The sequence below is a fragment of the Hyaena hyaena genome, unplaced genomic scaffold (genome assembly GCF_003009895.1).
Source record: "Hyaena hyaena isolate Hyena2069 unplaced genomic scaffold, ASM300989v1 scaffold_533, whole genome shotgun sequence".
NCBI classification, from domain to species: domain Eukaryota; kingdom Metazoa; phylum Chordata; class Mammalia; order Carnivora; family Hyaenidae; genus Hyaena; species Hyaena hyaena.
This window is the reverse complement of record NW_024081161.1, coordinates 1,262,172-1,334,260: the sequence shown is the minus strand read 5'-3', so window position 1 is coordinate 1,334,260 and position 72,089 is coordinate 1,262,172. Positions and strand designations below refer to the sequence as shown.

The following is a 72,089-nucleotide window of genomic DNA, read 5'->3' as shown; positions in this document are numbered from 1 at the left end:
AGCCTGAAGCCTGCTTCAGATTCTGTGCCTCACTCTCACTCTGCCCCTTCCCCATTCATGCTCTGTTTCTCTATGTCTCAATAATAAATAAACATCAAAAAAATTTTTTTAAATAGAAGAAGATAGTAACCTTACTGCTTGTGCTGGGGACAGAGAAAGCAAAGCGATAACAGAACGTTCAACTCAAGATGTTAGAAAAAGAAAAGCAAATAAAGTCAAAGAAGGAAGGAGGAAAATAATAAATATAAGTAGATATCAATGGAAGAAAAACCACTATACAGTAGAGAGTGTTAAAAAATGTCTTTTTTTTTTCAAAAGACTAATACAACTGATAAACTGCTGGCAAGACTGATGAACAAAAGAGAGAGAAGTCATTAATAACTAATGTGGAGAATGAAAAGAAGTACATTCCTATATATGCAGACATAAACACAGATAAAAACAGTACATAGCTGATAACTGTATGCGGATTATTTTGGATATTTGGGCAAAACTCACACATTCCTAAAAAAAATCTAATTTCCAAAGTTAATTCGAGAAGAAATACAAAACCTGAATAGCCCAATAACCAAGAAAGAAATTTAATCATTAGTTAAAATTTTTACCACAAAGTATCAGACTTAGACAGTTTTGTAAGGAGTTCTATTACAAAATAACCAGGAAATGAATCATTCTAATCTTACACAAACTATTCCAGAGTATACAAAAAGAAGGAACACCTGCCTTTTTTATGAATCAGATATATGCTTGGTGCTAAAAATAGATACCCACAAAAAGAAAATGCAAATTTTTAAAAATGTATAATTTACAGTTTATGGCAAAAAGCATAAGCCTTGGAGATAAGAAACTAACAAAAGGTATGCAAATAGTATTTACAAAACTTTAAAGATGTTAGAGAAGACTTCAATAAATAGAAACATATCAATACACTGTTTTCATGGGTAAGAACACAATATCCTACTATAAAGATCTGAGTTCTTCCCAAATTGATATGTAGATTATCACAATATCTGTCTTTGTACAATATGTACAAAATTTTACAATATTCTTTGTACAATTTTAAAATGACTCAAAACGTTATCTGAAAGAGCAAACGGTTGAGAATAGTAACCATTCCTGAAGAGGAAGGAAGAGACGTGAGAGAATTTTTCTGCCAGTTAACAAAGAATAGAATGCAGAAATAATTAAGACACTGTAGTATTGCCACAGGGATACACAAATAGACCATTGGAACAGAATTAGAAAGTCCTAAGACGAACCCACTTGTATAAGGAAATTTGATTTATGGCAAAATTGATACAGCAGATCGGTGGGAAAAGAGGATGTACTAGTCAATAAATTTGTTGGAACATCTGAAAAATAAAAAATATAAAACTACCCTATACAAAATCAATTCCAATTTTAAATGGATGAAGAACTCAAAAATGAAAATCAAAACTTTTCAACTTTTAGAATAGAATACCAGAGAATATTTTTATCATATTAGGGTAGGAGAAAACTTCTTAAACAAGATATAGAAAGTGAAAATCATAAGAAAAAATAATAAGTTATATTAAAATAAGAGCGTCTATTCAGCAAAGCACATGATAAACAGAGTGAAAAGAGTCACAAGCTGGGAAATGATTTGTGTAAACTTCTACCAAGAAAATATTAGTATCTACAATATTTCAAGAATTCCTGCAAATCAATAGGAAAAGACAAATGAATTGAAAAATGGGCAAAAGGCATGAACAAGCATTTCACAAAAGAGAAAACATAAATAACAAAAAGTTATGAAAATATGTCTAGTCTCGTTAATAATTTTAAAAATTAAAATTAAAATCATAATGAGATAATATTTCATACCCACCAGATTAGCAAATATTAGCTTAACAATACTAAATGCTAGAGAGGATATGGAACAAGAGGAAGACTCGAATACTGACTGGCAGCACACATTGAAAAGGGCAACATTTTGGAATTAAATGATAAAATTAAACACATCTACTTTATAGCTCAGCAATTCATTTTTCTATTTATCAGAGAATGCTGATAGCAACATTTAATAATGAAAACTGGAAACAATCTAAATGTCAATCATCAGGAAAACGGATAAATAAATGCAATGAAATAATGTACGGCAATAAAAAATGAAAATACTGCAGCTATACACAATGAGCATAAAAATCAAGTCACAAAAAAAAAATCAAGTCACAGAAACATATCTGGTATATATATATTTGCACGCTTGAAGATACAAAAGAGGATATTATCTCTTTACAAATAAATAGGACATTTGTATCAGTTACTTAAGTAAAGATTTTTTTTTTTTTTGATGTAGCAGATAGTCCAGAAGTAGGCAATGTTCAGTGGGCTAGCAGTGTTTTCTAAATATTAAAATTTAGAATACTAAATACTAATTTTTTAAAAAAGCTCGTTTTCTCTTTCCACTCTGACATTTTTAGTGTGTGGGCTTTTTCTTCCATGCAGTTCCAAACTTTTCATCTTCTTTTAATGCAGCACCGGGGCATTTTCTGACTCTTGTCAGCAAAGTAAAGGCTTTCCTAGAACTCTCCCATAGCCTGCCACTGCTATCCTAATAGGAAGAATGGTGCCACATGGCCATTTCTTGCTGCACGAGAGCCCGGGAAAGTAATGACTCTGCCACTGTGGCCTGCAGACTATGAGCAAGATGAGTGAAGTGGGGAGGAGTCCCAATGGTTTCTGAGCAGCTATTCAATCTCTGTCAAAATATTTCACTAAGAAGTCTTCCTCTTTTCTCCCCAGGAGCGAGTCTACTTGATGACCTCTATAAATATTTCTCCTTCCATCACTCCCGTGGAGACACCATGACTGTCATGGACGCAAAGCAGATGAATGTTGCTGCCGCTGTTTGGGCTGTTGTCTCTTATGTCATTGCAGACATGGAGGAAATGCTGCCCAGGTCTTAGCAAGAGGGAGAAAGAAAGCATGTGTGTCCTTTCTGGCCAGGAATCCAGGAAGTCCCTCTTCAACAAACAGTTTCATCTGACCTAATCCATTTCAAAGCACAGTACTTTTTCATACTTTCTATAATCATCTGTCTTGATACTCTCCAAATTCTGTTTCTAGAGGAAAAGATGATCCCCACCCCACATAGAATCAACATATGGTAGGGATCACAGTGGGGATATTTCATTATACCACCTGTAAAAAATATTGTTTCTACTTTGAAAGTAAATAGTGGATAAATATTTGGAAGATCTCTGGTTTTCATGTGTGTGTTGATAAACATTAAACCGAATACAGTGACACCAATTTTTATGTTACTTATCGAAGGAATAGAAGAACACACAATTGTAGTATGGCCTTAATTGAGTGTATGGAGACATTTGGCTTTCTAATTTCTACACTTTTATGTCATTAGAATTTTTTAACAAAATAGGATTTTTTTAATTAAAAGAAAAAAGTCACCATTTGGAGATAAAAACCAAGTATGTATAATCTAATTGCAGTTATGTACTAAGATCTATCACCAGGTAAACAATAATGCTGTTATACATTTATGTTTTATATATTTCACAAAAGATTTCTATGAAGTTGGGGCTTATTCCCATTTTGCTGTTGACAAAGTTGATACTCAGCAAGGCTAAGTAACACTCATAGGCTCTAAGAGCAAAAACCTTGATCCTCATCCACTCTGGGAACAATATCTACTATTCTTCTACACACAATGTCCAATATTCAGTTTAAAAAAATAATTTAATAGGGTGCCTGGGTGGCTCAGTTGGTTAACATCTGACTCTCTCATGATATCAGGTCATGATCTCACAGTTTGTGGATTTGAGCCCCACATTGGGCTCCATGCTAACAGTGCAGGGCTGCTTGGGATTCTCTCTCTGCCTTTCTCTTTGCCCCTCCCCTGCTCACACACTCTCTCTCTCTCTCTCTCAAAATAAATAAACTTTAAAAATTATTTAAAATTTTTTAAAAATAATTTTAAAAGCTGAAAGAAAAAGTAAAAGCATCATCAAGAGTTAAAACAAACAAGAGAGCCAAGCTAAAAGATAACCCAGATGTTGGAACTACCTGAGAGGGATCTGACATAACTATGATGGATACATTAAAGATTTAAGACTACATACATGTACAGAAGGAGAATTTTAACAGAAAGATGAAAACTATAAAAGAGTCAAATGCCAATGCTAAAGTAAAAAATATAACATCTACATGAAGAATTTCTTTCTTGAGTATATCAGCAGACTATACAACACTGAGGAAAGAATGAACTTGAAATTAGGTCAATAAAAATTACCCAAACTAAAACACTAAGGAAAGAAATAGTGAAGGAAGACAAACACCAGAATGACCTTCCAAGAGTTGTGATCTAATACGTACGTGGTCTATTTTATGTGTAATTGGGTAACAAATGGCCTAACATACATGTAAGTGAATTTCCAGAAGGAAAAGACAGAGTAACAGTTTTATTAATGGTAATAATTAAAAGGATTGATGGACAGAGTAGGTCTTTCATTTCTGGCAAAGCAGCAAACTGGTACTTTGACCCTTACATTAAAAATTCTGGATTCCATCTGAGAAACACTCTCTTAAATATATGAATTAACTTTTTAAAAGGTAAAGAATATTAGACAAAAAACTGAGTGAAGGCATGAACGAAAAGAGATACATAGCACATTAAACCAGCTTTCTCTTTGAGAAAATTTGCAGAAAGTCGTGAACTTCAGTTCCATTTCACTGTCTTTCAAAGTTCAGGGGACCATAGACAAATCTCAAAGCCATGTTAGGGATACTAGAGAACTCTCAATAAAACTGAGATCTCAAAGGATTATACCTCAATACAATGGTGAACTACAAATAAATTTCAATACTGCAAGGAAAATTACCATTATTAATAAGTGCTGAGTGGAGGTCCAAAAAAATTCCTATAGATAAAGTTACAGTAAATATGAACTCATAGTCAAAAGCAAAAAAATTTAAAAAAACAAAAATAAATACAGAATTGTAACACTCTGGAAAGAACAAATGAAAAATACAAAATATAATTAAACCACGATGTCTTCTGATACTGGAATTATTAGGTTGAGAATATTCTAAACTATATTGTGTTCAAAGAAGTAAAAGAAGAGATTGAAAATTGAATAAGAGAGTACAAGTGACCAGGTATATTGTAAAAAGAACCAAATAGAACTTAAAGGAATGTAAACAATTGTAAGTAAAATTTAAAACTTAGGGGACCAGTTTAGCTACAGATGAGAGAATTCATGAACTGAAAGAATAGTTAAGAAATTAATGAGAATTTAGCACAGAAAGAAAAGATACAGAAAATATGAATGAGAGGTTAAGAAACATGAAAGAGTTACATCATGTAATACATGTTTAATCAGGGCTGCAGAAAATAAGACAAACAATAATAAATGAAAAGAAATAATAAAGAATACAAGAATAATAAAAAATAATAAATGAAAAACTTGCAGAAATAATGAAATCTATCAGTTCACACAGTCAAGAAGCCCAGTGAATCCCAAACAGTTAAGAAATCTACACAAAGACATGTTATAGAGAAACTACAGACCACAAAAGAGAAGATCTTTGAAGCAAGAGGGAAGGGATTATATTAAAAGGAGCAAAAATCAATAATAGCTAACTTCTTAAAACAGCAACAATGTAAGCCAGAAGACACTGGAAAGATACCTTCAACATGCTAAAAGACAATTATCAACTAAAAATTCTATGCTCAGCAAAAATAGCATTCAAGAATGAGAACAAAATAAGGATATTTTCAGGTAAGCAGAAACAGAGTTTACCACCAACAGACCTTCACTAAAGGAAATGTGAAAATGTCTACTCCTGCCAAAATTAAATGGCCCTAGAGTGAAGACTAATAGGCAAGAAGTGAAGAGTCTGGCTCCACACCAAAACTCTATGTGTGATCTTTTAGACTCATCTACAAGTAATTACGAGGGGGCAGGCTGGCCCAGCAGGAAAGCTATCCTCCTCACACAAGACTTTGTACACAACAGGTGCGTTATATTTTTCTGAAGAGAGTTGCAGTCAAGGACTCAGGACCTCTGGACCAGCCATACTCATACATTTATCTGCACTTCAAGCCCAACACCTCCATTCAGAGGCTTCCTTATTGAGGATCTTGACTAAGACACTTTTGTCTACTCTGATTTGGTTCTTTTCACTTTCAGGCTTTTGCCCTCCCTTCTCCCCCCTTAACCTCATCCCAAGTCCATAAAATGATAGGAGTCTTTTGTTCAGATCTCTTTGGCAGTAAGATCCCCGTCCATCTGTGCTGATTCACCTGACCTTTGCTTGGTGCAAAGAAAATGGAACATTGGGGAATTGGTGCCCATTTTTATGTTTTGCTCACATGATCTGCATAGGTAATAAAGGAATAATTGTTAATTTCATTTTGGTTTATTGTCCTAATAGATCAGCCTCAATCTGGCAGCTCAATAGAAATTAAGGGCAAAGAAAATGGTAAACATTTTAAACAAACATGAACTAAATAAAATAATATAATAATCTAGAATTTGAAAAGAAAGAAGATAATTGGCTAGAATAACATATAAATGAAAAGAGAAGTTACAGGAATCAGTGTTCTAAGGTCCTTTTATTCTAGAAGATAATAACTTTAGGCTTTGCCAAGTTAAATACGAATGTTAAATTTTCTAGGCTAACCAAAATAAATAAATAAATAAATAAATAAATAAATAAATAAATAAATGTAGAGTGTAACAACAAAACAATGTCTCCAAAAATGGAATAAGAAGAAAAAGCTCAATAAATTTACTACCACAATGGACTAATCAACTAAAAAAAATATGTTTAGAAAATAAGAAGTGACTTAATGAAATGAAGAAATAACCACTAAATAACCCATGAGCCACAGAAGAAATCACAATTGAAATGAAAACATTTCCACAATTGAATAATAGCGCACATGCACGTGCACGTACAGTACACACACACACACACACACACACAAAACCTCCTCCATATCAAAACTTGCAGAACTCGGATTTAGGAGAGGGGTGAGGAGACCCTCCACAGATCTCTGGCATTCTCACTCTCTGAAACTCTCCCCTTTCCGAGGCTGTATCTTGTGAATTCTAGCTGCCTTGGCTTCTCTGAACACTCAGCTCCCTCTCCTCAACTCAGATGGCTGCTCTATGCTTGGGTTTCCCTTCTCTGAACTGCAACTGGCAACTGTCAAGGCAGTAATATAAGGCCAGCATAGAGCTCACCCCATTTGTTTTCTGTCTCTTGGACACCATTGTTCTTCATTTCCTGGTGTCTACTGTCTTGTTTCATACATTTTATTTGGATTTTTGTTTAATATTGTAAAACCAGTCTGGTCCTTTTTACTTCTGCTTGGTCAGAAGTAAATGTCAGGTCACTAATTTTTGTCCAATATATACAACCATATTCATTTTGTGATTTGTACATTTTGATTCATTCTTTTCTCACTACTTGATTCTTATTTGGGAATATGGATTCTCAGGGATTTTATGAACTGTCCAAAGACTGAGATTGAAAATAAACAACATCTATGACTTATCAGATCCCATTGCCTATGTCCTAGAAATGGCTCTTAGGAAATGGATCTTATTACATCTCTTTCCCTCTCCCTGGAGAGTTGTTAATTTACCTGGGTTGGGGGAGTTATATAGGGTCAAATAATAGCAGAATTGGCCCATTTCCTAACTGACCCCCTTACTTCTGCCTTACTGGAGAAGTATTAGAGGAACTAGGTTGGGAGACAATGTCAATATGTGAGGACAGGGGAGTGTGTTGGTGAATGTGGCTATCAGTAGCACTAGTAATATAGGAGATATGGAGAAGTACATGGGAGTTGGAAAAATAGAAGGGTGGAAGAAGGAATATGAGAAAAACTCACAAGAATATGCACATCATAACTGCTTAGGTCTACTAGATATTTGTGGAGGCTGGCAGATGCTATTAGCTACAAGCATTTTTAAGTAGAATTCTCTTATTTTCCATAAATTGTTGTAAAAGGAACTGTTCATCTGCTAAGAAATGGTGTATCATTTGAGTGGTGGCCTATTTCCTGTGCATGCAGTAGCTTTCCAATTTGACTTCAGGGTCAAGTTGCTTTTCTGATTCATTTGGCTGAGTAGACCTAAGTGCAAATTGAGAAGAAAAACCCATTTAAATACTGTATAATGCGGAAAAGGAATTCTGCAACAGAAAAAGGAAGGAATTCAAGGAAAGGAGGTCAATTGCTGATTTTGCCCTTGACTTTGTTAAGATGTGGCTTTGAGGGTTCTGATGTGTCTGCGAATGATTTGGAGTTTAGGTTCCCCAGAGTGTTCCATCTTCCTCACAATAATTACACTAATGACACCAACAGTGTTTTGAAAATCGTCATGCTTCTAAACTGCATCCATTTCATTGCCACTCAGTCCTGTTTGCTCAGTGTGCTTCCTTCATAATAACTCTAGATGCTTCCCATTTACCTTGAGTAAATATCAAACAGATCTTGATATCTATATCTGTCTCATGAAATATACATTCTCTCTAACTGTGCCCAAATGATTAATTTACTGCTATGTGATGATTAGCATAAAAATCTCATCATGACACAAGATAGAAATGTTATCACTAATTGCCGTTTGAAGTGAAGAATGTTTTTTGCATAGAAATAAATGATGCATGCTTACTTCTCAATTCTGTGTTAAACCAGAAAACCCAAGACCCTTTTTGAGCAGAAAGAAATTACCTTTGGAGGTATTTTTTTTTCTTTCCCTTAGATGGTCCATAGTTCAACAAAGGAATGGTGGAAAACAATTGTTAATGGAGTTTTCTACACCAAATGAGATAAGCCAACTCAGTTCTCATCAAAGCAGATCTTCTAATCAATCAGTTACTCAAATCAGGCAAAGATATTAAGGCCTCCCTGTGACCCCGATACTTGACAGATAACCACTCATATATTTGGAGCATATCCTAAGAGCATTCAAGCGCTTCAGAGAACCTGACATTCTTAGTATCATTGGTGGTCACTCTGGGTCTCCTCAAGCAGCCACACAACTATCTATGGGTTGGATGATACCTCAGAGAGCCTTGTTCTAGTTTCCAAATCGAAAGAACATTAGCTGTGCCTTACATCTTGATGATAAAGTCAGACCCTAGTCAAATTAATTCTCTTAATTCTAAGTACCAGCCAGCCTATCCCAGAAATTGTAATGGAATGTGAATTTCCCCCAAGCTCTGCCTTGCCATCCAAATCATCATCATCATTATCACTAACACCCACCCTGGGCCAATTATACTGCTAAGAACTTTATATGCATTTTCTCATTTAATCTTCACTCAATGCATCGATACAGGTCCTATTTTAATCCCCATTTTAGAGATGAGAAAACCTGGATATACAACTCACAAATAACTTTTCCAAGGCCATAGGGCTGATAAAATGTAACTGAAATCTAGAAAATTGAGGCCAAATATCTTCCTCAGACAAACAAATTCTCTGGAAAGCAGACCCTTCTAGCCTTCATTGTGTGGATGGCTTGAGTCTAACTGGTGCATTTTCATTTCAAGGAATAGCAAGTGGGGCTTCCACAGTGCCATGCTTTGGCCCAAGAAAGAGGGGCCTTGTGCTTTTAGAGGGCTCCACATATCACAAACATACACCAACAACAAATTTTGGGAAGGATATATGGGTGCTTCTGTCACCAGGGATCTGGTGGTCAAGGATCACACAGCATGACTCATGCCTCTAAGCCTCCACTTTCAGGCTCCAAGGAGGTGCTGCTCCTCAGGTCTTGCCTTTAAGAGAAGACTGTATCTGAATGTTGTAAACATAGACACTGCCTAAGAGCATGAAGACTTGAGGAACAGAAGTACTCAAGAAGAAAAGATGAATTTATTAACTTGTCAAATCTTACAGAGAGCAAGAATGCAATAGATTCCTGCACTAATAAGCTAGTGTTCCCCAGAAGCGTTGAGCATGTTTTCTTGATTCTCATCATGTTCCAGTTTGTGGTCCTGAAGGTACTTGTGAATAAGCATGGCATTCGCAAGAGTTGTACATGGTGACATACTGCATTATTTTATATCTGTGATATTAAAATAATATGTATTCCTCATAAATTTTGAGTACCTATTGATTTCTTCATTTATTCCACATGTTTATAAAGTTTCTACCACGTGGCAGGCACTGTGAGGCACTGGGGTATGGAGGTGAGCAGCAAGACAGATAAGGTCCCTACACTTAAAGAACTTTGTTCTAGTGGAGAAGAAATAACGTGAAATGTAGAAAGAAGCAAATAAACAAAGAATATCTCTTCTGTGGAACTGAGCAGATTTGTGATGAAGAAGTATGGAAAGCCTACTATTGACAGGATGGGCCCTGATGATCTCTAAAGAGGGGACATTTGGGCTGAGTCCTGAAGGATGATGGAAGAGAACTAGCTAACTGTCCTTAAAAATCCATTCTACCTTTTTTATGGTAACAGACCCCCTAAATCTTAGCTGGGTTATAGACTCTACCTTACTTTATAATTAGGTGTAACCATATGACTAAGTTCGAGCTAATGGGTTATAACTGGAAGCGGCCCAAGTAACTTCCAATAAGTCTCCTTAAAGGGAGCTAGGAGGATGGGCATACTCTTCGCCTCCCATCCTCTTTCCTTTTGGAAGGTTGAAACATCAACAGCCAACTTAGACCATGAAGTGAACTTGAGAATTCAAGTCACACACAGCAGAGAAGCAAACAGGAAGGAGTATGGGTTCCTGATGATGAGGAGTACCATATCAGCCCTGGACTGACTCTCTCGGATAAACTTTATTGAAGTAGTTCTTCTTACAAAGCGTGACTGGACTTCTTTATGATTTTGAGGACTTAATGCTGCTGCTCGTGAAGTGTAGACTACAAGCTTCATGCACCAGCTGTCAGCCACTGTAGTGACTGACTAAACATCCTCAGGAAGTCATCATAGGTCCTTTGGTTAACTCTACCTCCCAATCACAGGAAGTGGCTAGTTTTCATTTCTCTCTCATATGCCTTTGGAAGGCATTTGGAGGCGTTTGGAAGGCATTTGGCGTGCCGGAAGGACCACTCACTTGATCAGATAACACCTGCCAAACTGACACAGATAAAAAGTGCCACAATGCAGATCTCTGAGAAATGCCTCCATTAGCAATTTCACAAACACATTCAAAAGCTCAGATAACACTTTTGATGTTCTTGATCTTTGCACTTCCAAATGGTGGCTGAACAAACAGAAATCAGTCTTCTTTGAAACCTTCAAAGCAGTGAAATTGCCTAAATCAGTTTGTTGACTATTCTCTGACTTCCAAGGGTCAGGGAAGGTTTCCTGTGTGTTCATCCCTTCTGATTCGCTTTCACATTCTCTTCTAAGAACTTTGGTTCTAAAAGAAAAAATTGAGTCAATCATTTATTTGTTTGTCATGCAAGTTTGAATTTCCAATAAAGACTTGGCCAACTTTTCTGAGCACCAAAAATGGCTATTTTTGAAATAGTTGTATAAACATCCTATTAGGAAATGGTAAACAGAACTTACCAGCATGGAGGCAAATGAGTAAGTGCGGGAACTGATTCTTTTACCAACATATTTAAACTTCATGAGAACAGAAACATGTTATTACATCAGAAGATTTCATGTAAAATCCAGTGTGCTAAAGTTTGTTGCATTATCATTTGTGTGAACTGGGTCTTGACCATGGCAGTAGAAGAGATATGTGATCTTGTATTTGTTTCTCAACAATGTCCAGCTTAGTAATAAGCACCTAAGGGTGACTCTCCATGAGGAAGACACTGTGGAAGTTACCATGTATGGAGATGAGCTAAGGGGCTGAGCAGTGATGTCTTCACTATTATTATGACCTCAATCAGGATTCTAGAGGGATGTCACAGGAATACATTTAAACTAACTTCAGAAAATATGAGAGAGTGATTGAATGGAAAAATACTGAAGTATCCTGCGAACTCCATTTGGGTATTGCCAGGCTTCAGAAATTAAGCCAGAGACTGATTCCTACTTAGCAATCCTTTCCCAACCCCTTTCACCTCACAAATATTACATAAAATGATGATATTTCCATGGCCCATGGGGATAAAATAATGAGGCAGCTTCATGAGATCGAAAATGACTTACTCCTTGGCATACTGATCAGCCATCCAAATAAAGGCCTTTCTTTAGTCTCCCAATTCCCAAATTCGTAGGAAACAATCATGGCCAACATTTCTTGAGCCCCTGTTGCATGGCAGGCACTGCTCTAAGCATCACACATGCATTTTGTTTACTCATTAAATCTTCACGCAATCCTATAAATTAGGTATTATATTTTCCTATTTTACATACAAGGAAACCCAGGTATTTGGAGTCTAAGCTATATGTTCAAGGTCACATGGCTCATGGTGCAGGCAAGGTTTAAATCTACTTTGGTCCTTAATATAGTTTGGCATTATTCTTCAGCTGTACTGCCTCTATTGGACACTAAAGCCTTCTAAAAAGGAAGTGAGCTGATTGGCCTGGCTTGAGTCAGGTACCCATCTGAGGACCAACCAATTATGAGAAGAGAGTGGGATCACACTGGAGAAAGCAAATTACTCCTCATGCTACACCCTGTGGAAAGAGGCAGGAAGGGGCAAATCCTGGAAAAGAAGTTCTTGACCAACACTAATAAGAATTTTCTTCCTCCCCACCCTCCTCTTCTCTCAGGAACCCAAGGTTGACTGACTTATTCTCTTCCTTTCACAGTACACTACCATCATGATGCTTCTCTTTATTTATTTTACCTTATCCCTCTCCCCACTAGAATTCCATCTCAATCCCAAAAGGCAACCATTCTACTTTGTTTGATAGGAATCATTTTACCTATCTATGTTCTTACATATGTATATTGTTGCTTCATGTATATGCATTTTTAAGTCACATATATGACATGGTGCTACAGGCCCCATTCTGTGTCTCCCTTTTGCCACTCAGTCTTATGTTCATAAAATATATCCACGTTGCCATGTTGCCAACCCATTGCTTCTGATCACAGCAAAAACTCTAGGGTATGCCTGCACCACCCATGTCTTGTCCAGTCATGGACTAGTGGCTTTTATAGATCACCCCATCCAACTTGGGGTCCCCTCATCTGGGAAGACCCCTCACTGCCTGAGGGAATGTTTATCCTCTGTGCTTGCACCTTCCTCTGAGCTTGCCTCCATCAGGACAGAGGCCACAGAGCAGCTTGGTTTAAAGTACAGGACTGGGGCCACACTGCCTGGACTCAGAATCCCAAGTCTTCCACTTCTAGCTAAGCCATATAGCCTCTAGGTACCTCTCCTCTTCCTCATATGCAAAACATTAACCACAGCTACCCGTGGGATTACTGTGAAGATTAAATGAGAAAAATCTATGAAATGTGCTAAGGACAATGCCTAATACAAATGAAGTGCTATTATAACTATTGTAATAATATTTGTTGCATGTATCAGAATGGTCTATTTACTTGTCTATCTCCACCACCAGATTAGGAAATCCTTGGCTTTTCCATCTCTGTGTTGCAGAGCCCCACACGTTGCAAGAGCCCAATGCGTGTTCATTGGACGTTGCTCTCTCTTACTCACCTTGTGGTTTGACATGGCTAGTATTGGCATCTAGAAATAAATTGGGTTGAGAAAAGGCTCAGATAGAGTGCCTGGAGATGTGGCTCTAGAAGGGAGAACTTCCCTGGACCTATAATGCTGTGCAATAGAAAATATAGCATCAGCTACCACATAGAGCCAGGGAGGTCAGCAGGTCACCCAAGACCAGATCCCAGAGAACATCCTTACATAGGCAGCTTTATGAACTTGGCCAGAGCATGGCTAGGAGCCAGCTCATGGCCATGTGCCAACACTTTCTGGCTTCTTGTGTGTTCACCTCAGTGCCCTCATCTGTACAATAGGACTAATATCATCTACCCTATAGGATTGTCCTAAGGATTATGTGAGGGAACAGTTGTCAAGTGCTTAGAACAGTGTGTGGCATATCATCAGTCAGTCATAAATGTTAGTTTTCCTTAGCGTGACCACCCCCCAACTGATTACTCTTACAAATAGAGTCGGAAGATGCCACTCGTTTCCTTTCTTATTTCAGGATCTTTGAGTTTTTGTTTGTTCATCTGTATATTTGTTTTTGGTTTTATTTATTTATTTTGGTGTTCTGGTGGGAATTATTTGTTAGCAGGTTATCTGATAGAAGGTTTTAGTCTTTTTAGCCTCAATAAATGTGCCCTTGAACTCAGAGATGGGCAGTACAGCTTGTCTATCTCTGAAGGCTTCCTAAAGACAATACTGTTCTCAGGTTAGAAGTTCTCTGAAGTCCCAGCCAGCAGCAACCCATAGTCAGATATTCCCAGGAATACCAAGGAGCGCCATTTATAATCACAGAACATGCTAACTGGGAATGAATTTGATCTTGTTTTAAAAAAAAAAAAAAAAAAAGTGAAGGGGAAGAAGAACAAGGAAATCAAACACGGGTCCAGTGGGACTTCCCTCAGAATGATGAAGGCCTTTCCTATTAGCTTTCTAAGCAACTTTTAGGCGGCTGCTGTGCATAGAAAGACTCTTTTATAAAATGCTTTGGTCTCATACGTGGAAAGAAACCCTCAGGGTGAATTAACTGGCTGCCCTACATTAGAGGCCTCACTGTAAGAGCCATTAGCTATAAAAAGAGAGGTTAATTATGAGGAGAACTGTGTGGCTGAAGCTGAGGGAGTTATAGTGACTTGCAGGGAGGGGGCTGATCAGGAGGCCACATTTGGTGGCGACGCCCTCTCCTGGATAGAAGCTGAAGAAGCCTGAGGCTGATACCAGGTGCAGTGCTTGGACATGTTTGTGTTGAGTTCATCAGCTGTGGGGGTGATTGCCTATGGGATCGTTACCTTGTAGCAGGAGAAGGGTGTGGGGGGAGACTTAGCAAAATTTCTCATTCTGTAAAATTAGGATCTTGTGAAACTTCGAAAAGACATGTCAGGATTAGTAACCCTACTCCCTACCCTCATCCATTCTAGAAGATTTGGCATCCCACCATGCCTTAAGACATGCTCATGTAAAGAAGCCCTTGGTTTCCAAGAAACTGCATGATTTTTTTTTTCCTTTTAGAAGGACTCGAAGATAACATGTTGTGTTTTGTCAAGAAAACTTTATTTCAAGGGAGAAATCCAATTCCCAATCTGGCCCCTGCCAACATTCAGAGGACAAATAGGAATCCAGGCTGGGCAGAATTTAGGAGCTCCTCTCCAAAAGGGATATTTTGACAAGATATAGATATGCTTCAGATTTTGCTGTCGTTGACTGAGTACCTACTGTGTGCTCTGCACCGGCAATGCGTTTTCCTTGCCTTGCTTCACTGTGCCACGGAGTTCATGACTGCCTAGCACAGGCGTGTGGTCACTGGTTCTGCAAATGAACACACCAAGAAGTAGGTGCACAGGTCCACCAAAGGCCACAGACTTTGACAAACCCTTTGACAGACCGCGGTCATTTTCCATTCTTTGGCCCTGCCTCCACACACAAAAAAAAAACCCAAACAGTGACTATTTGTAATCCCTCTCATAAGCATTCAAAAGCATGTAGCTTAAAGAAAGGAATGTTAAAATGTCTACTCCTGAGTGTGACACCCTCTGATCTCACTCACCCCGTATATGCTTCTGGACCCCCTTTTTTGTTAGCCTTCCCAACTCTGGAGTATGCAAGTAGGCAGGTGAACTCTGTGACAAATACCTGGTAGATCTGAAGTGGGTGTAGGTGTTGATCTTCCATTTTTATGATACATTTTCAATATGCACATAGATAAGAAATTTTTTTCCCATAACACTTCCACGTAGAATTCTCTCTTATGAATATCTACTTCCCTGTGCTAACCCTGGGAGAAATTTTACCATATAGAACTTCTGTTCTTCATGGCCATCTTTCAGAGAAGGTAATTGTAAGAGCTCCTTCTTAAAGACAGTCTTGTCACAGGTTAATATACGTTAATGCACCTCCACCTTCACTCACTCTCATTTCTTATGAACATTCATCCCAAGCATCTTCAGCCTTCATATATTTTACATTCAGCAGTGTTTACAAGGCCTGAACTGGAGCTCAGCCAGGGCACTGTTCTGGAAGTGAGCAGAATGGGGTGTCTGCGAGCATGTTTCCAGAGCCAGCTCTCCTGAGTGCGACCCCTCGCTCCACCATCACTTCTGCCGTTGATATCAAGCAAATCTCTTTGCCCGTCTGTGTCTTATTTTCTCCTCTATGAAAATGAGATTAGAATGCCCACTACCTCATGGGGTTCCTGTGAAGCATTACTTTATATAAAGTATTTAGAAAAATGCCTGGAACATAGTAGTAACTCTGAATATGTGAGCTCCACTGTTATCACTATTATCCTTATTCCACAAGAACAATGAATAGAAGCAAAGAACTTGGGAGGAGGCAGCTGCCATGAGGCCAGGAATCAGGACTCATGTGTCCTGATCCCGGAACTGAAATACTTGAAGGACTAAAGCATTCAGTGATATGCCTGTGACTCTTCTCCCCTAACTCACCTATCAGGCTGTGTCCTGCGATGTGCATGGTTTTAAGAATACCCAATTCTAGTAAATGAATAAGCTTGTGGTTTACAAATGTAGGCGAACTATCTGAAGATGTGTAAGTCTAAATGAGTAACTAGTAAGCAAGAAGTGTGATTGTCATAGGCAGAACTCATGGGAGTTTAATTTAAGTATAAATATAAGATAAGTAGTAGGCAAGTGGGGCCATGTTAATCATATGTAGAGAATGATGAAAGGACCAAGAAATACCTGATATTTATGATGCATCTGAGTACCAAATATTCATAGTGTGCTAAATATATGTAAGGCTAAATATCAAGAAGCATCAAATATATGTGAGCGTTTAATATTCGTGATCTCCTAATTTGGCAACCTATTGGTTATATCCTTCAAGGTCCACATGTCCTGAGCCCAAGAAACTTGAATAGAACTCACAGTTGCTCAGTTGGCTAGTAAGCAAGCTATAGTGGAGACCAGGCATCCTTGCTCCAACACCTCTGTAGTAGTGCACGTACGTGTCATTGGCCTAGGGCACCTTCCATCTGTGGGCCCCTGTGTCAGGAATACCCAAGATCACCCTCAGTTTCAATGATTTGCTAAGAATCAGAGAACTCAGAAAAGCAGTTGAATTCCTGGTTACAATTTATTACAGCAAAAGGATAAAGGCAAAAATCAGCAGAAGAAAAAGGTGCACATCACAGAGTCTAGGAGAGACTGGGTACAGGCTCTTAGTTGTCCTCTCCCAGTGGAATTATATGGATGACACTTAATTCTCCCAGCAATGAGACATGACACCACTTACATAGTATTGCCAAGCAGGACTTTCAAACAAGCCTTAGTGGCGAGAATTTGTATTGGAATGCCTATGTGACTGACCTTGACTACTCAGATCCAGCTCCCTAGAGGTTCAACTGATTCCATGTGGCCCAAGTCTCTTACCATAAATCACATTGTTAGCATAAACTATCTGGCAGGACCCAGGGCCCTGGCAAATGAAGATATTCTTATCAGACAATCTATTTCAAGGGCTCAAGGGTTCTCTCCCAAGAGGTAGTCAAGGACCATCTTTTCTTTGGAATGTACAGTTTGAGCATCCTAAGCTTGCTAAGTTAATCCTTTCCTACACAGTCCTCTTGCTCAAACCTGAACTCTGGTCCTGGTAACCCCTCTATGAGCAGAGAGAGCTGAAGTGGCAGAGAGAGACAGGGCACATGGACATTGTGGACCCCAGGATTCACTGCTAGAGTCCTCCAAATGCTCCCTATCCCAAGTGCATGAACTGACCCCATCTTTCTCCTTTTGCTTACTGCTGTGTGTTTTAAATATATTTAATAAGCCTTGTGATTTAAGTATTTTAATGTTTTTCTGTGAGTCTTTCTGGAACAGCTTGTCCAGTAGTGTATTTAGAGGCAACCGTTTTGTGTACTTGGAGACAATTTCCCACATGGCATGTCCTTGCTCCATCATTTGCTGGGGCGGGTGGACAGGTGATCGGCCAGCCAGTTCCTGCAGATATACTACTGAACAAACAACACCAGTGCTTACAACAACCATGCTGTGTTATGAATTAGGAGCAATAATGCAATCTATACAGGTGGGATAGAGAGGAGGAGGAAGGTAACAAAGCAGATTCGCGACAATATTGGCATAGCTGTTACCTTGTTGATCGTGTCTAGCCGCCGCTGGCCACAATTTGCCTCTAACTCATACTTATTGAATGCTCACTACAGACCAGACACCATACTAAACACTCTAGATGAATTAGCTTATCTACACAATAGCCTAAGAGCACAAAAGGTGCTCTTTATACCTTCACCATTTTCTAGATGAATACATCGAGGCACAAAGGAACTTGTATGAAGTCATGTACTTTGTCAGTAGTGAAGCCAGAATTCATATGCAGGTGACAAAGTTCACACCTTTAACCACTCTACTATCCAGCTTGGGTTATGAAATGGGTTTGTCTTGGTCTCAGGACCTGGCACAGAAGAGATAGAACTCTTTGATTTGCAAAGGACAGAAACCCAATTCAAAATGACCTAAGTGAAATGGATACCTATTGAAGCACAAGACTGAAAACCTTCAGGGAACAGAACTGAAACAGCTGGATTGAGGGGCTCCACTGGGCTGTTAGGACGTGGCTGCTCACTCACTCACCATCTCTACATCTGTTTCTTCTCTGCTGGCTTCACTCTTCCCTCATAGCTATTGGGAACTCCACAGTGACATTCCTATAGCTTGGCAACCTCAGCTGATCAAGAGATCATCTTTCCCAAGAGTTCCAGTCACAGACCAAAGAGTCAGACTGACACTGACTTGCCCAATTAATTCAGTCACTGAGGCAGGGCAGTGGCCAGGCCTGGGTAACGTATGCACTCTTGCTGCTGACTGCTGAGCTTAGTTTCACCTGAACCACATGGATTGAAAATGCATGAAGGCGGGGCACCTGGGTGACTCAGTCGGTTAGGTGTCCAACTCTTGGTTTCAGCTCAGGTCTTGATCTTAGAGTTCGTGATTTCAAGCCCCGCATGGGGGCTCCATGCTGATAGCCACGAAACTGCCTGGGATTCTCTCTCTCTCCCTCTCTCTCTGCTCCTCCTCCACTCCCTTTGTCCTTCAACATAAATAAACTTTAAAATTTTTTTTTAAATAATAAAAAGGAAATGAATGAAGGCATTTTCCCAAAGGAAAATGGGGTTGTTGCCAGAGAAGAGAGAACAGTCCTGGATGGGCCAAAACAAACAACATTCTCACAGGGATCAGTAAATGCATGACTATGGGGTGGGTGAATGGATGGATGGATGGATGGATGCAAAAATTCAATGCCCAAGACAAGAAGCTCCATGAGAAACTTACAAGAAAAATACTTTCTTATATCCTAACAGTGAAAGAAGTCAAAGTTAGCAATTCTTTTCATTCTTTTTCACAAAAGAGACACTAGGAGATTTGAAGGAAGTGGTTGGAGGAAGACTTGAAAAATAGGTACACGAAACAAAGAATGAGAACATGGAGAGAGATTTCTGTAGTGGAGACAATTACAGTTTTAATAGGACAGCTGCCTCAAACAGTGTGGGTTTCTGGCTGGTGCTTTTGTTGGTGTATCTCTTTTCCTTGGTACAGTGAGAAGACTGCAATTGTCATGGGCAATTACAGCCCAGTGCAAGAAGTGGCACATCCCATCTGGAGAGACTGGTCACCTCGACTGGCACAAGCCATCAGGATCCTTAGGAAATATAAGTTTGCTCCACAAGGCTTCTTGATCCTCTTTAACTTCTGAATTCAAACCATTCCTTTCGGCTGCTCCTTCGTTTTCAGCCCCATTTGTGTTCCCTTAAAGTTGCCATTTTGAAAGTTGATTTTCAGAATGGGATTTGGCAGGGCAAATGGAGCCGCAGTTGGGAGAGTGTGTCTGCTCCACAGAGAAGGTTATGAAAGAGGACAGGACGATAGATTCCAGGAGCAGGTTCAGGAGAGAAAAAAGAGAACCACGTACACACTTCCATACGTAAGCCCCTTGAGCTGCTCTTTGGCACAGCTGGGAGGCAGTGAGTGCTCAGCATATTTCAGCCCCAAACCCTTACTTTTTCACCATGTGCTCCATTTCAGACAAAAATGTAATCTGCATCTTTCTGATTCACCTGCACCAGAATTTGGCCCTCTATCTCAATATGGCTGCTCTGAGATGACAACTCTAATCTTCTACAGCTAAGTAGACATTTATTTCTTGGTGTTTAAACCAGGATTTTGTGGGAAACTTTTTGCCTCTAAGAAATTGAAGTTTCTTTAGTCCAGGAGTTTTTAAGTGTCCAGGGCATGTGGGCTGCCAGGCTAGAGAGCTCAAGTCCAATGTGTTTTCTGAGTTATGATGTTTCATCCATTCAGCTCTGAGAGGGGACAGGTTTGCTTGACATGTGGGACCGAACATTCCAACCCTTTCCTCCTGCACCAGGCCTTACGATGCCTATCTCGGACCAATTAGGGCTGAATGTAAGAGAATGTTTGATTATAGAATATGATTCACCAATGTAAAGTTATACCAAAACTGAAACTTGAGGAAAGAGAGAGAAAAGTGAAGCCTCTTTTACAAATTGGGTTAAATGAAGCACAAATTGGGTTAAATGGGGTTAGTTTTCTAATGCTATCCAGAAGCAAACAAACAGAAGTCAGGCAGGAGTCACAGTGTCACCTCCAGAAGACCTGGAGGAAATGGAGACTCCACCCACCCTCCTAACTTAATCTAAGAGGACCCTGCTCCCTGTCAGGTTGAGGCATCTGGCCAGTGGGTTTGATGAGCCCAGAAGTCAGGCCTCCTCCATCCCACATGCTTTTCAGGTCTGAAGGCTCTGGGCTGGACCAAACACAATGAAGAAAAAGCAACAGCCTCCCTGAAGTGTTTATGCTTTCCCAAATGCAGTTAAGTTTCCACAATGGCCATACGGCAGAATGGGGAAAGATAAAAAACAAAACAAAACCCCCTAAAAATGAATCTGGGCCCACCAAGACCAATGGACTGACCTGAGTGTGTTGTGAGCCAAAGTGAACCAAGAAAACAGGTAGATAGTGGGGGGGGAGGGGGGTCTAGGTCGGGGAGGGGAAGCCATAGCTCCCGGTGCCATGAAGGTGACCTGGATGAGCCTGTCCCATAGGAGGAAGAGGAGAGGACACAGGGACAAGCATGTCTGAGAGACAACTTCTATCTCCTGTCCTGTGATAGGCTTAATTCTTCATACAGATAGTTCTGAACCTTTTCCCAGCATTATTGGCTGACGAGGTATTTGGCCTGATTTTCTGCTTCATCCTATTTTATTACCAACCTATCTCCACACGTTCCCATTTTTGAACAGATATAATTAATAGCAACAAAGGGTTTCCCAGCCTACAAAAATTACACAGAAATGGCTGAAATGATGTCTTGATGACAGAAGGAAGAAACATCTTATAATTTGCTACCCCCGAACTGTGCCTTTTCACATGTAAATTTGGGAGATGACTTGATATGTGATCTTAATTGGGCCTCTTTTGGAAAGAATGTCACATCTGAACTTGACTTCAGGAAATTCTACCCCCATTCATCTTAGTATGTAAGGTTAAACTAACATTTTTTTAAGTGCCTGATTATATTTCTTCCCCACCACTCCCCCACACACATACCATGCCATTTGGATTCAATTCTCAAAGTCCAGGCATTAATACTGACAATTCATCTGACTGTTTAAAATAAATGTTTAAAAAGAGCTGTCAGCACAGAGCCAGATGCGGGGCTCGAACCCATGAGACATGAGATCATGACCTGAGCAGAAGTCGGACGTTTAACTGACTGAGCCACCCAGGCACTCCTGAAGTTTCTTTTTCAACCCAGAAGTTTCTAAGTGTCCAGTGAGAAATTAATTTCTCACATACTGAAACAGATAACTCACTTTCCCAGACTTGATGAACTTCAGTGCATAACTTAGTCTTAGAAATAATATAGCCGGGAGCTCAGACTTGTGACGAAGTCAGAGGATGGGCAGAGAAGCCTGGTCAAGGACTAAGCTTCGCTAAGACTTTTGGATGGGAGGGTTGAAGGCAGGAAGTGACATGTGATTTGACTATGTTCTCATCTTTTTATCTTATTATTATTACTTTTAATTAAGTTACAAATTCTATACAATGTGCTCTTTAAAAAGAGAGGAAATTGCCGGACTCAAAAGAACCAGATATCATCAGTCAGGAGGCTCTTCCATTGCAGAGAGTAATCAGGAGCTGTCATTAGATTTCTAGCCAATCTCCTCTATAAATGGAGCTGTCCACCCTCTACCAAGCATCTCACTACAAAGACAAGAATTTGTAAGAAAAGTCGAAATTTGATTCATCATTCTTTTATCTGTAAATGACTAAAAATGATAGCAACTTTTTCTTCACTATATAACTTGATAGATTTTAAGAATTGTGCTCCTGGATGACTCTCAGCTGCCCAGTGGCCTCCCCAGCTTATACCTAAGACTTGCAATGCTTTGACATTGAAAGGCCCTGGCCGACCATGTTCACAACCCCCACCTTTGCTGGCCTCACTTCTTTCTTCTATACAATGAACCCAGACAGGATAAGTTCTGGGAGATTTCCATTCTTCCTTCTTATAGTTCTAAGCCTACACTTGTAATCTGTGTTTCTATTTAAGTGATGATCTGTGAACAATCCAGAAGGAGGGTTCTAAAGGAATGGTTCTAACCCTCTCCTGCTTTGTTATCCAGAAGTGGCATCCTAACAGTTGCCTCTTCTACATGATACTCAATGCAGCCATTAAGGATTCACCTACTTGCCTATTCCATCTGCTGGGTACCACTCCCTGCCTTCCTTTTGCTTCATTATAATTGCCTTCCCCTTCCCACACCTTACTGTGACAATCATTCATCTGCTTGATAAACTTCCACTGAACACTTCCACAAACACAGAATGGCAAGGATCTGATTTCTGACCTTCAGAGAGCGGTAAGACAGTGACCAAAGGCTGGAATGCAAGATAGAAATTTCAGAGCAAAAGGAAGTCACATAACATAAAGATTTTTTTCCCCGGGAAGCAAACAGGAGGAATAAGGAAAGGAGTAGGAGAAGCTTCTAGAAATAACCTGAGGATGGCTTCCCCTGAAAAAGTTCTGGAAGTGCTACCTGGCATTGCTCTGTCTCAGCTTTGGTTTCTCACCTCTGGTAAAACTGGTAAAACAGCTTGTAAAACCAGATTTCAAAGCATCTCTCACCTTTTGCCTCCAAGAAACAAGCCTCTAGGCCTCCACACATAAAGCCAATTTTGGCAAGAGCTTACTTTCTGGGGAAAGGGAAAGAAACGAGATAGAATAGGCTATTCTGAAGGGAAGCATGGAGGACGGGAGGAGGGACAGCTAGTGGAATGATAATCAAACCACAATAAGTGAATACTGGACTATAAGCAGATAAGCCCACATCTAGAACACAAAATGATTAGAGGCTGAATCTTTACAGATATTTAACCTGGGAAGAAAGGAAGCAAATAAATCTTAATTTTTATATTTGTGGGAAGTATCTGAATCTTGGCTTGGGAAGTAATGGGGCCTTCCAGAGTAAGAAATGATGCCTAGAACAATTATTGTGCCCATTCTTGCTCTACAGGCAAGCAGGCTGCCTTCCTGCCCATCCTGAAGCTGTTTTTGATGTCTTGTTGTCTACCCTGTTCATTTCTGAGAACTTCCCTGACCTAAGAAAGGGGGACTTAGAGCTAAACACTGCTCCCCAGATCTTTGGAGAATATTCTTTTTTTTTTTTAAATAGTTTATTGTCAAGTTGGTTTCCATATAACACCCAGTGCTCATTCCCACAAGTGCCCTCCTCCATGCCTGTCACCCCCCCCTTACCACCTCCCCACCCTCCTCAGCCCTCGGTTTGTTCTCAACATTCAAGAGTCTCTCATGGTTTGCCTCCCTCCCTCCCCCCAACTATTTCTCCCCTTCTTCTCCCCCGCAGTCCTCTGTTAAGTTCCTCCTAATCCTCCTATACATGCAAACATATGTTATCTGTCCTTCTCTGCCTGACTTATTTCGCTCAGCATAACACCCTCTAGTTCCATCCATGTTGCTACACATGGCCAGGTTTCATTCTTTCTCATTTCCATGTAGTATTCCATTGTAAAGATAAACCACATCTTCTTGATCCATTCGTCAGTTGATGGACACTTAGGCTCCTTCCATGTTTTAGCTATTGTTGAGAGTGCTGCTATGAACATTGGGGTGCATGTGCCCCTATGCATCAGCACTCCTGTATCCCTTGGGTAAATTCCTAGCAGTGCTATTGCTGGATCATAGGGGAGCTCTATTGTGAATTTTTTGAGGAACCTCCACACTGTTTTCCAAAGGGGCTGTACCAGTTTACATTCCCACCAACAGTACAGGAGTTGAGAATGCTCTTTATACTGTGTTTGCACCATCCAATAAAATGTGAAACACAGACCACTGGCATCAGACTTACTAGCGATCTTGCTAAATACTGAGTCCTGGCCTCCCACCCAGAACATCCGACTTTGAACCTGTGTCTAAAATGATCTTTTAATTTATGTATTTGCTTGAGTGGTGGTTGTTGTTCTTGTTCACTGCTCTATCTCCAGCTCCCAGGAAAGTCCTAGGAACAAAATAGATGTTAAATAAATATGTGTCTAATAAATGAATGAATCAGTGTATCACACGCCCTTGGTGATGGGTGCCTGGTTTATGAAACATGACCAACATGACACTAGCTATTCAGTGCAAGACCTAATTCCAGTTCTGGGGCTTTTGCTGGGAATGAGAAGTTCCTCTTATTGATGGGAGTGGGGTGATTTTGCCTAAAAATAAAACTAACAAAGAGGAAATTGGAAGCAAGAGATGGAGTGAGGGAAACTGAGTCCTGTGATCTTGTCCACGACCAGAGACAATAACTTCCTGTCTGCTGAAGTCATGCCAACGTGGCTCTCTGTCCCTTGTGGCTGGAGGAGACCTGCCTGAGCAATCTCTCACCTCCAGGCTTCACTGGTGATTCTGTCAGGACCCACTTGCTCAGTCTGAGCTTCAGCTTTTAAGAGCAGAGACTGTGTCCTCTATTCCTCCTCTATCTCTCCTGATCCAACTCTCTGCTCTTGGGATTTTAATGCAGGGCAGGGCTTTCCTTCCATCATTATACTTTTATGATTATTGTAAGAAATTTCTCTTTGAAAGTGACTTCAGAATTTACAAGTCCTTCTGTATCTATTATCTCATGTGATCCTCACAACAACCCATAAATCAGCAGTGGAAGTAAAATCTTCTTCCACTTCACAGATGGGAAACTGGCCCTTGGAAAGATGAAGGTATAGCCCTGCAGTCAGCTGACACCACGGCAGGGCCCAACCAGGAGTCTAACCCAGATGCTCTGATCACAGTCTTCCTGCCTCCTTTTTGTGGAAAAATAATGGGCCCAAAGCTCAGTGAGTTTTTCCTCATAGAACCTTGAACTCTAGCCATAAAGGACACTTCCGATTCCCTAGGCCTTGTCAGAATGTTGCTGTATCCCACTAGAGGATTTTGCACCTGGGGCCCATCTCCAGGAAGATGGTGCTCAGGCCTGGGGTGCTTGCTGGAGCTTTGAGATACCTGATGACCGACACTCAGTTGAGTTCATATCAACAGCATCTTCCCAGATGATTCTGGGTCCACACGGTGTGGATCAGGACTACAGGATCAGGATGGAGCCCATGCTGCGGTCACTGTGGAGTTTAGCAGAGAAGTGACATATTTTGGGACTTGTACCCAGACAACATCGGGAGGTACAAGACAGAATTCTGCATCAAGACAGCATTCCCCTTCACAGACACCTAATGCTCACTCCTCAGAAGCTGGTGCTGACTTCAGCCTAGACACACACATGCGTACACATGTGCACGCACACACGTGCACACACACACACTTATTTATTTATTAGGTTTTTAAAAACCGTGCCCTTTAGGAAATGACTATGGATGCAAGCCCAGGAATAAGGTATCAATAAAAAGCAAATATAAAATGATACCAATTAAAACTGTAGCCGGATATAAAGAGCAACCTAAAACACCACCTTGTGGAGAATAATCAGTTTAAAGACCCAAGCCAGAAGATAAAGGTTGGCAAAAAGAGGTTGTGCTTAGGGGAGTTGAGAATTTAACAGAATCCTTCATGGATTTAAAACTGGCCATTGACATTGGAGCCATTTTCATAGAATATAACTTGCAGGTTATTAATACTAGTAGTTATAAAAATGATGATAAGTATGTTTGCTGGAATAAACACTGAGTAATGCTTGCTAATTAGCAAACAACCCGCTCGCCACATATCATCTTACTTGAGTAGAGCAGTCCTGATGCCACCACATGAAGGCCACCACATTGTCAGAGGCGATCCCATGGGCTATGACCTAATGTTCTGAACCACAGTCTTTCAGAACAAGAAGGAACCATGGAGTCCAACCAGATCATCGTACAGATGACAAAAATAGTCAGCATTTATCGAGCCAGACCCAGTGCTACACACTTCGGTTTCATCACTTCATTTTATCAACATGATCCTCACCTCCAGTTCCCTGATGAAGGAACTGAGGCTTAGCAAGATTAAGCCATTTACTACTTTTTATTCAACTAGCAAGTGAGAGAGCCAGACCACGCAGCTCAAAGACGACCTCTATGGCTCAAGCTATGCACCTGACACACTCCTAAGCAGCCCTGCATTTCTCCTAGCAAACAGTCAAGGTGATGACAGATACTTTTGCCTTGGAAGCAGAGGGTCCAAAGACCATAAATGGGAGGCTGAGGGCCTGTGTTAACTAGCTGTTTGACCTTTTGAAAATCAGACTCCTATGCCTCATTTTCACCCTCTATAAAACAAGACACTTAGACTAAATGCTCTCTAAAGAATCATCCAGCCCTAACATTCGATGATGCCATGAAATATATCATGTGTGATGATAGGCACGTGTGACAGGACGGGAAATTTTGCTATTAATGAAAAAGAAGAAAGAGATGAATGACCTTAGGTATTTCGGCACTCGAGAGAAGCCACAGAATTCTTTCCAAGGATGCTGAGAAGTGCAATTATGGAGCCTTTTGGTTTTTAACATGTTTCTGATAGAAGGGTCTTATAAGTCTTTTGGTGCCCATAACTCAATGATACAGCACTTCAGAATCCTTCTCAACACATGCCCCAGGTGGCTACCAATAAGTGGCTGGATAAAATGCATTTTATATCCCTCCCTCTGAAGAATTCTTGGGTCTTAAACACACACACACACACACACACACACACACACACACACTGATACATATAAATACCTTATATATTTATATGTATAAGGCATTTAAATATATACAGTATATATATTTAAACATACGTATACCTTACAGGCATCTCAAGAATATACTGTAGTGGTCAAATGGTGGATGGGCAGAAGCCTCCCAGACTCGTGCAAGGCCTGCTAAATGCCTTTACCTGGGACAAGGTTAAAATGCATCGGAAGCAGCCAAGCTGTGGTCATCGGTCAGGTCTGACTGTCACATTCATAAACTCTCGGTATTAGAGCTTTAACAACTCTGAGGATAGAAGTCAGTGTTGGCTTTCAGCCAGGCACGAGAAAGAGCAACTTCCCGGGGAGAGTCCACGCCCAGACCATGGGGACTCCTCGCTGGGCTGATATAGCTTCTCTCAGAATGATGACTCCCACAGGGCTCGTGGGCAAGACACACTGATTCTCCTACAGACGAAAGCACCCTATCAACCTATTTCCCTCCTTTCTCCTCAGGGAGTGGAGATGAGCTTGTGGGATCATAGCAGCGTGCCTGTAAATAATGGCTGAGGGAGGAAGGGGTGAGGAGACAGTAGACGGGCAGGCTCGTGGCGTTCCAGATCCACCTGCTCCAGTCACCACCAAATCTCTACTCAGAGGCACCTTCGGGAAGGAGGGTGCATCCCCCTGACTCTCCTTGGACTGCCCTTTGCCTCCCTAGTCTTGCTGCCTTTTCTCTGTGAGACATTGAATGATATGGCCACGGCTGAGTGAAAACTGTCTTAAATGCAGCTTTCTTCTCAAAAGGCAGGCACTCCCGTGAGGCCCTTTAATTCTCCCTGAATCATCTCGATAAGAATCAAAAAGGATATCTCTCGAGGTCCCAGCCAGTGGCCAGTTAACACGCGAGCACTGGTGGCCACTGAGCACCAGGCACAAAGGGAATACAAGAAACAAGGAGAGTGCGGTCCTTAGTTCACAGAACTAGCAGCCTGGCCGGGAAGCTGGCTCAAGTAGATAAAATGATAGAGGGGCGCCTGGGTGGCTCAGTGGGTTGGGCATCCGACACCAGCTCAGGTCACTATCTCAGGGTTGGTGAGTTCAAGCTCCACGTCGGGCTCTGTGCTGACAGCTCTGAGCTTGGAACCTGTTTCAGATTCTGTGTCTCCCTCTCCTCCCCTGCCCTCTCTCTCTGACCCTCCCCTGCACATACTCTGTCTCTCTTTCAAAAATAAATAAACATTAAAAAACAGTTTTAAAGATAAATGGAATAGTTGGTATGTACCAAATGCTGTGAGGGAAGATGGGTGGCTATGGCAGCAGGCAACGGGGCCCAACCTAAGCTAGGTAATAAGTAGTGAAAGATCACCCGTTGCCACTAATATGCGCATGTCCACAGAGCTTTGTAACCATAGCTATACCCTTAGCTTCACTCCTCCGCATCAACTTCAGGCATCTGCCTAAACAAGCAATCCCCAAATCCAGGATCAGCCGTGTTGTCCTAGCTTCTAGAAGCTGAAAGAGTTCATCCAGGGAACACTCTACCGTTTTCCCTTGTGTCCTCTCCCCACTCCCCCCTAGCCTGAGGCGTGGGGGCAGCTCCCTGCCACTATGAATCCACAGTTTCCCTTATCCTTCCCTTTATGCTCTTCAGGTCTTTCAATCAGTTCCCCAAATGGAATTCTCTCTGCTTCAAATCTCTGGTATATTTCACTTTTCCTGATTGGACACTGACAGCCATGGGATTCAAAGATGTCTAGGAATTGGCCCCACCTTCAAGGTCAGCTGAGAAATAGCCCTTGCCCTTCAAGAGCAAGAACACTCATGTCTCTTCTCTCCTCACTGCTCTGTGAGTGAGGCATCCAGGAAGAGAAAGCCCCTCACCAGCTCCAACCACATGTGTCCAGCAGACTCATTGCTAGAGACTAAGAGCGTTCTCATGGTAGATATATGGTACCTGAAATGTTTGCAAAATGTTAGAAGTAACTTACCAAAAAAAAAAAATCAAACCAGGGGCGCCTGGGTGGTTCAGTCTGTTAAGTGTCTGACTTCAGCTCAGGTCATGAACTCACAGTTTGTGGGTTTGAACCCCCGTCAGTCTCTGTGCTGACAGCTAGCTCAGTCTGGAGCCTGTCTTCGGATTCTGTATCCCCCTCTCTCTCTGACCCTCACCTGCTTTCTCTCTCTCTCTCTTTCTCTCTCTCTCTCTCTCTCTCAAAAATAAGTAAGACTTTAAAAATTAAAAAAAAAAAAACACAAATCGCAAACCATGTGCTGAAAGAAACTTAGCTAGGGAACAGGGAAGAGTGAATGACAGGAGAGGGCTGAGGAGAGTTGAAGGTCAAAGGTGATTAGTAAACAAGAAAGAGAAGGAACTTGAATTGATTAAGGTCCCCTTGGCTTGTTGCTTAGACTGGGCATGACCTACCCCGTCAAGAAACTGGGTGCAGCTGCACAGCCAATTTCATCCTAATGCCCACTGAAACATCTCTAAACCTGGTGGTGAAACCTTGACTTTTGAGTCAAACCACACACTAGCTGCATGGCTTTCAGTGGGTTGTTCTACTTCCTTAAGCCTCTGTTTCCTCTTCTGTTAAAAGATTGGATGTTTAATTTTGTGTGTCAATTTGGCTAGGCCATAGAACCCAGATATTTGGTCAATGACATCTGGATGTTTCTGTAAAGGTATTTTTTTAGATGAGATTAATATTTAAATCAAAGTAGACTTTGTGTAAAGCTGATTACCCTTCATAATGTGGGTGGGCCCCATCCATCAGTTGAAGGCTTTAAGAATAAAAACACTGACCTACTCCAAGGAAGAAGGAATTCTGTTAGCAAACTGTTAGATATTGTGAGTTTCCCAGGAGAGTATGTGGTGCACTAGAAGTATTCAGTGTCACCCATAAGAGAACCTTGGTTTCCCCAACGAACAGGATCCGATACCATCAGCCTCCATCAGACCCATGGCACATGGAAGTGTTCCTGTCCTTGTGCACTCCTTGGTGCATTCAGGAGACCTCAGTACAAATCCCAGGGCTACCCCAGCCAGTCACCTCACTGCACACAGAGAACCTGGACCCAGGCCCAGATCTGTACCACTCACGTTCTTTCATTGAGTCACCCCACCTTGGATAGCATCCCAGCCATTTGGAAGATAGAAGCAAGCATCTCAGTCTCCCCAGGGTCTCTGGAAGCAAGTTTGCAACCCTTGGGAGGCTACTGCTGGGGACAACATCTGCCTCACTTTTTTGGTCCCAGCCTTCACCTAAACCCAGAAGAAGCGGTTGCTCAGGTTATTACCCAACTCAACCCACAGGTTGCCTGTAACCAGATCCACTTGTGACCAGAAATTTTATGGACTCGTGTAATTGGTTTCCTGGGGCTGTTACAGCAAATTATCACAAACCTGGTTTAAAACAACTCATATTTGTTCTCACAGTTCTAGAGGTCAGAAGTCCAGAAGCCAAGTGTCAGCAGAGCTGTGCTCCCTCCGGAGGTTCTAGGGGACAATCCATTTCCTGCCCCCAGGTTCTGGTGGCTCCCAGCATTCCTGGGGCAGTGGCCGCACTGCTCCAATCCCTGCCCCACCTTCGCGTCCGCTTCTCCCCTGTGCACGTGAAACCCTCCTCTGCCTTCCTCCTCTAAGGACACCTGTGATTGCATTTAAGGTCTGGATAACCCAGGATAATCTCCTCATCTCCAGATCCTTAATTGATATCTATGAAAACCTTTTTTTCCAAATCATGTAACATTCACCCATTTTAGGAATCAGGCCCTGATATATTGGGGGAGGGGCATTCTTCAGCCTCCCACAGCTCAGTTTCCTTGATGCCCTGACTTCAGAGGAGTTCACATCATCCCCTGGGTAACAGCAAAAACCAAAGCCCCGCTCGGGAGAGGTTGTCCTATGGACAGCTGAGGGAGACCACTCCGAGGCCGGGGGCGGGTGGGGTGGGTGATAGTGGTGAATGGGGCATATTTGCTCTAATGGAGACCCCTTAGCTATGCACAAGACTGACTCCTTGAACACCTTCCAAAAGCTGAGCTTGTATGGAAAGAGCTTTGGCTGGGCTCATGCTTTCAGGGGAATGGGTGGAGACAGAAGTGTCCAAGTCGGCCCCGGCAGAAGTTTATACTGGCCCAGGAAATCATCTGGGAAAAACAATCTCACTACCAGACCACTTAAAAGGAAGACTCAGAGGATCATTTTTCCCTCATCCTTGGGGTTTTGCATGCCAACGAAAGCGTCTTAAGCTTCCTGCCCCGGCGAACTTGTTCTCCCGTGTCCAGCCCCTCTCTCGGGAAGGAGAAGACCACCCATCTTCATATCCGCCAGCATGATACTCAGCATGAGAACACGGAGGCCTTGAATCATTGAGCCTGATATCCAGGTTTCCCTCCTCGCGGGAATGGGCGGCAGGCAAGAAACCTCCAGACTTGCAATCTCTGTGCTCTGGTCCTCACATGGACACCTTTGGTCTCTCATGGACTTGCTTCCTTCTCTATTGCTGTCCTTCTCCTTCCCGACAGCTTTAGTCTCTCTCCCCCTCTCTCTCTCCCTCTCTCTCTGTCTCCTCTCACCCACCCCTTCTTGTGTAGCAAGAAGCATGTGCACATGTAAAACCATAACCTTCAGAGCTTCACTTCCAATATGGCTCCTCCGAGGGCGCCCGCTGCAGGTTCTGCCAGCACCCCGGCCCTCGGCAGTCACCATTGCCATAAATGCCAGCCCAACTCCAACTGCCAGCAAACCCTGGGACGCTTGGCCCAAGGTTCTCTCTGGCCGCCAAAGCCTGATGGCGCCCACCTGAAGTCAATGGTCACACACAGCGTGGGAAAAGGCTCTTGACCAGCTGCTGGGGCCCCAGTTCCTCTCTCCCCTGCACAGGATAACTCCAAGGTCCATGTTCTACTCTGGCCCCCAGCAATCCTGGTGGGATCACACTCTGCTTGTCCACAGTGCTGCTTACTTGACAATGAACCTTTATCTGGCTGCCTTCCCATCTGTCTTACTTCCCCTCGCCCTGACTGCTTCCTGTAATCACCTCCCAGAAATCCTATTTTGCACTCAGATACTTGTCTCAGAGGCTGCTTCTGGGAGAAACCCAAGCCAGGACATCCTCCGGACATCTAGTCGGGCCTTGTGTTCATACCGCCTGCCCCCCCGCCCCCACGCCCATGGGCAGGGTGTCTGGAAGAAGCAAACTTTCCTATCTGCTGTGGCAGGTTCACACCCTGGAATCTGGTCCCTTTGGTCACAGGGTGAGAAAACGGATGTCACCCACATGTCCTTACTATTCTCATCAGACAGGGCTGTTCCCTCCTGCTTGCTTATTATCGCATTTTTGCACCCTGGTTTAGCTTCTCCCATGACAAACACATACATGCTTCCTTCCAGAAGTTAGTCCAAGGCTGGCTTATAGGAAACCTCAAGTTTTTCTTGCTATTTTGCTTGTTTCTCATTTTTTACCCATTTCTCTCTCTGCCCCCTTCTTTCCTTCTCTCTCTCCCTCTTCCCTCCTTCTCTCCCCAGCGCTTTCTCCTTTTCTTCTTAAGGGGACTGGCTAATAGCCTCTAGAACAAATCAAGTTGACCACTTGACCTCCTTGCTCTACACTCAAGTCAAGTACAGCCAAATGGCTCTCCCAGGGAATCTTTTGTCATCACCCACCACTATGACACTGTCAAATCAAATTGGGCTTCCTGAATCAGCCCTTCCCAATGCTGTTATTATTTACTTGTTTGGTCTCTGAATTCCTTCCATTTAGTTGACATCACTTTAATGCAGACAGCCTTTTGAACTGTACCCAGGGTGACTCGGCCTCATAGGCTTGCATGCTGTTCCTTCCATCAGTGACAAGACCCCTGTGTCAGCTTGCCTCAAAGTGATCTATGACCTCAGTAATTCATGTTTCACTGCTGGGTGCCTCTCCCCATGTGTGGCTGTTGACTCCTGGCCAATAGTAATGCTTGCTCATGTGATTAAAAAACAAAACCAAATATAAAAAAGATATTTCGGTTGTTGGGCATTTAACCCAACTTCCTCAGTGTTACCCCAATAGAACCCAAATTTCTGGAAAAATCCCTTGACCCAAGTTCTAAAAAGTGAGGTCAGTAACACAGTCACTGCCTTTCCAGGTCTTCTTTTCTGCCATGAATTTCTAGATGATTACAAGGTTGGTGGGTGAGGGAGGCCATGAAAGGCAGTGGTAGGTGCCTGGGCTTTAAAATCACACAATCCTTGTTTATATCTTGGTCCTATCTTTTCTTCAGCCTATGATCCTATGTAAGTTAAGTAGCTACTCTGAACCTCAGTTTCCTTAACTGTAAAGTAGGAATGATAAAATCTACCTTGCAGTGTGGAGTAAAGATTAAAAGAGGTAATGCATATCTTATTTATGGGTCATTTGTGGAGAAGCGTATTGAAACCTTGATGTTGATGGTGGATTTCATGATTCCTTCTTGAAGTTCTGCTGATGCATGTAGAGACCCTAACACAGTATAGGCACGGAGTCAAGAGTCCATAACCACACACACTTAGTAGCAAGGAAACTAAAGCAGGCCAGTAGACATCCAAATTTTATCTCTCACAAAATATCATTCTATAGCAGGGGTCTATGGGCCAAAGGTAGCCTGATACCTATTTTGTTATGGCCCATGTTTTACATTTTTAAAAATGTTACTTAAAAAAATGAAGATAAGAATATTTTTCACACATTAAAATTGCACGAAATTCAAATCTCAATGCCTGTAAGTGACACTTTATTAGAACTCAGCCATCCACATTCATTTACATGTTTGTCTGTTTGACTGCTTTCATGTGACAGAGTTACTGCAGCAGAGACCATATGGGCTACAAAGTCTAAAATGTTTTCTATTTGGTCCTATATAGGAAAAGTTTTCTAACCCCTGATCTAGATCAGCATTTTATTTAAGCTGAGTTAACTCTAAAAGAACGTCTTCAAGTTACCTCAGCATTAAGGAGAGTCTATTGGCTGAGCCAATCATAAAGCAAGATGCTGGCAGAGCCCAGCCTTCTACCCTGTGCTGGTGCCCCACTCCTAGGTCCCCAGGCTGTGGCCAATCCCGTCATCAACTTAAGGACAGCAATGTGAAGAGGAACCAAGTCGGAGAACAGATCTCAGACCTAAATTAGACTAGAAAATGTGTCTTCGATATTCCAGATCTTTCAAAAGCCTGGTCCATTTTCATTTCTTTACCTCTCCATTGTTTATCCAGTGCTACCCCCCAGCTTCCACTTTAATACATTTGTCTCTTTGAGTCTTCTCGACAGCCCTATGAGTTTCAGTATCATTATCCCTATCTTACTGGAGACCAAGAGAGATAAACAACATGTCCAGGGTCACCCAGCTAAGGAGTGTAAAGGGAAGGCTTTAAATTAAGGGCTTTTTTTTTTTTTTTTTTCTGGCTTCAGGAACCCTTGGTCCTATCCAATACACTTTGCTGCCTCACATATGAATTTCATTCTAAGAAAGGGAAAATAAAAGCATATATATTTTAAGGTAAAGTTTGAGCTCTCATCTGTTTTTCACTTAACCAAGTGTTTGGGGCAGGATGCAATGCCGTGGTTTTGGGGTCCTTAGCACAGTTGGGGTAATCACACCTACCAGTAAATCACTTGACTGGATCTCTATTTCACATCTGGCAGTGTGTGCCGTAAGTCCCAGGATGGCCGGGGACTCACGTCTCAAACACTTGGGATTTGGAAACTTAAACCTAACAGTGAGTGGCTCAGGGACCCTCCAAATTGGATTGTGTTGTGACTTTTGCCCTAGAGATGTCGCCACACAGAGGATCACATCACCAAGCCTGGACTGCCACGTAGCAACTTCTGGTTGGGTGAGAGGGGGATTACAGACCAATCACACTGCCCAGCAACCAGTGCTGGCTGGCGTGTCTGCTTCCTCTGACCCCTGCCCCGCCGGCCTGAGAACTTAGGAAGCTTGGCTATTAGAGGGGATGGGTGGGCCCAGAGGAGGGGACAGAGGGACCGGTCCAACATTCCTACAAAGACTCAAAAATGAGATATTGGGCTTTAAAAAGAAAATTATTGTTTTTGGAGAGCAACTTAAAGCAAGATTCCGGGTCCTTAGGACATCCCGATAAGAATTCTCTTTGGAAACACTGAAAGTCATCTTTCAGTAAACACTCCAAAAAGTACATTTGAAAATTTTGTGTCAAAAATGAGCAGCATATTTTACTGCTATAAAATTCATTGAACATTTAAAAAAATGAAGTCTAGAACTAGACATTAGGAAGGGTTCAATCTATTCTTTAAAAGAATTAGCAGAAAATATATTTCAAACACAAATATCAAAAAAGACCCCCAAAATAAACAAATAGAAACTCCTACAGAACAAATAATTAACTAAAATGAATAGTTATAGGTTGCTGGTCTATGGCTCATGGTCAATGTGGGGTTCTATCACAGACCATATTGAGGATAAGTTTCCTTTCATGAGGCTTTTGTAGAACTGAGATCAGGCTGACAGAGGGCAGAGAGACTCAAAGGAGGGAGGAGCCGGCGGGGGGGCGGGGGGAGGTCCAAAATCTGGGAAACCAAGAAGAAAAATAGGAGGGCACAAATGGTAGGTGCATCTAAAAAGCAAAGCACGGCCCATGCTCCTAGAAATGGGTTACAGGCAGAGTGTGGCTCTCATCTCTTTTTTCCACATGCACAATCATCCTCTTCCCCCCAACATCACCACATTATAGGCCTTCCCAAACTTTATCTGGACTTGAGTCACTCAAACCATTTGTGCATACCTGGTTCTTAAAATCCTCTCTCTTTCATAATTAATTAATTAATTAATTTTTTAAAATATTGGTGATTATTGCCAACACCTACTTCCCACTATCTGCTATGCATTGGTATCATACTATCCTAGCACAGCTCCAACTATCTGAGCCATAATTGGGCCATGATGTGGGTACACTTTGGCCCTTCTGTGTGCACATGACATATAATCTTCACTGGGAAAGCAAGTCCATGGTGAGGGAAGAAGTTGCGAGTCCAGGTGATTCCCCTGAATGCATCTGGCAACTCTGGACACAGAAGAAGACTGGGCAGCTAGGATGTGATAAGGAGTCCCAGTGTGTTATGGGGTGTCAAAGTTATGCATCTCCCCTACACAATAAGATCACAAAGCTCAAGACGATTAAATATGCTGTACCTGAAGGTGATTCTCCAATGCCAGAAATAAGTGACATAGCCATTTTCAATAACTCAATACTACTTGCCACCCATTCTTGAGCAGTTGTGTTCCAAAACCATGCTTTGCAGAAGCTGTGCAAAGATAAAGAAGAGAACCACATCACATTTGCAGGTGCTCAGCAAATGTCTGTTGGATGGGTGGATGGATGGAAGGATAGATGGATGAATGAATGAATGAAGTCTCTGTTTTCAATGTTTTCACAGTCCAATAGAGACCCAAGCATGGAAAATGTAGGTATGAACTGAGAACCAGTACTGAACCAAAGAAGTGACTGATTACTTCTACTTGACTGGGTCAAGGAGCATTGGGTTTGAATCTGAAAAAGTGAGTACAATTTCCAGTTGTAATCCAAGCAGAGAAAATATGTGCAAAAGTAGAGGGGGGTAAAAATGGCATGATGCTGTTGGGGAAATGTAGCTGTTCAATATGGCTGGAGTATGGTCATTGGTATTTGGGGAACATCAAGAGTGAGAAGTTAAGGATTAATTCATGGAAGACCTTCTATGTTATCCAAGTAGTGTGAACTACCAGAATGAGAAATGAAATTCTGGCAGAACCTTCCAGTAAAGTTTGAGTAGATACACACCCAAACATCCCTGTTATTCCAGGGCAAGAGAATCTGTCATGACTCCGCTGCCCATTCCCTCAGGGGCCTAAAAAGTGGGTGCACTCACCTGTCCACTGGCTCCCTCTTGGCCACCAAAAGGTCTTTGTGCAGTGGTGGTTGGTGCTCAGTGGTGCCACACTGTTTCTTCATGCTGGCTCCACATTTCCGCTCATATTCAGTCTTGCCTCAAGACATAGGCCAAACGGAAATAAGCTGCCGCCATTGGCCCCTTTCCCAGAGAAATTATATTTAGTCCCCAAAAGCAGCAGGCCTCAAAATGGTGTGGTCCTCTGAGCTAAAAATGGCCATCCAGAAGGAGCTTGATGTAAAAGTGATCCAGGGCCGAGGAACAGGACACTTTGAGTAAATGATTACCGTTTGCTTCCAGGGCTCCTGTTATCCAGCCCTCATGGCCGGGGCCAAGTTTAAACAGATGGGCACATGACACTGTACCATTAGAAGCAACTATAAAAGGGGCTTTTCTGTATGGCCCCGGGCCCAGAGCCAAGGCTAGCCAGGGCAAATCCCGCCAGGCTCCAAAATTGAGCTTCAGAACACAGATAGCATTTACTGTGTCACAATATCAAAGGTCTTTTAGAGCAAATGACATGAACAGGCATTATCCAATGGGAGTAATAAAAATGGCAAGCATGTGTTTTTTAAAGTTCAACCATGGCAAAGAAATGAAATATGAAATGACACCATTTTTCAAAAAATGTTTTTTTAATAATTATAGAGAAGGTTAGCGAAGGCTTGGGAAATAGGTACTCTCACACACTGCTAGAAGGAATATAAATTGGCTCACCTCTTCAGAGTTTTGTCTTTGGGAAAGAGAACTTTGACCATGGGAGTCAGAATGGATCGGCACTGACCATGAGGACTACTTCTCCGTCAGCAACTTGTTCCACTTGGCTTGTGAGCTGCTTCTGGGTCACTCCCAGCGCTCCGGGCTACTTGGGTCTATTGGAAGAGCAGCACTGGGTCTACAGGGGTGGGGGCAGGGGTGGGAGCCATCGGTGTGGAAGCTCCGTCCTGAAGCCCAGGCTGCGGTCAAGGTGAGGCCAGGAGCATGTGAGTCTGGCAGTCAGAGGCGACCAACGCCACAGCACAGCACAATCGCGTTCTCCTTTGAATTATAGCACATTCATAATGAAACCTCTGCAAAGCATTGCATAGACATCTGAGGTCGTCATCATTTTCCCCAAAGGCCTTTCATATCCTTTAATATTCTACGTTTTAAACCACCTTCCATAACCTCCTCTTGCTATGTTTCTCTTCTTTCAACTGACCTGACCCTACCAACCAACATTTGTCGATAGCTTTGCGTGGGATTCCAGCAATTCTCCGACAATGTTTTTATCAGTGTCACAAAACAATGTACCTTTTCTGAGATTTGGGATTTCTATTTGTAGTGAACTTGCCGTGTATTTCCAATTAGTGGAAAGCATAGCCACCAAGTGACAATATCTTCGGAAGACACAGCTTTCCTCTTCTGTGTTTGCAAATGGAGAGAGGGTTAGCCCAACACCCCAAATAGCTGAACCTGACTCAGCTGAGCCTCCATGAGAGGAATGAGATCACAGAACTTTATTAACTAGTGCCTGAAACATAAACAAATGGGCTTTTACATAGGAAGAAAGACACAAAAGTCCCACCACTAAAATCCTGGGTACCACCAGCCACCTTATGACACACATTGCCCCAAGCTGCAGCACACACACACACACACACACACACACCCGTGTCCTTACCCCCGAGGTATGCAGCTGCGCTCTGTCAAGTGGGGAGAACAGACAAGTGGCTGGGAGGTGGGGGGAGGTGTGAGGAAGTATTCAAAAACCATAACTGGAGGCAAGAGTGCAAAGACGCAGGAGAGTGACAGGATTCGAGGAAGACAGGAGCTGTTTTCAAGAGTGATGTTGTGAAATCTGAACAGCCTTGGAGTTCGGGCATCCAGGGCTCGGTGGGCATTCGTTTCATAACCTGAGACCAAAAGCATTCGGCGGAGCTGGGCTGTAATTGAATGCCACCAGGGGTGCTGCCGGCAGCTCATCAAACAAAAGCACGAAGAGCATCTCTTTGAGCCGGAAGGCACAGGTGGATTCTGCAGGGCCTTGGCCCCGCTGGAGACAGAGCTTCATCTGTGGGGGGTTGTACACGGCTGTGATTACCCGTTGATACAACCTAGGCGGGGTTGTTCCTGGGCAAAGGGAAGCCACTGCCAAGGGAACTGATGCCAGAGCCCTACACCAGTGGGTGGGCACTGCCTGCATTTGCTGATATAGGCCTTCTGCTTGCCAGCTCCCTTCCCGCCGCTGTGGCTGGGAAGTAACTCGCTGACACACCCATGTCTGAGGCTGAGCCTGCCAGCCCCCCTTCCCTGCAGAAGATAGCAGTGCTCAGTTGGAGGGTCACCTGTTCACTACCAAATGATGGGTGACCATCAGCCTTCTTCAAAGCAGCAGCCAAGCCCGTGTTCGCTTGGGGAAGATTGCAGCACATGGCTCAGGGAGGTTAAGGAATGAACACAAAGCAGCGCAGCAAGGAAGAATCACAGTGGGGATTCCGATGCAGGTTGTCAGTCACCAGGGCAGACTGTGCCCTTTCTGCTCCATCTGCTGTCCCTTCAAAGAATGGAGCAGTATTTCTCAAAGCAGACATCGTTGGGACTCAGGCATGACAATTTGTTCTTAATGGTACTGGCCATCCATTAGCGTTCTGACCCACATCCCAAGTAGATAGGATCCTCCAACTCAAACCACTCCACACATTTCCATCACCCCACGTGGCCCTCTTGAAAACTATCTGACAGAGACCCAGACAGTCAGGATGCTTAATCTGGGACCCCAGCTCTGAGTGTCCCCTCCTGCCACACTACCCACAGGTCCAGACAGCTAGGATGGGGCCTCCAGGTGCTGGCGGGAGCCGAATCAGGAAAATTCTCATTCATCATAGGCCTCTTTGTGTCTGTCCTGAAATCTAGCAAGGGACTGAATATATATAACCCAGAGGACTCTCATCCGCACTTCTCTCTGGGGATCCCCAAGAGCCTGATCGGTCATTGGGAAAACTGAGAAGGCAATGAAACTTATTTTAGGTTCTCTCCTGCTCCCCATTTGTTGCTTCTCTCCTAGATTCCACAGGGCACCACTCTCTGTCTGGTGCCCCCTGCCATCGTACACACCTCTGTTTCCCCAGAATCTTCCTGCCCCCCCACACCATCCGATCCACATGCTCTCAGTGTCCCCAGCACAGCCTCCTTCTGAGGCAAACACTAATGAACTCTGTCAGTGGAGCCAGTGAAATTGATGAAGTCCGTTGCTTCTACCAGAAGCATTTGTGGTTCAAAAACGTAATAGCTTCATGACCTTATTTAAAAATGGGCCCGTGATGAAGAGACATTTCCAAAGGTACACAAATAGTCAACAAGCATTTGAAAACCTGCTCAGCCCCACTAATCATTGGGGAAGTACAAAGCCCAGCCACAGGGAGTCACCACCTCACACCTATTAGGATAGCTACCACCAAAAAGCATAAAATAGCAAATGCTGGTGACTGTGTGGCAAAATTAACCTTTGTGCATTGCCCGCAAAAGTGCAAAATAGTGCAGCCACCATGAAAAGCAATATGGCGTTTCCTGAAAAGAATTAAAAATAGAATTAGCATATGATCCACAATTCTGCTTTTGGTATCTATGTAAAAAAAAAAAAAAGAAAGAAAGAAAAAAGAAAAAGAAAAAAGAAACAGGGTCTCAAGAAGATATTTGTGCATCCATGTTTATAGGAACCTTCTTCACAATGACCAGAGTGTGGAAACAACTCAAGTGTCCATTAACATCAATGGATGAATAGATAAACAAAATGTGGTCTATCCGCACAATGGAATGTTATTAAGCCTTAAAAATGAAGGAAATTCTGAAACACCCTACATCACTGAACCTTAAGGACATTATGCTATGTGAAACAATTCAGTCATAGGACAAATACTGTCTGGTTTCACTTAGATAAGGCACCTAGAGTAGGCAGATTCATAGAGAAAGAAGTCAGAAAGGTGGTTGCCAGGAAATTCCAGGAAGGAGGAATGGGGAACTGACGAATTGGGTACAGTTTCAATTTTGCAAGATTTTTACAGAATTGGGGAGATTTGTGGCAGAACATGTGAATGTGCTTAACACTACTAAACTGTACACTTAAAAATGGTTAAGATGGCAAAATTTATGTTATGAGTATTTTACCACAATCTCTTAAATGCAAAAAAAAAGCGTTTAAATCCATTTACTTACAAAGCAAATTTTATATCACAACTGTAAATAGAGAACAATTAGCCATAAAGGTTAACCTCCATAAAAATAAATATTTATTAAATTCTACCTTTAGAGGGGCACCTGGGTGGCTCAGTCGGTTAAGCCACCAACTACAGCTCAGGTTCAAGCCCCATGTCCGGCTCTGTGCTGACAGCTCGGAACCTGGAGCCTGCTTCCAATTCTGAGTCTCCCTCTCTCTCTGCCCCTCCCCAACTTATACTCTGTCTGTCTCTTTCCCTCAAAAATAAATAAACATTAAAAAATATTTTTAAAAAATAAATTTGATCTTTAGAAAAAATGTATTAAATGAAAATAACTAATTGTAGTGGTTCTCAAGTATGGCCAGTGTGGTCTAGTAAAGGAGGCTCTCCATGGAAGGATGGAAATAATCCAAGCCAAAGGGGTGTGTGAGGCCGCAGCCCCTTCCCCACTCTGGGATCTCTGAGTGACTCTGGCTATAAGGGCTCTGGGCTGTCCACATGGCCCTGCTGGAAACTGGCCCCTAAGCTCAGCATAGAAGGTAATCAGACACAGTGGCTCATTTAGCACCAGGTGCCTGAGTGCAACGGCTTGAGTTCTCACTTGCTTGGCCATTTACTAGCTCTTTTAGCTGGCATATTACTTAGTCTCTCTGAGTTTTGAAGGCTTCCCTACCTGTGGACTGAATCCAGCCACATACATGAGTTAATGGTTTTGCCAAATGAATGGGAATAATCTAACCTTTGTCATGGGATTGTTGTGAGATAGGTATAGAGCTCAGAGTGTGTCTAGCCCTTGGTATAGACTCAATACAGAGCTATTATGCTTTAAAAGGTATGGTGGCCTGCCTCTGGCCTTGGCTCAAGAAAATAAAATGGCATGAATTCAAGTGGTGGGTGACACTCAGAAGTGGCACTCTATGGTACTGGACCATCAGTCCACTCCCCTCATGTGCAGGAGAAGACCTAGTAGCCACCACCTCCTACCCCAGAGAGGAGATGGAACAGTTTAGTGAGCCAGGCCCCATTTTTGATCTTGGGGATGGGCTTCAGCCCTAAAGGGAACAAGGTGAACCAGTGGCCCCAGCCCGTTTGTGAGTGGCATCCCTTCTGCACCAAGACTAAGTTCAGAGCCATGGCCAGAGGGCTGAGGCTCAACCATCTTGACCGGATCAGACCAAGTTGGCTCCAGAAGTGAACTTGACGGTTGGGAACGTGAGGCTTCTGTGGCACTGGCATAACCCTCTTGTGAAAGCATGTCTTCCAAATTCAGAGCCACTGGGCCTCGAACTTGGAAGCATCCTATTGTCCATAGGCACCCATCAACAGGAATGGAAGTGAGGACAAAGGACCACATTAACCCACAACTGCCCTGTCTAGCCAGTGTGGCCCCAGGGGAAATGGAGAGATTGGTGCAGTGGTCCCTGACAAGCCAATCCCTGGCGAGCAGCTGAAGGGATCCCCATTGTAACCCCTGTCTGCCTCGTTGCCAGTCCCAGGCATCCGTGAGTCTCCTCTGAGACCACGAGGTGCTCCCAGGGCACTTTATGCCTCTGCAGGCCGTTTGGCAGTGCCAGGCACATCCTGTCCACAGCTCCCGGCACACCTGGGGCTGTGCACATGCTATAGACAAAGCAAGCTCCCAGAGGCACAAATCAGCCGTGCCTTTGTCCTGTACCCACAGGGCACCCCTGACCGGGCTCTCAGCTTCCTGCCAGTGGTCCTCCCATACCACAATTCTTTATGCTGAGTTCACCAACGGAGCACAGCCATGGCTGACCTGGCCATCTGAGGCATTCATCTGCACAGAGCAGGCAGAGGAAGATCTGCTTTCCAGCTACCGCCTCGAACGTGCCACTCATCTCTTTTCCAAAGCATGCACCCCTGGCGACTTCTATCTGAACTTCTTGGAAACGTGTTTGGCAAATCACATGCTGACATGTTTATCTTGTTAGCTGTCAGGATGAGTAAGTAGGCACGTTGAATGCCGTCATTCGGCCTGAACGCAGAAACGCTACGACTCAAGAAATCTGACAAAGTAAATACGTTCCCTAACCAGATTTGTCAGATTTGTATTAATCGTTTGTTCAGAACTTGTCGTAATTGACCTTAAATAGACCTCCGATGACCCAGGGAGGTAGAGGCCTTGAGCGCTCACATGCCCCACACATTAGAGCCCCGAGCCGCGGCCTGGCCCTGCAGAGCCGTGACGGAGCAGCTACGGGGCCTGTGTCCGTATGTTGCAGTTGTCTTTCAGTATCTAATTACCCTGAAGGACACTGAAAACCATATACCCAGGCCTTGCCACCAAGGCGAGCTAAACGCCAAGGGGCAGGTGAGGTAATTGCCACAGTCTTAATGATCCCGTCCACCTTTCCAGACATCCACGCAAAGCCCTGAAGTGAGTTCAAATGCAGAGGAAATGATTAAAGCACGGGTTCTGGGGATACACAGACTCCGTGGTATTATAGGACTTCGGAGTAGAGAAATGAATAAAACCGCCTGGCTCTCTCTGTCTTTTCTGTTAGATCAGCTCTGCTCTGGCTTCAGGCGGCAGATCAATTGCTGACTCATCTGGGACACTTCAGGGGTCCCCAAGGGAGAGGGCAATGCCACCCCTTGCCTTACCCTAAGGGGACAGCTTCCTGGGTGCAGTCCCTCTGAGTGAGACCAGGGCCTGGACTATGCTTGTTAAAGCTCTGCGGAGGGGGGCGTGGTATGTAGACCTGATGTACCTCCACACCAGGGGAGGGGGCTTTTCCGGTCCCAGGCCTGGGGGTCCGGAGCCAGGGTCAGAAAGGGCAAAACAGACATTGAAGGCGCAATTTTACTTTCTCCAAAGGCTCTATTTTATCTTAAGCTTCATAAAATATTTATATTGTGTGCTTGCTCTGTTAAGATCATCAAAATTCAAAACTTCTCCCTAACTCTCTGAGAAAGACTGATTTTCCAGGAAAAAAACTATATACCCAGTTCATCCTGTGGCCTTATCTCCTAATAACAGGTAGAATTTCTGGAGCATTTACTAAGTACTCAGGAACATCCTAGAGCTTTATCTGCCCTAATTCCCTTAAATCTCACACCTGCACTAGGAGGGAAGCGTCTTTATCCACGTTTCACAGATGAGGAAGCTGAGGTTGAAGGGATTACACGAAACTTCACGCAGGGGAAAGATGTAGAAATGGGGTTCGTGTCTAGTTGTTTGCCCCCCAAGACCAGTGTCCTTGACCGTTGTGATTTACGGCATGAGAAGCATGAGAAGCATGACCCCACACTAGAGGCTGCCTGCTTGCTGAGCAGAGATGGGCTCTCAGTGACACTGCCCCCAACAATGACAGCAGCAGCACTCACGGAGAACTGCGCATACAAAGCCAGGCAGTGAGCAAATCAAGGGCCTCGACCCTCCTTCAGGTCAGATCCAGCCCAGCTAGTCCCCAAAGAGAAGTCCTGGGAGGCTCAGAAGTGAGAGCCACCTCCCAGCCTTCCTCCCCACAGGCACAGTCAGAGAGCACTGTCAGGGGAGTCCACCACAGAGCAGCACACACACAGCGGCATTGGCTGGGAGCACAATTTCCGGAGGGTCTGCCCCTGGAGGCCAGAGGCGCCGTGGCTTTGCTTTGGCATTTGAACCTGTGTTTGCTCGCAAAGGGCACACCTCGAAGACCGTTTCAGCGTCTGCCGTCACCAAACATTCTCCCTCCAGTGACACCTCCTTGCAGGTCCCCCCCGAGGCAATAATGTCTGGGGGAATTCCGCTGGCCCGTCCCAAGATGCACACTTGAGTGTGCAGCTCTGCAGACATGACAGAGGAAAGTTACCCGAGAGAGTCCGGTTATCAGGAAGTTGATTTAGCCTGCAGCGTGGCCCCTCATTCATTCCTTCAAGTCATGGCACAGTTATCTGGCATCTACGAAGCACCACGCACTGTGGTGGGTGCTGTGTGGTAGACACAGATGTACAGGACATAGTTTCTGCTTTTATGACTTCAGATAGTGGAAAGTGGCATAAATCTCTGCCTACACCGAGAGCGTGGAAGAATGCAGGAACACATGACAATAAATAACAATTGGTATTTACTGAGCACTTACTATGTGCCAGAAGCTGTCTGTACTAAACCATTGTCACGTATTCATGTGTTTAAGATTTACAAAACCCTTTGGGATACGTCCAGTCAGCGTCCCATTTCACAGATGAAGGTACTGAGGCTTACCAATAGTAAGTTACTGGCCGAATATTATACAGCCGGGCATTTCAGACTAGACTTCTCAGGATCTGGTTCAGAGCTGCTGGACTCCAGAGCCTCTGCCTAAAGGGACACAATTTCCATCCCAGTGTGGTCACATGGCAGCTGCTACAGCGGCTGACTCGCACAGCTGCTGTGAGGATTCAAGGCATCCAGCAGGGAAGGTGTGTGCACCCACCCACTTTCATCATCAGTCATGACCGTGAAGGTCTCAGTGCTCCATGTAGTGAGGTCTGGGCTAAGTGCCTCTTGGTCTATCAGTGGCTTCAGTGATGAGTAGTCAAGCAAGGCTTCTGAGAGGTGACCTTTAATAGGATTAGTCTGCCAGACAGTGTGGGCGGTGGGGGGAGAGAGGAGGATGCAGGAAAAGATGTTCTGAGCCGTGGGAACAGCACGAATAAAGAGAGAAGTGGTTATGTATGGCCAGAGGCTGGAGTGGGAAGCCCTGAGAAGTGGGCAGGGGCCAGCCCTGGGGACCACAGATGCCATGCTGCACTTGATCCTGAAGCGAAATGATAATGCAATGGCAAAGTGACTCTGCGACGGTCCAGAAGGTGAACTAGAGAGGGAGCCCTGGGTGGTGGCAGGAAGCCCAGTGGGAAAACTGTTAGCACATTGCACGGACAGAGTCATTCACTCATTCATTCGTTCAGTCAGTCAGTCAGTTGGTCAGACAGTCGGTCAGCAAACATTCACAGTACTGTTCAGAGTATGACCTGAGGTCCCCAGGACCCTTTCAGGGGTACGCAAGTTGTCAGAACTATATCTCTGTCACATTCATTCTCTCACGAATAACCTGTGGAGCCTTCAGAGGCTACACACCCCCAGACCACACGGGGGACTGAAGGCCTGAGCAGATAGGGGCACCCCTCCGCCTTTCGTTAAGCTTTTCATTAAGTCAGACGGAAAGAGATTGGCAAAATGGTAAAACAAGGTCTCTCTCCTCATTAAAGTTTAGCTTTTGGGTTAGGAAAATACAAGCCATGTTTTCATAATAATAACTTACCTATGCTAACATGCAAGGGGTTCATTTTTTTTTAAAGGAACTAACACATTTTTTAGAGAAAAATATTAAAAATATTTCACTTCAATTTTCAAGATAAGTATTGACCAGCTATAGCCCATAGAGAGAAGTGTTTAGGAGTGTGGGAGAGTCCTGAGAATAAACGGGTTGAGAACCACTGGCCCAGTCTGCGCCAGGCGGCCCTCCTGGGTGCCAGTAACAGCACGGACAGGACCCTGGTCCCTGGCCTCCAGGAGGCCGCCTTCCTGCGGGAGGGGCAGGCCACTTGAGGGACAGTGGTTTCAGGGAGCCGCGCAGAGTGTGGGGCATGGAAGGGTGATGGATGGAGGGGCAGGTGACCGTGGCATCTGTGCGTGGGCAGCAGGCTCCACTTCGCCCTCCTCCAGGGCTCCTCCTCCCTCCGGCTCAGGCCGCGACACTTTGTCAGAACCTTCCCGAGGCCAGTGCAGGGTCGCTTCCCCGGACACTCGGACCGTTCACGTCACGGATGAACCTTCCACATGCCTCCTCAAATACCTCTTTCTAGCCTCACTCACGGCTTCCTCGTCCACAGGGAACAGCGACATGATCCAGAAAGCAGTGGCACATCCTGCCTTCCGCCATGTCCCCATCGCATGGGGTACAGACCTCCTGCCCCACTCTGTGCCCAGCACGGCGAGCCCTCCTGAGGATTCCCATCCCGCTGCCCCTCCTGAGCGTCTCTTCTTCCCCATGAGGGCCACTCGCTCCAGCAGCTATTCCCTCTCCCCTGCATCGTCCATTTTTAACTCTTCCCTAGAACTTTCCCACTAGCACGTAATACCATTTCTCCCATGAAAAGCCTCCTTTACCCCACATCCCATTGCTCTGCTCCCTTTTTTACAGCAAGGTGATTCAAAGCTTCCTGCTCTCTTCAGTTCTTCCCTTCTCGTTCATTCCTGAACACACTCGGTCATGACTGCTGTCCCACCATCGCACAGAAACTGTTTCCAGATGACACCGAAGTCTCTAACCCAGTTCCTGTCCAGCCCTCGCCTGGCCTGATCCTCCCTATAATCTCTCTCCCCCCTCCCTCCCAGGCCCCCTACCATCACGCCCCCTCTTTGACACTTTGTTACCTGACTTCCAGAATACCACACTCCCTGGCTTTCCTTCCCTCCTGAGCTATTCATTCTTCACCTTGTCTCCTGATTCTTCATCATCTCCCTGAATTCTGTTTGTGTCACAGGCTTCAGTCACCAGACCTTTTCTCCTCTCTCAACTACAGTCTCTTCCTGGATGATTTGAGCCAAACTCCATGTTTTAAATACTACCCCTGTGCTGCTGACTTCCAAATTTCTATCTCCTGCCTGAACCCCTCTTCCTTGAACCACAAATTGATAAATCCATGCTGTTTACTGGCCATGTCAAACCTCACAGATCCAGAGCTGGGCTCCGGCTTTCTCTCCCCAACACCTATTCCTTCCAGAGTCTTTCTCTAACCTCCAAAATGGCAACTCCCTCCTTCCAGCGCTCAGATCGAATGCCTTGGGTTAGCCTTGAATCCCGTCCTGACAGGCTGAGCTATTTGGCACAGGCAGAGAGGGAGGAGGAGAGTGAGAAGTGACCAAGGCTGAGATTTTGCCAGGCAGTACCACAGAGGGAGAGGGAGGAAGGGGACCAGGCTGTCCCCCACAGACTCCAAGCTAGATAAGAAAGCAACTGAGACCACCGAGAGACTGGTGTTACTGAAAAATTGGCCGGGTCCGTGAGTTGAGTCCTCATGGAGTCAAGTGTTGTTGGGGTTACCAGAGTAAACAAAGCAGTGGTCCAAATGAGATCCTTGAAAAGATGTCAGCTACTGCGCAGCGGTTTTCATGGTGCCCTACACAGCAGCGTGGCCGAAGAGCATCTGTTAAGGTGGGACAGAGCTGTCAGTGTTCAGAGTGGCCCAGGACCACCACCCTGGATGACGGAGGTGAAAACAGCCACGCTTCTTTGCACATTCCCTATTGCCCTATTTTCGTTCACACATCTGTGTCCCACACTAGCAAGCATGCCCAGCAAGCATGGGAGCCATGTCCTGTCTAATAACTACCACCATGGCACAACAGAGGCACTAAAGAAGTGCATTTGGCTCTTTTAAAATTAAAGGGCCAGAGAGGACATGGCTGGAGGAGGCCTTCACCTTAAGGAAGAAGTGACCGTTAACATCCTCTAAAACTGGGGCGTCTGGGTGGCTCAGTCAGTTAAGCGTCCGACTTCGGCTCAGGTCATGATCTCACGGTTCATGGGTTCAAGCCCCGTATCGGGTTCTGTGCTGACAGCTCAGAGCCTGAAGCCTGTTTCAGATTCTATATCTCCCTTTCTCTCTGACCCTTCCCTGCTCACGCTGTCTCTCTCACTCTCTCTCTCAGAAATAAATAACACTAAAAAAAAATTTTTTTTTTAACATCCTCTGAAACCAAGCTTGAGGCCCATGGACTGCATCTCCTGTGGCATGGGCTTCATTCTCTCAGCTCGTCACGGTCATGGTCTCAGTCCACCACTTACTTAGCCGTTTAAGGAGATGGCCCCGTGAGCTCCCATAGGCTGCACCCTGGACAAGCAGATTACCCTCTCCCCTCAGACTCCAGATTCAATCCCATTGTACACGCATCGTCATCGAGCATCTATGTGCCAGACTCGGAAGTTCTGGGTGCACTCACCTTCCTTCTTTATTTGGTGAAGCCTGGGAAATAGCCTTCCGCAAGAGAGTGGTGCTTCTCTTCCAAGAATAACTGCTTGGGAATAATTTCGTCTTCTGGGATTGAGAAAATGTCCCTCTAAAACTCTGCAGAAGCACAGTGCGTTGCTGAATTTCAGCAAATAGGGCCAGCACTGCCTTTTTAGTTAGGATTTTGCCTGACTAATCTGGGTTCCTGCCGGTTCTTTTTTATTATTGCAGCAGAACTGGCTCACACGGAACACTCTCCTCCATGTAACGTTGATCTCTTAAAGACCAAATCTAATGCACAACTGCTCGTCATCAGAACACAAGCAGCAAATGGATGTCTGTGCATTCTGTTGTCTCTGATCACCATCAAATCCAGGCTGCCCAGGGCACCCTGGGAACCAGAGACAGCCCCCATCCACACCCTGCAGCTCTAGGCAAGCTTGCGTTAAAGGTGTCAGACCATTTTGCCACCTTCTCTCACAAACCTGTATATTGCAAGGCACATCTCAAAGAAAATATTCCAAAGCCTGGGCTTATCACCACCTTTATTCTGCATCCTAACAATTTTAGCTAAACCTCCCCTCCAAGCCTCCGTTTGACGCCTACAATTTGAAATAGGAATGCGGTTCAGTTTATTAACTTCACTCATTCGTGATTCATTCGCTCATTCATCACTTGTGCACCTGGCTCAGTCCCCACGGTCAAGCAGACAGATACTCAGAGCAGCGATCACAACACTGTCTGACAGCTGCCAAAACGGAGGCACCATGAGGTTTAGCAGAGCCTCCTTTTCATACCGGAGTTCTTGTACATGTCTTTCTCTCTGTTTGAAATAATAAGAGCTGAGATCTGCGCAGCCCTTAGTAATATGTCAGGAACCATGCACAATTTAATTTTCCTCAGAACTGAAGATGATAGCTACTTAACATCTTTTTGCCTCGGTTTCCCCATCAAAAAGACTGTCGAAGAGGCTTAACTTGCCAGGCATAACCATAACGCAGTTTTGTTTCTTTAGTGACGGTGAGCAACACACTCTGTCACTTTGAGCCGTTACATTATTTGTTTCTTGTGGTTGGACTTGATGCTATTTTGGAAGCGCCAGCTCCTATTTGAAACTTTGTTTCAAAGTTCCTCTCCTGCCAGCCCCCCAGTGCTGACTGACTGGGTCTATAGGTACTATGGTTTGGGGGCAGGGGGCAGGGTGGCTCAGGACAGCTCTCACACCTCTCTCCCTCTACTTGGAGGAGGAAGGGGGCAAGTCACCTCCTTATCTGAAAGCCCATGGTGAAGTGGTTGTCCTATGTCAACGGTGGTCACGCCAGTCCAGCTACATTCTAAACTTGGCAACGATGGGAGTGACTGCCACACAAATGCCACTGCCAAGCCTTGCATCCCACATAACACCTTAGGTACCAACTAGTCCCTTTCATGATTCTTCTGGCATGCTTCTTTGTCCCGTGCTGGGGCAGCCTCCATCAATCTGCAGCCCTCATCCCATTTGTCCTCTGTAGGCCCAGCTGTTGACTCTTGTCTTCTCTCTACCTGACCGTGTCTTTTGATATCCCAGTGCTTTGATGAGTTGGACAGGAACCCAAGCTGGACTGGGCAGGGACCAAACATGAAGGTCTGGCATGTTCCACAATGGAGTAAAGTGTTTATGCTGTAGGCAAAGCCCCAAAGAATTCTGGACAAGGACACGGCATGATTAGACCTGTATTTTATTGCCATTGTGCTCAGAGCACAGAACAGAATGGACAAGAGTGTAAGACCTGCAACCAGAGACCGGTCAGGAGGTGAACATCATGTTTCCAATTTTTGTGTTGTTTGTGAACACAGCCAATTTTGATCCATCTTTTTTGGCTTATGACATGGCCTATGGGGTGATTCAACAAGTCTTGGGGAGGTTGATCGTGTCTGTCTATGGAAAGGCTGTATTGGGTTGAATTGTGTCACCTAAAGAGATATGTTGAAGTTCTACCTGCCAGTACCTGTGAATAGGACATTTGGTCTTTGGAAATAGGGTCTTTGCAGATGTAATCCAGGTAAGGTCATCACTTATGGCCATAAGAGTTGGCCATAAATTCAATGAGTGCCGTCCTTATAAGGACACAGAGATTTGAAGACATATGAATATACACAGAGAGAACAAGGCCACTTGAAGAGGTTAGGGTGATGCAGCTATAAGCCAAGGAACTCCATGGATTGCCTGCAACCAGATGCTAGGGAACACAAGAAAGGATTCTACCCAGAGGCTCAGAGGCAGCATGGCCTGTGGCACCTTGATGTCTAGAACCATGAGACAATAAACTTCTATTGTCATAAGCCAAATTTGTGGTGATTTGTGAACGGCAATCCTAGGAAATGAATAAATACAAGGGCCAAATAATTTCAGAACATTAGAGTCAACTATACCTATCAGATGAGGATGCTGGTACCCAGACTCGAGACTTAGCTTCCCGAAGTCCGCAGCAGAGAGCCCATGATGCACCCCACAGATAAGGATGGCACAGTGTGCGAACAGCCACAGTTTCCCTTGGCTATGGCTCCTGACACTTCTGTGGCTGCCTGCTTTGGACTTCAGATCCTCTGCTCATGCCCACACATGTAGTTTGGGCTATTTAAAAATACCATAGACTTGGTTGCTTAAACAATAGAAATTTCTTTTATCACAACTCTGGAGTCTGCAAAGTCCAAGATCAAGGTTCCAGCAGAGCTGTTTGTTGGTGCAATCTTCCTTCCTGATCTACTGGTGCCTGCCTTGTCCCTGTGTCCTTATCTGGCCTTTCCTCTGCATGGGCAGAGAGAGCAATCCCTCTTTGCCTTCTTTTGCGAGGCAACGGGGCTTATCAAATTAGGGCCCTGCCTTCATTTAGTCTTAATTACCTCCTTATAGGTTCTGTTTCCAAAAGCAGTCACATTGGGGTGAGGGCTTCAGTGTATGAATTTGGGGGTGTCTTTATCAGTGAGGGCTGCTATAACGAAGTGCCCCAGACTGGGCAACTTGCTAACAATGGACATTTATTTTCTCCCAGTTCCTGAGGCTGGCAGTACAAGACCACGGTGTCATCTGGGTTGAGTTCTGGTGAGGGCCCTCTTCTGGGTTGTGTCCTCACCCTGCTGAGTGAAGAGAAGCCAGGGACTCTTACAAGGGCACTAAGTTCATTCACGAGGGCTACATCCTCATGACCCCATCTGATTCTCCTCACCTCCCAAAGGCCCTACCAACTAATACCATTACATTGGAAGGTGGGGTTTCAACGTATGAATTTGGGGGGAAGGACACAAACATTCAGTCCAGAACAGGGGACACAGTTCCATGCGTAGCAATCCTGAAGGCAAGTTCATGTCATTCTTCATGCGTCTCCTTCCTACCAGACTACCAGCTTTCTTGAGGAAAGAAACCATGTATTTTCACAAATTTATTGGATAGCCAGTAATTGATGAATATCCCATGAAAAGAAAATATTTCGTGTTCAGAGAATTGTGAGGGGAGAACACATTATACAAAGTTAAACCTTTTCCTTTACATCAGGACCTTGAAGGGTCCTCCTATGTGACTCTCAAAAGACAAGTGTTAGCAGGAATCTCTCTGTCTTCCAGCCCACCTGACACCTGACTTGTCCCAAGCGTCCCTCCTTTTCTGCTAAAGAATATTTTGTGTTCCTGTGTTCTGCTGAGCCAAATAAGACAGACAGAAAAGGACAGTTACCATATGTTTGCACGTATAGGAGGATTAGGAGGAACTTAGCGGAGGACCATGGGGAAGAAGAAGGGGGGAAATAGTGGGGGAGAGGGAGAGAGGCAAACCATGAGAGACTCTTGAATGCTGAGAACAAACTGAGGATTGTTGGGTGGGGGGGGTGGGGGGATATGAGCATGGAGGAGGGCACTTGTGGGCATGAGCACTGGGTGTTATATGGAAACCAACTTGACAATAAACTATTTGTAAAAAACAAAAATAATTGTAAGAGAGAAAAAAGAATATTTTGTGTTCCTAGTGGATTTCCATTTTGGTAGTAAGCAAGGTATGAGCCAGAGGCATCATCTTGTGGGCTGCAGGTCTGTGCCAGCTCGGCCTGGAGATGCTGACATGGCCCTAAATGTCACCACATGTATGTTAAAATCCTGGCTTCTCCCTGCTCCGCAGCACCTCTGGGACCTCTTACCAGAGCCGTGTACCGGAGAAAACAGGCGCGGGAAGTGGATTAGTGTGGTGGTGGGAGGCAGTCACCTAGGAGACTGGCTGTGTCTCTGGATTCTGAGGGCGGCCCCCAATAAATGAGACTCATATGTGCCCTAGCGAAGCAGTGGGGCCACTCATTTAGCGTGGCGGGCTGTTGAGAACTGAGGCGCTTAGAACTCACCCCTCTGCCCCTGTCACCTTGGAAAGGAGGAAACAGGAGCCCAGGGGGATGATGTGGCTTCCCCCACATCACGGAGCCAATGCTTTTCTCATTAAAATGTAAGTCTCAGCCGGGGTTGAAATTGTAACTCAACCACCAGTTGTTACAAGGTGCTGGGTTTTTCCTAAGCGCTTCAGAAATGAATCTATGCAGCCCTGGGGTCCTAGCCTAGGGAGGGGGGAGGGCAGGGCATGCAGGAAGCCATCATTTGCCATGAGGATAACAAGGGACACATAGGGAGAGGCCAACCGGGTGTTCTGTCCCTCCTCCTCGGCCACACTCGCTCAGATCTTCCGCTTGCTCCTGGAGATTTGTCTGAATAGCAGGGATTGGCACCCTCCAGGGATTCGGGAGAGCCTCTTCCCAGGCTCCCGGGAGGCCTCTGACCCCAGCTGTCTAAGCTCCTGCAGGAAGGAGTGTTCACACTAGCCACCCAGAAGGAGGAGGAGCGCGTGGACACCTCTCGCCCCCCCTCAGAGAGCCTCTCCCTCCCCAGAACTGAACCTGCAACAACAGGCCTCCCCAGCTTCCTGTCTGAGCCCTTCAGGCCTGCCCCCTGTTTGCGGATATTTGCATTAAACAAGGGACTCTACCCTGGGGATACACAGAGGAGAAAAACATGACCGGGTCCTCTCACAGACCCCCGGGAGAGACTGAAAAGTTACATTGAACCCTGTTCTCCTCCACCCCTTGCTCAGCACCCTGATTTACTTCTGGTTTTGCTTTAACAAGATGGCAGATCCATGCACCTGCACCCCAGGCTAGAGAAACTAGAAGCTGCTTTCCCCCAGAGCCTCCCCAGTGGTCCAGCGTCAGAGGGGCCAGGCGGGACTAAGCTCGTAAATAGATGTCCCTGTTTCTGAGTCTTGCCTCCTGTCTGTTTCTTAGACTACTGAAACAGTTTTGTTGATTCTGTGAGGGCCTGATGGACCCATAAAATTCTTCTCCCTGGCCGATCAAAGTCACTTTCTGTCACTTGCAATCACAGAGCCCCACAGGATACAGATTTGTGCACAGATTATCAGCAGCGGGTGTGGTAAATGCTAAAGGTACGGCCAGATGTCACTGGGAGGGGGGAGAATCTGTCCTGGGGGGAGGCGGGGACAGCAGGGGTGGAGATCTGGGGAGGCTGCCATTATCTCCGATGCTGCTTCTATATGGCAACCCCAGCCAGCTCCCCCCGACCTTCCTCCTCGGAACTGAGATCCAACATGACAGGAACCTCAGTAGGTGCAGCCGCACCAAGGCTGCTCCCACCTCTTCTTCCACCTCTGAATGGGGGCCCTCGGGAAAAGGGGAAGGGTAGTGTTTACAGCCAAGCCAAGCCCAGGAAGGCCTGTTTGGCAGGCTTTGGCATCCTTACAAACCCAAACCTTCCACTGAACATGATGCCTTGGGATCATGGCAGCTTTGGGTTCTAGTCCCTTCCACCCCTCCCCCCACCCCAGCTTGCTGAAAAACTCCTCTTGTCAGGTGTACCACTCTCCATTTCCCACAAGGCACATCTAAGGTCTTTTTTTGCCCACATCTAAGGTCTTTTTTTAATGTTTTTATTTATTTTTGAGAGAGCGAGAGAGAGAGAGTGAGCACGAGTAAGAGAAGGGCAGAGAGCGAGGGAGACAGAATCTGAAGCAGGCTCCAAGCTTTGAGCTGTCAACACAGAGCCCGACGAGGGGCTCATGAACTGTAAGATCATGGCCTGAGCCGAAGTTGGATACTTAACTGACTGAGCCTCCCAGGCGCCCCCTCCTTTTTTTTCCTTTTAAGTTTTATGCCTTCATGGGACTATGCTTGTAATGTTCCGGATTAGTAATTTCCATAGAGATCCCAGCAAAATAACAAATCCAAGTGAATTCATTCTGACAAAACTCTAGCCAAAAAAAATGAAGAGGTCCAAGTGCATACTATAATCCTCAGTCCCCAAACCAACGACTTATCTGGTGTGCCCCAGGGTCAAGGACGAGGGCAAGATAAGCATGGTTTCCCCCTCACGCTTGCTCCTTAATGAGGGCTCTGGAAATTCAGTCTGGGAACGATTTGTTCAAGGTTTGAGCGGTTGGCTTCTAGACGAGAAGGATCTTGGGGAAAACACTATAATGTGATTGTAACAAGAATCCCTTTTCAATAGGAGATTTGCAGAACATGAAACACTATCCACACACAGTTTTAGATGGAGTCCCCAGTGCAAGAGAACTGAGAGGTTTTTGAATCTGAGCTTCCTCCCTGCTGTACTTGAAACATCTTCCACTTGGGCTGCTGGGTTTGAGACTTGGCCGTGAGGTGGCCTTTCCTTAAAAGGGAAAGAAAATACATATTTTTGTGGCTATGGCTAAGGTAGCTCCTGTTCCCAGAGGAAACAAAAGTCTTTGAAATGAACGCTTGCCTCATTCGTTCTAAATAACGTTGATTTGTTTATGTCTTGACCTCTGTTTGGTGATTAATGAGCAAAAATATATCTTCTGAGACTTGGAGCACACTAGATCCTTTTCAGGAGGCCACACTCGGGTAAATACAGACGAGAAGAGAGAGCCATGGTGACGCCTATGAAATAGAGTGTTCTTAACCCAATTCATCCGAAATGTGGGTGACCTTGGCTGTTCCTAGGGAAAATGTCAGTCTCTCCTGGGTATTTTTCATTCTTTTTCTGCTTGGTAATCATGACTCGGAAATTTCAGATTACGTCTTAGTGTTTAAAAAAGTAAGTAATTATATAATTTAGTTTGGGCATTGCATAATATGATAGACCCAGGGATTAGTCAGATTCCTTGATTTGACTCGAGAATCAGCTCCAGAAGTCACTGGCTGTTGGATCTCAGGGAAGCCATTTTTTCCCTTCGAAACCTCAGTTACCTCAGGTACAGAGTGGGATGATCAAATGCTCCTAGGATCAAATGAAAAATGCTTTGAGAACTGCGAAGTCTGTCCCACTTGTAAGCATGAGAAGGAAAAGGAAGCCAAGGTTTATTGTGCAAATTGAATCTGGCAGACACCTGCGTACTGTCTACAGTTCCGGTCTTGCTGTCCCCACCCCAATTTATCTGCCAGGGGAGGCCAAAATGACATGGATCCTATCACTCCCAGCTTCAAAACATTCCCCCATTGCAGCCCGAACACTGTTCAGACTCCTCTTCGAGGCCTATGAGGCCCCAGCTGACCCTGGCTCCTCTTTCCAGGCGCAGGGCCCACCACGCTGCCCTCTCACTCTCTCACATTAGTCTTCCTTCAGTCCTTTGGCATGTGTAGCTCCTTTCTCTCACAGGGCCTTTGCACGTGCCAGTCCTCCTTTCTTCATCTGGCAAATCCTTTTTACCCTTTGCAGTGTACGTGTTGTTGCCTTCCTCTCAGGCCCACTGGCCAGACGGTTTGTACAATACCCCACCTCAAGGGACGCCATTCACAAAGACTACAGTTCTCAACCGCGCTGGGACCCTGTCCTCAGCTTTCACCACTACTCCCCTCACTCCCTGGACTGGCACTGGACTTCTTTCACAGCATCTTGCACAGTTATGATCACTCATTTGGTAAATATCCATCTTCTCCTCTAGACTGTCAGGATAGGGGACCATGACTTTCCTGTTCACCCAAGAATCCTCAGCACCTAGGAAAGTGCCTGCACACAGAAGGTACTCCGTAAACGTGCATGCACTGAGTTTCTATGAAGCACAGGTTGAGTACATGTCATGCTGTCTCAATCCAGTGTTGCTGAATAAATCTAAGCACTGAGGTTTGAGAAGTGTCTCAGCAGCCACCCATTGCTCACCTCCACCCCCAGGGCCTGCGTTGACCAGAAGGCCACAGGCCAGAGGAAGGGGGACAACGGGCTGCTGGGAACTGAGCTCTGCCTTCTGCTGCTAAGAGACAGACACCCCCCTGCCCGCTAGAAGCATTTAGCTGTTCTCTCCAGAAATGGATTATTCCAAGGGAGCATATATGAGAGCAGAGTCTGAAGTCCTAAAGGTCTGAACTTTAATCCTGCCTGATCACGGGTTGACTGGTGGTTAGCGACAAGGGATTATAAAATGCGCTATCCTTCATCCTTGCAAGGATACTTTTCAATTAAACAAAGCACTTTATAAGCTCTACAGAATGGCTCCAACAGTGTGACATAGCATTATTATTAACAGTCGAGTATACACCACCCTGAGAATGCAGACGTCGGGGCTTCCCTCTCACTGGCTCTTACGCTGCAGCTACTTTAGTCCTAACTTGTTGGCTAACCAATCACAAAACACTTAGGAGCAAGAGATAATGCCCACTCTGTGTTTTGCATGATATTGAAATACATAACACCAGCAAACTCAGTGCTCTTGTTTGGTGAGCCGTTATTCATTCACTGCTGCTTTGAGCAACCATTTATCAAATGGCTTCTCCGCACCAGGACTGTACCTGTGATGAAAAAGATGTGTCCCCTGCCTTTGAAGACCTCCCCAGCTCGTGCAAGGGGTAAGGGGAAGGGAGGACCCAGCATGCAAGTGGAGGGGAAGTCTGTTCTAATGAAGGCATAAACAGAATTTCACGGCAGCATGGCGCCTGAGCAGAGAGATGATTCTCAGAGATGCCTTCTCGTCAGGCCACTACGGGTCAGACAGGATGCAGAGGGTGGAGGAAGCAGGCTGTGGATTGTTATCTGGAGCCAAAAGCATAGTCCTACGGTTACCATCACAACGGGTTAGAGTTAGGGGCTGGCTTTTTGTTGACCTACTGATGCTCTGTGTAGTTTGGAGGGGCTGGACGTGTCAAGAAATATTTTAATAAGATCTCTAGAGAAAAGATGAGAGTAAGGAAGTAAACAAGATGGCTAAATGTTGCACATTAGAAATGCAGAGATTGGGGGTGAAGGAAAAAGACGGGAGGGAGCAGAAAAAGTGCAGAAGAGGTGAGGACCAACCAATATGGAGGTGGCCAAAAACTTCAAAAGCGGGATTGTACTGACACTATGCTGGGAGTCATTTCTGAAGCTCCAGTGTAATTCCCTTCGTTTCACAAACCTTCAGTAAAGTCCCCTACACTAAAAACTGCCTGCGTGAGAGGTTTATTTGGCAAGTTAAGAGAAGTGGCTGAATTGTACCTTTGGGTTGAACAACTCAGGTGGTGTGCTGAGACAATGTCTAAGCTGACCAATTTGGTGGGAACCAGAGCTCACAATCTAAGGCGACCACAGGGCTTATAAGTTGGCTGAGAAAGTAATCAGATGGTCCACGATCTATAGGCTGAGGATTTGAACAATATCATCTACCCTTTAAGGGGCAAAGAGACTCCAGTTAACTTCCATGATTATGATAGATATAATTATCTTCATCTTCCAAAGTTATTTCCCTAAGACCCAAGCTTCATAATAAGAAACGAATCCAGAATTTGAACCCAAGCCATTAGCTGCTCTAATGGTTTGTTTTGAAATTATTATGGATACATAGGAAGTTGCAAAAAGTAGTACAGGAGAGCCCTTCGCCCAGTTTCCCCAAATTGAGCCGCAATTTGATGTTCTTTCCACCACGCACTGAAACTAGGGATAAAGAAGTGAACTGCAGAGACCGGAGCTGAATGGGGGCTGAGTGGCTCAGTGGGTTAAGCGTCCAACTTCAGCTCAGGTCATGACCTCACGGTTCATGGGTTTGAGCCCTGTGTCAGGCTCTGTGCTGACAGCATGGAACCTGCTTGGGATTCTCTCTCTCCCTCTCTGCCCCTCCCCTGCTCACTCTCTCTCTCAAAAATAAATACACATTAAAAAAATAATAAAGCAGGCCATTTAGGCTTACAGATCGTCAGGCACTATGTGTCTTACTGGGAACCAGAAAGTAAGCATAAAGAATTCAGCCTCAGGAAGTACAAGCCCTGGGGCAGTGGTTCGAAACCCTGGCTGTGCATTCCAACCTGGTGCCCTTTTAAAAAATACCGGGATGAGGACAGGGTGTGGTATGTAAGGACGAATCACGGGAATCTACTCAGGAAGCCAAGAGCACACTGTATCCACTGTACGTTAGCTAACTTGACAATGAGTTATATTTAAAAAATTAATTAACTAATTAGTTAAAATAGTTAGAGTTAAAAATAAACTAAAAAATTAAAAATACCGGGCCTCCTTCAGGCTCAAGATTTCTAATATAATCAAAAGGACCTGGGGCTTAAGCCTCAGTCTGCCTCCAAGCCCCTAAAATGCCGCCAGGTCTGTAATATGCCACCAGTGTCCAGTGTGGCTGCAAACCTAGGTCACAGGTATCAGTAAGCTCCGTAGTGACCCCACCCGGTCATCAGACCCCCACATCAAGCTACACTCCTTCAAGGATCCCATCACGGAGGCCTGAATACCTGTAAGAAGAGCCCGTGAATGGAGAGGTTCCTGGGGTAACCTGGCAGGGGACATTTTCCCTGTTGTGTTTACTGCAAATCCTTGTGGTCCCACCGCCCAGAACTGTGTGCTTCCCTTTCTGAAATAGTAAATCAGCTCTGGGCACATCAAAGGAGATTAGCATTCCTCTGGCACTGGCTTTGTTTCCCTATACATCTAAAGGAAGCAGGTCCACTTATCTCCACAATGCTTTCCCAGAAAGCTCAGTTGCCTGCTGTGTGAGGTCACCCACCGGCCGACAATTTGCATCCATCACACCTTGTACGGAAGTGGGGGAGGAATTGGCTGGCTTTGTTTTCCAGCACTGGAGAAACAGACTTCTTCTTAAGCTTCACACAATAAATTGTATTAAATCCTTTCAGCAGGGTTTCCATGGCTATGTGAAAGCAAAATCATACAGTAATTGTTTTAAATAATACAGCCAGGCGAGCCGGAGAGGACATCTTAATTTTTCTCATCTGTGCAGTGTTTCTGTTTGTATGGAAATGTTCCCGAGGCAGGGGAAAGGTTTCTGCATTCACTGGGAGTTGCTTGGTGAGTGTAGTGCAAGGTCAAATACAGACTGAAATAAACAGACCTACCAAATCCCTTAGCCCTCGGCTTTGGTCATGTGAGCCCTGGGGCTGTTTTGCTTATTGTAAGTGGGAATTTGGATGGCATTTATCTCTATGCTGCTTCATCACCCAAACTCAACCTCCCACTGAGGAAAGCCTGGCTTCTGCTTCTCATGCCTTGAGAGAGAGAGTTGGAGCTGTACCCCCAGATAAAGGTGACTCCTGACAGGATCCTCGAGTCCTGTGTCAGTTTGCCCCAGGCACCCTGGGATGCTCTGCAGTAGTAGGGATACTACTTTCCAGTAGTCTTAGCTCAGGTAGCAAAACAGAATGTCACGGATAAGAGTCAAAGTCCAAAATTGACCATCCTAGGGTCCAAGCCGCACCAAGCAGGCTGTTGCAAGTGTCCTCAATGTTGGGATTCCATTTATTCGTCTGTAAAATGAGGGTGATGATATTTACACACCAGAGGTTCTGAGTCCCAATGAGGTAATGCCTGCAAAGTGCTTGTCCTGACAAAGCATTAGGGCTCAACAAGTGGTATTGGTCTCTTTTATTACCATTATCAGCTTTATTCTTCTGCTATAGAAAAATCCCTCTCATCATAAGGTGAATCGGAGGGCTGTTGTCTGCCTGGGTAATGCCCAGGATGAATCCTACAAACAGGAGCCAAAGAGCTGGCTGGCAAATGGGGAAAGAGGGTATGGTTCCTGCTCTCTAGGAGCTCTCCCCGACTGGTGCTGATGAAGCTTACACCAAGATGGTACTTGGCCATGGCTTATGGCCCATGCTGTGATATTACGCCAGGGAAAAATCACTTCCTGACTCAGGCTAGACAATCAGTTGGGTAAGGAAGGAGAGGGTTCCATACCGTCACTGACAAAAATGTCATCTTGAGTCCTTATTCCATGTGGACATTCAATCAACTTCCAAACAGGGATGCAACTAAAGTCCCTCAGCCAAGCCCCAAAGGGTGTCCAGGGTAGACTTCACCCCAAGTCTTAGCCTTTGACCACAGCTGAAGTCGATGAGAACCTCAATGGGTGGGAACTGAGGGAGGTAGAAGAAGGAAAAGATGGAGGGCGGGGGTGGGGGCAGCATAGCTTCACCGAGTATGTGTGAGATCACTTTGCAGACGTTGGAAGCCAAGACTGGAAAGAAAAGGACATTGGCTCTGATCACGGTCTGCCATTTTGAACTCTGTGGAAATTTATTTTAGTTTCTTGGTGTTTTTTTTAATGTTTTAGAGCATGGACAATAAAAAAAATATAATAGAGTGCATGAAGAAAAAGATTCGCCCACACAGAAGTCATCTTTGGAGCCAAAACCAAGACATAGTTAAGATGCTTTGCTTTACATTCATGTCCAGGAGAGATGCTCCCTCTCTGTAGATCCCATGGGAGGTTTGGAATAGACCCACTAGATTCCAGGGGCTGAGCTCGGAGTCAGTTGATGGCTTCCAGGAGGCCAGTGGGGGCTTGTCCTCAAGTTCTCTGGTCTGTTTGTGGCCTCTGCCTGCAGTTCACATTTCATCAGTCCCGAGTGTGTCCTTTTTTCCAGAACACACCTCACGCCCCACTCACTGCTCCTTTTAGAACTTTGTCACAAGGTTGAGTGGATTTGATGCCAGCATTGGGGCCCTTCCTCTGCATTCCCACATCACCTCTACTGTGGGACTCACCCTGGGGTTATACTTCCTGTTTCTGGTCTGTCTCCTCCACTTGATTATGAGCCCCTCGGGAAGAGACTCTCTCTTTCACATCATGGGTCTCCAGAGCATAGCAGAGAGTCTAGCACACAGGATTGTGCAATAAATAGTTGTTGAATGAGCAAATGTCTGTATGAATAGATGAATAATAAAACTCTGCTGAACACATCCACATGATGATGCACTGAACACTGTGACGTTCCTTTAGATCTTTCTGTCTCAGAGACAGGCCGTTTCCTGCCTTGGGTTGAGAGTCAGATGTTATGGAGCCATACCCCCAGATTTCTTCAAAATTTTTCTATCCATTTGAGAGGGTCTATGAGTCAGAGTCTTAAAACTTTTAAAGCTTGGGGCACCTGAGTGGCTTAGTCGGTTAAGCGTCCGACTTCGGCTCAGGTCATGATCTCACGGTTCATGGGTTCGAGCCCCGCGTCGGGCTCTGTGCTGACAGCCGCCTCAGAGCCTGGAGCCTGTTTCAGATTCTGTGTCTCCCTCTCTCTCTGACCCTCCCCTGCTCACGCTGTGTCTCTGTCTCTCAGAAATAAATTAAAAAAACATTAAAAAAAAAACTTTTAAAGCTTAACAAGTATCTTATAGCCATACCTTTGAGATGATCAGTACCTTCACACCACGTCTTACTTTTGCCAATGAGGGGGATGGGGGATGAGAAAGAGCTTTACTCCTAAACTCAGCAAGTCTGCTTCTGTGCATTTCAACTAAGTTTGCTTGAAACAAAACAGTCAGTTTGGGGCTCACCTCTCTATATCCATAATTTATCATACCAGCCTGAAAGAAACGACGCATCACTTTGAACATTCTGCTGGGAGGTCTCCTTCACCAAATCTGCTATCTCATAGGTACATTCCTGTCTTTCACCTTACCACAAGCAAAGGTGTCCCAAAACAGGGGATGCCTTTTTCCAGCCTCCAGGAACAACTTCCTGCTTGGTCCCAAAGCCAATGTCCCATGATTTCAGTTTTCGGCACCACATTACTCCTCTTCCGGGGACCAAATTCTGCTCTAATTACCTGTGGCTATATAGAAAGTCACCCAAAATTTAGTGGCTTCAAACCACAATTTATTAATCTTCATGGCTTTATGGGTTGGCTGAGCTCAGCTGGGTGGTTCTCAGTCGGGGTTTCTCCTACAGTTGCAGTCAGATGTCAGCTGGGAGGTAATTTTCTGATGACTTGGCTGTGTGGATATTTAAGATCGCTCGCCCAACACCTGGCAGCTGATTCTGTCTGCGGGCTGCAAGCTTGATTAGTGCACCTATATATAGCCTGGGTTTCTGGCAGCACAAAACCTGCTTCTAAGAGGGAGCATCCTGAGAGCCAGCGTTCCAAGAGCCCTGGGCAGAAGCTACAGCGCTTCTTATGACCTAACCTCAGGAATCTCAAAGCATCGGGCCACCTGGGTGGCTTGGTCTGTTAAGCCTCTGAGGCTTGATCTCAGCTCTAGGTCTTGATCTCAGGGTTGTGAGGTCAAGCCCTGCGTGCGGCTCCTCACGGGCATTAAGGTAAGCAAGACACTATGGCCAGCTCAGATTCAAAGAGAGAGAAATTGGATCTCATCTCTCCATAGAAAGAGAGTCAAAGGATTTGTGGCCATATTCAATTTGCCACAGAGTTTCCAATCAGTAAGATCTGTGTCCTCTCATTAAAAGTACTGGTGTCTAAAGATGATGAGTCAGCTCTGCATACCTGTAACTCATAACTTCTCAGTTATCCCTGAGACTACTCCCAAGGCCATCTTGTTGCCCCTTATCTTACAAATATGGACCCGATTTGCCATTCTTCTGAGCTTGATTCTGCAAAACATCTGTTAACTCTGACATACAAATACCAAAACCGAAACATTGGCTCTAGCAGTCGTCTGTGAGAAACCCAGATCAGGAATATTGTTTCTCCAGGAATAATTAGGGTAAGCTGCTGAAGCAAAGAGGAAAATACACAGAGCAAATGCATTGATAACATGCATTTAATCACCACTGCTAAATAGCAGACCAAGGTGTAAGTCCATGTCCTATCATGCACCTTATGGACCATCAGTGCTGATTGTTTAATAGCCATTAGCCCTGGCTTGCTATGTCCATCCTTCAGAATGGCTATGCCATGTGGGTGGAAGTGAGTGATCATTTCCCATTTCTGCTTCCTCTGCTCCTGCGTAGAAGCTCAACAGGAGGGATGAGACTGCTGGAGAGGAAGGTAAGAGGGGTAAAATGCATCAAGGGTCTCTGCAATTCTGTAAGTATATTGGGGGGCAAAAGAATATATCCTATGCTGTCGCACAGCCATTTGGCAGTATCATTTCACACTGTCCAGGGGCAGTACCGCTTGGTGAGAGAGGACACAAGCGCTACAGTCCAAGAGCATGGATTAGTCCCTGCTCCCTTCATATCCTCAGTTCTCAATAATTCTTTCTTCTCCTTGTAGTAGCATGCAACTGCTTAATCACTCCCTCCTTCTGGGAGCACCCAAAGAATAAATAAAGAGTCAACAGAGCCATCCAGAGACAAGGCAATCAGGGGAGGCACATCTGAGGAGGTGGCATTCAAGCTGAGCCTCGAAATGACATTCAAGCTGAGCCTCGAATGACAAGAAGAACCAGTGGCTTTGTAATCATCATGGCAGACGCCTTTGTTTCCAATGGCTTCTGTAACAAATTACCATACACCTGGGGGCTTGAGGCAACAGAAACGTATTCTCTCACAGTTCTGGAAGTCCAAAGTCCCAAATCAAGGTGGTAGAGGCATACTTTCTCTAAAGAGGCGTCCACGCATTGCCTCTCCCAGCTTCAGGTAGCTCCAGTGTCCTTCGGCTTGTGTGTACATCACTTCCGTCTTTACCTCTGTGGTCACATCGCCTCCTCCTGTTCTCTACATGCAAGTGATTGCATTTAGGCCTATGTGGATAGTGCGGGAGACGTTTCTCCTGTCAAGATTCTTAATCACATATTTTGCCATATAGAGTAATACAGGTTCCAGAGGTGAGCATCTGGACATACATTTTAAGGGCCACCTTTTGACCCACTACAGTGTGGCCAAAGAATCAAAAGAAAGTCAGGCTGGGTAGGGCCTTTTCAGCTTGACAAGGAACTTAGTCTAGTAACAAGAAGCCACCGGAGGTCTCAGGTAGGGTTTGCACTGAGGTATGTTCTAGAATGACTACTCTTGCTCCTCTGTGGAGAATGGATTCACAGCTTGAGGGCAAGGAGAGTGGTGAGCTGGTGCCAACCCGAAAACCTAAGTAGGGAGAAATCCACCATTCTCGAAGTAAGACCACATGTACATAACCTTCCTCAAAGCCCCCGACAACACAACGTTGCTGGCAAGAACGGTCTTTGGACAAAGCAGATTCCAGTTCTAAGTACTGCATAGCAAACACGATGTCCTAACTCCACTTTATTTTACCTCAAACCCAAGTAATTTACTCCCATTATGCACTGAAATGAACTCATGCTTTCTCTGCCACAGCATTTGGAGACTTTCTCCATTACACTGATGACACGGCTTTGTGATCAGGAACTCAAGGTGACCTTGAGAAGAAGCCGAAACATTTGGTTGACTACAGTCAGAGATAACAATGTCACGTCAGCTACGCTGAAGTGAAACCGTTTGCAGTGAAGGGCAGGCAGGCAGGTAAGCCACAGACCGGTGCCTCCTCACCCCTGCCCGCCCCTCCCCTCCCCTGCAGGCTTCTCCTTCATTGCTGGCAGCCACCGCAGTTGGCCGGTCCCCCGGCTTACAGATGTGCTCAGAAATGATCTCTCTGCAGAGATGAGGCCAAGAGTTTTTGTGACTGAAAACAGCAGTGCTTTGTTAATTTTCAGGCCAAAATTGTCTCTCTCGTGCATAGGGTACAGATCTCTCAGGTCTTAACCAAGTACACTTGTTTAAAACTAGCCTCGGAAGCAGATTTGGCTCAAATTTGTCTCTACTTGAAGTTCCCCTTGAGACTGTCCTCCGGCCTTGCCTCACAGGGAAAGGGGAGAAAGAACAGACATTTCCTGGAGACCCACTCTGTGAAACATACTTTCACACATGTCCCTGGCAGAGACTGGTGGCTGTCCCCAGCTGTCATTCTTCACTCCCACCTCCCTAATGACACCTTTGATTTTTAACTGGGCTTGAGTGCCAGATGAAGTATAGAACTCTCTGTTAAATTTGAATTCTGAATGAACAATGAAAATTTTCCTATTAAAAGTATGTCTCAGATTATGCTAAAAAAGGTATTCATTATTTATCCCAAATTCAAATTTAATTGGGCGTCTTATATTTTGAGGGGTTAAATCTGGCACTGGGCTGCCTTACGTTAAGATGGCATTTCTCAGCGTCCCTTGACATTGGGCAAGGCCATGTGATAAAATTCTGGCCAGAGGGATATAAATGAAAATGGTTTTTCAAAGGAAGTGGTATGCCCCACTCACTTTCTTCTTCCTGCCTGCTGGCTGGAATGCAAAAGTGATGCTGGAGCTCCAGCAACCTTTTTGGACAATGAGGTTATCTGAGGAATGGGAGGCACTCATGATAGAGCAGCAAGCTATAAGGAGCCTGGTTCTTAGTCTAGAACACAAGCAGGAAATAAATTTCTATCGGGGCGCCTGGGTGGCTCAGTTGGTTAAGCGTCCGACTTTGGCTCAGGTCATAATCTCACAGTTTGTGGGTTTGAGCCCCGCATCAGGCTGTGTGCTGACAGCCAGCTCAGAGCCTGAAGCCTGTTTCTGATTCTGTGTCTCCCTCTCTCTGACCCTCCCCTGCTCATGCTGTCTCTCTTTCTCTCTCAGAAATAAAGAAAACATTTTTAAAAATTTTAAAAAAAAAATAATAAATTTCTATCTTATTTAAGCCACTGCTATTTGTCACTGAAACTAATAGAATCTAATACACTATGTATATAATTTTCACTCAATCTTCAAAGTAAAGCATGTTATCCACATTTTGGCAAATAGAATCCTGAGGCTGAGAAAAGTTAGGTAGCTTAGCCCAGGTGGTCACATAGTGATTCTGAGTCAAGTTTTGAAAACCCAGTCTATCTGCACTCTACTCTGGGCTCTTATTTTCGATACCACATTGCTTCTGGCCTCTTACTTTCGATACCACATTGCCTCTCTGGGTGAGAATTTTTATCAAATTCCTAAGATATTGGAAGACGAGATTAAATTTGCATCCATGTATCTGGTATTTAAAGTATTTAGCTCCCTCCCTCATCACAGGCACAGAATATGGACATGTCTGGTATCTGTTAGTGTTATATAACATAGACCTCCATCCTTATATCGACAACTTGAGAGAGTGGCACCAAAGGACACTTTATTTATTTCCTTTAGTGTCTCTATAAAGTTTATTTGCCCTATATTTTAATAGTTCCCTGCAAAAATGTTTTAACTGAGTTATGATTCAATAAGAAGTCCTCAGCTTTTATAGAGAATCAGTATCAAAGGATCTATTTGAAGAATGTTTCTGTATCTTTTGAAACATATTGCATTGCTTGTGGTTCCTTGTAAAATATAATTTTCATGCAATAAATTTCATGTAGAATTTAACGCCAGGGAAATAAGTTAAAAACATCTATTTGGGCGCGAGTCTATGTCACATTTCGCTTTTCTTTTCTTTCTTTCTTTCTTTCTTTCTTTCTTTCTTTCTTTCTTTCTACTTTTTTTCCAAACATGGAGAGAATAAGATGTCTACCAATCACTCATTTGCTTTAGTTTCCAGGACTCTTGGAGCTAAACCTCAGGTTCATTTAGTCTTTCAGTCCTCTAGATACTAAAATATTGATTTGTCTTTCTCTTTCTTTTTAATCTATATTTTTTCTATTCCTCCAATATCTTTCTTTCTTATGTCCAATTATCCATATAGGATATATTTTTATTACTATAGGCCACCTCACATCTGCCTTCATTTCACTTAACAAATGCGTGTTCACTGTCTCTCGCACTCAGCACTTGCCTGGAAAGAGATGAGTTATAGGCTATAAATTCCTGAGTCTTGGCTTGTAAGTCATGAGCACTACTTTCTTCTGAAAGGTCCTCACAAGTCTCTACCAAACGATCTTTTCCAGAATTTAGGTGATGATGAACAGTAAACCCAGGATTTCTCAAAATTTGCATTTTCCCCCATTTTGAAAACCAAGCTACTAACCCCACCACTCCAATCTTCTGACAGAAGACACTCAGCTGCCACAAATTTCAGGCACCATTAATGCCACCAGCCCTGGGGACAACTGTGAAGAGACCAACATGTTCACGGCGGCCATTCTGTTCCCAACATGTTCCCAGGGGGACGGAGGTGGGGGAGGGGCCTTTCCCCAGGTTTCCAAACACTGAGAACTTTGGAGCCCTCTTCTCACACTCTTCCAGCTACCAGCACCCTTCTCGAAGGATGTTACATGCATTTGTATCTCTGTGCAAAAGTCATCCTTTTCTCTCCCCCTGGGACAATGGAATCTTAGCTGTTAGAGCAAATTAGGGACTGAGAGATATTATCCTCATTGAGATATTATCCTGATTGAGAGATATTATCCACGCTAATGAGCAGGGCCCCTCCCCCAAAATGTGAAGCAAGCAAGGAAGGGAGGAAGTGAGAAATCGAGGCCTTCCTGGTGCGTCTGAAATTGGCCCATGGAGTCGGCATCCTCCATACCTACTTGGTCCTGCCCAAGGAAACGCCAGCTGGTTCACGTCGCCATGGTGATGCAGCCTGGTTTGTCAAATATTACTGAGCTTTCGGAGAGTGGAAAAAAACCACCACCAAGCAGACAAATTGCGTCTTTTTTTCAGACCGGGATGTGGGATTGGAATTTTGATTATTGACCCCGATCCCTAGAGACGGTTGACCCCATCATCGGGGAGAGCCGGCATTTTTCTGCCAACTGACGCTGCATGGAGAGACCCACAACCGTGTATGCTCCTGACGAGTGGCCTTCAGCGTCACAGAGATGCGCTTGATCCCTCCCTGAGTCCAGCGCCTCACTCTGTGTGTCCCCTCGGCCCACATTCTCTTTGTAGTGACACATCGTGACCCTGTTCCCTGCCAGCCTCGCCAGGTGGCTCATCCGCAGTGACACGATCTGGTTTATAAAGCGCTTTCAGGAACCCTGTAAGGGAGCTTTACAAGCTCTGCTGGACTGTTAAGGCAACAACCTCAGGAAAATTTAGTGACTGGCTTAAGGTAAAAGAACAGCAGAGTCGGGCCTATGAGGCCACAGCTCTAACTCCCACACAAGAGTTATTTTCCATCTTCTTCAGCTAATGGTGTCGGCTAAGAGCCAAGCAGGCTGGCCTGGGGAGCCTGGCCCCGCCACACCCCCAGTGCTCTGCTCGCATCCTCACGGCCTGGTGGCCGGCCTCGGGGACTCCATTCTGCGGCCGCGAGTTTGTTAGTGGCTTGGGCGGTGACTGCCCTGCGCTAGTGTGGAAGGCAAGCAGTAACAGATGAGTGAACATTCTGGGCCCGTGCCCTGAGGGCTGCTCCACCAACATGCTAACAGCACTCTGGTCTTTGTTGCAGCCTGTACAGAAAAAAAAAGAAAGGAAAAGAAAGAAACCTTTTGCCTTGCAAAGTCACCTTCGCTGCACCACTGCTGTCTTAATTGTATAAACGAGCAGGCTTTGGACGCCGTAGGATGGTTTGGTGGGAGAGATTTAAGGCCCTGAATTAAAGCCTGCCTCATCAAGTCCACATCAGAAAAATCAAACAAACCAGAACATGATCTCCTCTGTTTTTGTCTTAACGGTTTGGGATTGCCGTCAGTGGAAACGGCATACTTTGCAATAAAAATATTCCTGGCTGGCCAAGTGACACATCTGGTCACTCACAAGGAGGGAGAGAAGGAGCCCTTTCATCCCCTCAGCGGCCCAGGAGAGGCATCTGGGCGGGTCCGCCCCTGGGAATGTTTGCGAAGTGTCATTCGAGCGGCTCCAGGAGAGCCCAGATGATGGATTTCAAAACCGAAGTCAGGAATCTCGTCCAGAATAAAGTTTGGACGGCTCTATGAAATCATGGAGAAGAGCTCCTAAGTGAGGATAATTAATCTGTCCCTCCCCTGGTCTGCAGGACAACACTGAAATTATCCTACAAAATTCGCTTTTTTTGGTTTGTTTGTTTTTAATCTGCAAAATAGGAAGGTCTTAAAACCTCCCGGGTCGATCCCTTTAAATACCTCACAACGTTCACGAGAAGAAAAGTTTTCCTTGTTCCTAACATAAATCCCTCTTGCTGAAATTCAAATCCACTCTGTCTTGCTTCAAGATCACCTGAAGATTCCATGCCCTGACCAATAAGCATCAACCCGTGAAATAAACATAACCGTTTTTTCAAAGATGGTATCTGGTAGCACTCTTTGTTGCAAGTTCCAAATACCCAACTAGGTAACAAAAACAGTAAAGATCCTCTGAGAGAAGAATGGAGTCCCATAAACAACTAAGTCAGATGGTAGGACGTTAGAAGCATGATTCACTGAGAGAGTGAAGGGGATGGATCTTTGACCCCCACAAACAGAGAGTGCAGATGTAAGTTGAGCTCTAACACCTTAAAAATGCCAGTAAGGACTTGAGTTCAGTTTTCTCCTCTGCTTTCCAGGGGATCACAGAGCCATCTGGAAGCTGTTTCCCTCAAGGTGGCAAAATAGCTACTGTGGTTCCAGCCCTTTCATCCTTAGAGCATGCCATTTGTTCCAAGCAACAATCCCGAAATTCCTCTTGATGAGGCCACCTTGGGTCATGTGCCCACACTTGAACTAGGAAATGGAATATACTGAGTGGTCCCTGGACTTGGATGTGGGGTCAGCTTTCCAGAAGTATCAGGGTTTTGTGGGGAAGAAGAAAATGCAATGAAAATCTTGGTGCTGTTAGGGAGAAAGAAGGTGGGCAATCGAATGCTGGGTAATTGTGGAGGGAAAAAAAAACAAGGTGTTTTAACCCATATGTTGTATTATGATAGGATTTTCTGGACCTAAGGCATCTCCTCAGACCCATGGCTTGTCCCCTTAGAGATTTATAACCCCCACAGATCAGTGTTTTCCACACTTCCCTTTGAGGGGAATCACCTGGGGGCATTGTTAAGGATGCAGCCGCTCACCTTCCTCCCCTGGAGCGTCTAGTCAGTGGGTCTGGGATGGAGCCCGGGAACTTTTAACTCGGTGCGTTCTCCACATGATGTTTGTGAGACCACCTCACACCCACACCCCATCCCAGGGCGCGTTCCTCCTGACCCTGCAAGCAGGGGAGTACACGGGGGCTGCAACGATCTTCGGGATGAGGGGACACGCTCAAGTTATATGCATCCTCGACGTAGACTTCAGAAAGGTGCTTCTGGACCTGCGCATTGTGAGGACTGGTCAGAAGTCCCTGGGTGGTAAAGAAAACAGTTGCTAACCTTTGCCGAGCACAAGTCTGTAGAGAACGCCAAGCTGAGCGCTTTGCACGGCCGTTCTCCTGTAAGTTTTGCAGCTCCGTCTGCAGAACATTTTCTGCAGGCAAAGCTGTGGACACCATCTTTCCAAAACATTCTTATTAAGGAGTTAAGCAGGGGCACCTAGGTGGCTCAGTAGGTTAAGCGTCTGACTCTTGATTCGAAAAGGGTAAGTTCCAAGTTCTGGTCAGGTAAGCACAGCCAAGGCACTGGCCTCAGGTCCAGGTGGCCGTGACTGGGATGAAGGAGGCTCAGGTGATACAAAACACGGGCCAGGAGCC

General features: G+C 44.6%; 2 long non-coding RNA genes across 3 annotated transcripts; both read right to left on the bottom strand.

The window, feature by feature from the left end:
- Positions 1–10,776: 10,776 nt before the first annotated feature.
- Positions 10,777–11,790, bottom strand: LOC120247530. Its single transcript, XR_005532341.1, has 2 exons — positions 11,538–11,790; positions 10,777–11,385 (listed from the first exon to the last, which is right to left on the bottom strand). It is a non-coding gene; the product is annotated as an uncharacterized LOC120247530 (long non-coding RNA).
- Positions 11,791–19,575: 7,785 nt separating this feature from the next.
- Positions 19,576–35,022, bottom strand: LOC120247531. 2 transcript variants are annotated; one of them, XR_005532343.1, is made up of 3 exons: positions 34,949–35,022; positions 25,601–25,776; positions 19,576–20,535 (listed from the first exon to the last, which is right to left on the bottom strand). It is a non-coding gene; the product is annotated as an uncharacterized LOC120247531 (long non-coding RNA). The 2 variants fall into 2 exon arrangements; XR_005532342.1 differs by lacking the exon at positions 19,576–20,535 and adding an exon at positions 24,620–24,677.
- Positions 35,023–72,089: the final 37,067 nt, after the last annotated feature.